The 72,089-nt window shown below is 39.8% G+C and overlaps 5 protein-coding genes across 5 annotated transcripts in view; all 5 read left to right on the forward strand.

Moving 5' to 3' along the window:
* Window positions 1–26,424: 26,424 nt before the first annotated feature.
* Window positions 26,425–31,532, forward strand: gdf10b (growth differentiation factor 10b). The gene is made up of 4 exons (XM_034708376.1): window positions 26,425–26,625; window positions 26,947–27,368; window positions 28,732–29,630; window positions 30,142–31,532. Exons 2-4 carry the CDS (start codon window positions 27,080–27,082, stop codon window positions 30,331–30,333), a joined length of 1,380 nt encoding a protein of 459 aa, XP_034564267.1. The 5' UTR covers window positions 26,425–26,625; window positions 26,947–27,079; the 3' UTR covers window positions 30,334–31,532.
* A 6,484-nt stretch (window positions 31,533–38,016) lies between these two features.
* Window positions 38,017–42,148, forward strand: gdf2 (growth differentiation factor 2). The gene is made up of 2 exons (XM_034708493.1): window positions 38,017–38,368; window positions 40,261–42,148. Exons 1-2 carry the CDS (start codon window positions 38,017–38,019, stop codon window positions 41,178–41,180), a joined length of 1,272 nt encoding a protein of 423 aa, XP_034564384.1. The 3' UTR covers window positions 41,181–42,148.
* Window positions 42,149–46,176: 4,028 nt separating this feature from the next.
* On the forward strand, window positions 46,177–48,950 carry LOC117830486 (retinol-binding protein 3-like). Its single transcript, XM_034708625.1, has one exon. The coding sequence runs from the start codon at window positions 46,177–46,179 to the stop codon at window positions 48,937–48,939; it is 2,763 nt and encodes a 920-aa protein (XP_034564516.1). The 3' UTR covers window positions 48,940–48,950.
* A 1,510-nt stretch (window positions 48,951–50,460) lies between these two features.
* rbp3 (retinol binding protein 3) lies at window positions 50,461–53,650 on the forward strand. The gene is made up of 4 exons (XM_034708347.1): window positions 50,461–51,654; window positions 51,950–52,140; window positions 52,387–52,529; window positions 52,921–53,650. Exons 1-4 carry the CDS (start codon window positions 50,461–50,463, stop codon window positions 53,244–53,246), a joined length of 1,854 nt encoding a protein of 617 aa, XP_034564238.1. The 3' UTR covers window positions 53,247–53,650.
* A 1,613-nt stretch (window positions 53,651–55,263) lies between these two features.
* The window catches only part of antxr1c (ANTXR cell adhesion molecule 1c), a 41,391-nt gene continuing 24,565 nt past the window's right edge, over window positions 55,264–72,089 (forward strand). Inside the window, exons 1-2 of the mRNA XM_034708711.1 lie at window positions 55,264–56,057; window positions 70,265–70,336. Of these exons, the coding sequence (XP_034564602.1) occupies window positions 55,900–56,057; window positions 70,265–70,336 (230 nt within the window). The 5' untranslated portion in view covers window positions 55,264–55,899. The remainder of the gene's footprint in view (window positions 56,058–70,264; window positions 70,337–72,089) is intronic.

Consider the following 72,089-nt stretch of genomic DNA (forward strand, 5'->3'; position numbering starts at 1 on the left):
TTGCAAGCAGGTACGGTCTTTTAGCATTTGAATGTTTATTCATTTTATTCATGTATTCAGTTTATTCATTATGTTAGTTTGCCATTATTTCTGATGTTACAGCCATATCATGAGAATCTTATTCTACACACATAATTACATTTTTTATTGTCAATTGATGAATAAACAAACGTATGCCCCTAAACTGAAAACATATTTATTTTACATTTAACACTATTATCATCTTAATAAGACAAAAATGAAGCAACTTGGTTTTAATAACACTAAGAAAAGATGCACCTTATCAAGAGATGTAAGGCACACTCACACTCGACAATCTGTGTCATAACCAAGTGTGTTTCACCCCCAAAGTCTAATTTGTTCGACTTGTCGGAGTGTTCTGTACTATGCTCAGGTACAGTACTCTACTTTCACCCTGGCACGGTTGGAAGAGGTGGGCTTCGGCATGGTACAGTCACTCATGCATGAGTTCAAGCATGGGTTGGCCACGCGGACATGACATAATAATGCAACCACTCCCATCACTGCCTTGCATAACAGATGTAGATGCTAAAATAATAACCGTATTGGTCAAGTACAAGACAGGTTTTTGTTCCTTCAAATGCATGTGAATAAAGTGGGATGGTCTTTTTGGGGTCTACACTTTTTCCTGCCAGCATACTGTACGTTCATGACATTGCAGTGGAGCAATTTACTTTTTTACTTTTGCTTTCACCTCATGTGAGGTGATGACTTATCTACAAGAGGAAGGTCTAATAATGTTGAGGCCTGGTTGAGCATGGAGCGATGTGAGGGCAGGCCAGTTGGGAACAGAGAAGGGGGGACAACTATGCTTCAACACTTCAGCACTGTTCGGGCAGCTCGGCCTTGCGTGAGTGTGTCCGTAATGAGTTATCTTTGACCATTTGACAAATAAAAAGCTCATACTGACTTTAGTGTTTACTCTATTTTAATAACTCCAGCATTTACTTAAAAAATATTGTACTTTTTTAATAGTTTCATTAATCAGACACTTAATCCCTCTTAAATTTGGTTTTCCAACGCCTCCTTGGGCGTCCTGGCAGGAACTGTTACTGAGAAAGACAACATGCAAACAGCTGAACACACATGCCAGCTCTTTCTCTAAACTGAATAAAGTATAATGGTTTTATACTAAAAAACTAAAAGAGATAGGTCGGTCTTTTTCAATAAATAAGTCCTCCTCCCTCTCCGTCTCCTGAGTCATCAGTCCCAGAGTCCAAGTCTAGTTACTAGACTCAGGTCACAGTCATGGAGTCCAGTGGGAATGTTAAGTTCAACTTTAACCCATTACTCCTCATTTTCACTCAGTTAAGGAGAAATATAAATGTTACTTTTTTAAAAATTCTTTATAGAGCTCTAATAAGTCTGACTAGTATCAACACAAACCCTTTGAATAAAATTGACACAAGAAGCTCAGAAGAGGTTTGAAAATGTGACATTTAACCCAGAAAACCTGCTTTCCTCTTTAACCTCCCCGGTTTCCTCGTGTTGTCATTTTTCTCTCTCTCCCCTCCTCACGCATACAGTTCTGTTATCAGTTCAAAGCACAGAGAAGGTCAGGGAGGGAGCATGTCAGTCAGACATGTTGTCACCCAAATGATGACAAATTGGCCGTCTCTCCGCTCACCTCCCAATCAAGTCCAGACCTGGCCTTCGTGCACGCTCAGTTCCTGTAGATGGAGATCGATGGCACTCAGGTGAAGCTCTCATTCCCTTGGCTCAGTCACACGGTCAGCACTCGGTCTCCGCCATATGGACTTAAGAGCTGCTTAGAGTCAAATAGCTGTATCAGTTGAAAGTTTTAGTGTCTGTTCATTGCCAGAATGCTTTTGCAGAGCCATTGGAACAAGAACACACACACACAATACTTCTGTTTTTGACAGGAAGGCTGTCATATTCGATCAAGTTGAACACAATGCCATTTGCTTAGGGCTTCCTCCCGCCTCATGTAGTTTACAGTAAAGAGACAGTATAACTGAGTGAGAGCCTTCACCTGTTTCTGATCTTGTCTCAGTTACTCACCCTGCCGCCTCTCCAATGGGCTTGTTTCCAAGGAGACAAACATCGTGTAACCCAACACTTTGAGTCTTGCAATAACATCGTCTTTATCGTTGGTGATGGATGGAATTTTCTCATTTCATGACTTTAAGCTCAGAGAATATGCAGGAATGCTCTGCCCCTTGGTGAATCCAGAGCTGAACATGGGGCAACATATTTCTTTTTTTCATGTTACTTCCTCCAACTTTTCTTCTCCATTATTGTCTTTCTATCTACACTTCTATCTTTGGCTTTTTCATTCATACTGCCTACGCTTGGTTTGTAATATGACATGGAGCTGCTTTTGTTTCATATTCAGTAAATACATCAGAACTTAATAGGTAAAGCAATATTTTCTTTCAGAAAAATTTGTATCATTAAACAAGATCAGACATCTTTGAATGAAGGGGTTTTCCCTTGAATGGTGCAAGTTATACTGCTGGCCCATGCCTTACACAGTAAACATGAGTTTTGAGTTATAATTTGTTCTTCACATGTGAACCAGAGAATTTATCAGAGTCCATCTTTTGCCTCAGAAGCCTGAATGGGTCCCAAGAAAGTGTGATTGGTCAGTCCTCCACTTTGGAGAGTGATCTATCTTGAAAGCCCTTATGGCCCATAAAGGATCTTCCCACTGTCGTCCGTGACATGTGGCTTTGAGGGGAAAAAGCTAGTGGATGCACGTTAATTATATTTGGTACAGACGAGATTGATCCTGAATTAATCGCTGAGGATAAATTGTAAAAATGTGGGAGATGATCTGACTTTTTATTGAGCACTCAAATATAATGCATACATTGCATTTAATATTTGCAAAGCTAATGCTGGTCTTATCATTGAAAACTGTAGTTTTTTTAGTGTTCAGCAGTAATTAATATGTAGAAGTACAGAAAAATGGTCAACCAAGATGTTAAAAGTTACACCTGCTGCATAATGCTTGGTTTTGTACTTATGGCTCTGCTAATGTTGATGTAATGAAGCCTCATAGTAGTGTGAGCAGTTGACAAACTGTTCAAAAAAACAAATACTTAACTGTATTCAAGCGTACAAACCTGACAGCATAGCGTATTAGCTTTGTCAAAATATACTAATGTGAAGTCTTCCATGAGGACGAGGGCTCTATCTGTTAAATTCATATCAAGAAAATGTACAGTATAAGACAGGTAGAATGTTGAGATTGTGTATAGTCTGCGTTGTCTTACATTTTGTCCTAAACTTACTATTTTTTCAGACTTCTCAACATCTATCTTGCATTTCTTCAACTAAATTAAAGCTTTATAGGCTAGATTATATAATTAAAATGTTCGTCAAATTTTCCAATTTGGTCATTCCATGTAACTGACAATATTAACTTGAAATGTTCCTTTAAATAAATGTGTCTACTCTGCATGTATGAGCGCTCGATCCTCTTTTGTTTAGATTATTTTAAAACTGATCTGGCCTGATCAAAGAAAAGAATCAGACATAGCTTGCACACCTAGTCAATCACATCGCAGTGAGAACTGATAGCATGAATGTCTGGTGCATCATTTGGTGGGATGGGCTGAGCAGAGGGGTAGAGGAAAGATTGGAATGTTTCATCCACTGGAAAATTCATGTTGCATACTGCTCCTTTAACCAATAAAGTAAGGATATTATGTATTCGTGTTTAGAGTTTGAAGTATAATTTCTTCTTTAAGTTTTGCAGTTCAGTTTCTTATCTTCCTGAAATAACAATCTACTCCTGGCCTTAAATGTGATTAATGTACAGGAAGTTATCATGCAATGGTTTCCATTGTGAATCCCTTCACTGGTCACAACAGAGAAGATGGAGTAAAAGAGAGGAAAACATAACTTTTGAGTTCTCTTTCTACCTCTTAAACTTTTACTTTGTTATTGGTACTGCTGTGAAACCTTCAGGGATCCATAAAGTTTAATGTTCTGTCGCCGGATGAATCCCATATTTTACTTTACCTCTGAACTTTAGCTCCTGTGACCTCTCTGATTTGGGGGATGTATTAAGTAAGTTTAAATTTAGAAGGATAAAAACACAGATTTTGATTTTCTCTTTCTTTGCATTTTCATATTAAAAAAAGAATTATTTTGGGGACAAATGCAGGACAAAGGCTTTCTACAAGAGCCTCTGCTGTGATGTGGTCTAATCCCAGATTCATTTTAATCACAATTCCCATTTGGCCCAAAAGTAATTTAGGTTTTGAGGGATGTGGGTATTACAGAGGGCAGAGGTGAAATCTAAACTTTAAGAATGAACCACAAGGTTTGCATAAAAACAAGCCTGGACCTCAGAAGGCAAATGTGATCAAAATAACCTGACTCATTTTCTGTATTTTACCACAGGCCTACCCCAGACAGGGGTCCGCCAAGTCGCAAATTAGCGCTGATTTAGAAACAACAGAAGCCTTTTGTCTCAGAAGGCTTGGCTTTTTTTCTTTCTTTCTTTCTTACTTTCTTACTTTCTCTGGACTGCGGAGCCGCTTGGCTCTGCGTCTTCTTTTTCCACGCATAAAACTTTCATGATGAAATAAAGCAGAGGGTGCACAGCAGCAAGGACAGAGCAGCTCTCCTTTGGCTGCTATCACTCATAAAGCTGTTTGACTGATGAGATGAGGTCGAGCTGGTTTGTCTCTCTTTGTCTGTATCAAATTGTTTGTCTCAGTCTGGGTATTTCATCATGTCAGTGTGTGTTTCTCTTTATTTTCCTAACCTCACTATTTCTGCTATTTACCTTTACCTCTTTCTGTAGACTCACTTTCTTTTCTTTTTCTCCGTCTCTTTCTCGATTCATTTAAACTCAATTACTCTGCCTTTTTATTGGCTTGAAAGCCTGGAAATCAATCTTGCTGACAAATCAGAAACACTTCTGTTATCTGTATCATTCTGTCTCTACCTCCCCTCACACACACACACACATACACACACACACACACACACACACAGGCTCAGGTTCCCTCTGATGTCGGGCTTTGGGATTCATTCTGGATGTCTGATGAAGGAGTGTGTCTGGGTCGTTTCCACACGGATGTTGGTTTTGCCTACATAGCGTTGCTTTAACGTCGATATCTGATATTCATCTTCTGTTATTTCTGATGTTTTCCTAAGCCCCCTCTACCTGCACTCATAAAGACGGATAAGCTGTGGATTATGTGGAGCCCCAGTCTCCACATCTCTCTTACTTATCTTTATATTGGTGACTGTGTATGTAAGTATGTTTTACAGAAGGGTAGTTGAATTTGGTGTCCAGTGTTGAAGATGCTTATTTTAACTATAGTCAGGGACAACTGAAAAAAGTACTAGTTTTTTTTTTGAGCCCATCAACTAGACTAAAACTGTCTTAGGCTTTCTCAACACGTATTCAGATACTTTAAAAAAAAAAAAAATAATTGTGCAATTTTGATTACAGTTTACAATATTGCGATTCGCGATGTCATAATAAGTGGTATTATGAGTCTTCCTGCTTGGTAATCAAGGAACAGGCAGATATTAATTATAGCTTTAAATTATTTATTTTTCAATATAAAATTTAAAAAAAATGCTCAACACATTTTTAATTTCGAAAATACAAAAAATGAAGCTTTTGCAGTACTGTTGTCAAAATAACAGTTTAAAAATTATATAAAAATGTGTTTTCACCATTTTGAAGAAGAATGCATTCCTGCATTCCAAAGTGCAAAGAAAATAACATGTATGCACTCCTGTAAACTTAAGGTAGTTCTGCAGAAACAAAAAGTTTCAACAGTAGTTTTAAATAATGATTCTTATGAGGAATTTCTGCAAACATAGACAGTCTAAGTCTGTAAACATATCAAAAGTCATCTGCCACAGTGCTACAGCTGGGGCACTTCTCAGGTGTTAATACAAATTGGTCTTATTGGGCACTAGCGATCTAAGCGCACCCCATATACAGAGACTAATAGTCCTTGTCCTAGCAGTTGCAGGTATGACTACCGGCCATGACTATTTGCTGTGTCCTCCCCCAAGCTCTTCTCCCCACATTTCCTCTCTCTGTTAATCTGTCCTATCCATTAAAGGCAAATATATAACAAAAAAATTGGTCTGATTGCCACACGATGTAGTGACTTTAACTTTACAAGTTGTTTGCACATCCCTTCCTTCTGCCCAGTGTTGATGTAATGGAATCATACCTATTACCTTGACGCAAATGTTGTTGGGGTTTTTTCACCATCAGGTCAGCATCGACTTGCTTATCATAAAGAACAATATAAAGCACGCTAGACCAGTAGGTAGGGATAATGTATTATCAGTCTGTCACCTCAAACACCATAGAGGAATACTGTGCACATTCTTACTGAGCATCTTCTTGAGTGAGCAGCAAATGTTAACAAATGTTAAACTGCGTACGGAGCAGGGAAAAAAAAAATGTTTAGTGTATCATATTACCTGAATTTTCTTCCAGTGTGTCAGAAGTTGCCATACAAGTGGTCAGCTGTGCCTCTTTTAAGCGGTGCTGGTGTGCACAGAAAGGACCAATCACGTTAGAGACCAGGGGCACACAGAGCATGGAAAGCTGCACAGTAGAGCTGCAACAAAAGTGAAGGCAGTCAATGAAAGAGATGCTTCAGATCAGTTGACTGGCAAAAGCGTCAGGACTCACATAGACACTTATTTAGCCGGCACCCTGCAACCAGGAAGTAAATTACCAAATGTAGACAAATAGACTCCACAGAAAGAAACCAACACATTAAAGAATACATTTTTAATGAAGGCTGGCCGGCACGTATAGACTACCAGGCACACTGTACAAAACAGTAAACTACTTTTATTGTTATTGATGATCTCCCTTTTGAGGGGAAATGGTATTCTACACTTGCATCTAGTGGCTTTTCGAGGAGTTGCATTTCAATACAATTGAGCTCCAGCTTCAGTGTTTAGCATCTGGTGGCTTCTGTTTGATTTATCATCAAGAGTACTGCACATTTCTATGACTTAATAGTTCTGTTAAGATTCCAGCCATTTGAAAACTTTCAATAAAGCTAAATTCCACCTGACCCATTAAAATGTTGAAAAATATGTTTTTTCAGTTATAAGTGGTTCCCATTGAGCATGTGACAGGACACACGTTTGAGAAAGACAGCTGAGTCTCTCTTGCTAAAGCAGCAGAAAAATTAATTAGGGGTATCAGATATCTAACTGAGAGGTGTTTGGCAGAGAGCAGCGACTAACTTCCCTTCTAAACACTCGTCTGACGCACACAAAACAGATTGACGGACAGGAAGCACGTTAGTAAAGAATATGATCTGTGAACTGGGAGTTCCTCTGTGTCATTTGATGACGGGGGATAAGAGAGAGGGAGAGTTCAGTGTGGATTGATAAACGTGGCAGACAAAGCTTAACAATCACATCACACTCCATTTGCAGTATTTATATCATAGGTTCATGACTGGGTTATATGCTTATTAACGGGAACCTGAGAGGGCCTGTAGCCGCTCTGTGTGTGGTGGAAGTGTGTCATTAGAGAAATAACTCAGTCGGAACCAGAAATTAGTTTCACTCAGGTCAGCGCTGGCTCACTGACAAGATTATGCAGAATGAATGTACATGCCGTTTAGTCTATTTCAACAAAAGTATGAGTTGTGAAGCGTCATTAAAAGTGGAGATAACACAGTTAAACCTACAAAATCAAAAATACTGCAGGGTCTGCAATAACAATACTAAAGTAATTTCACCTCTGAGGCCGACTCTGTCTGGATTTTGTCACTTTGATTGCAGTTCTGTTTATAAAAGAACAGCTGCACGCCTTAATCGGGATGAAGGTGTTACCAAGAGTATTTCATAACAAAAGATATTTATTGGTGCTTATTAAAACATTAAATTAAAAAGAGGGAATAGGTAAAACCAAAACAATCAGCTGAAAGACACGTAAAACCTTTGACATTGGTTTTGTCCATAGACTGTATAAATATGGACGTAGTATCCGTGACATCACCCATCTGTTTCTGAAATGTTGTTTTGAGGCCAATCAAGTCAGCTGTGCCTCTTGTTGGAAGACTTGTAATCGTAATATCTCCGAAATTGCTGTGTTAGAAAAAAATTCACCCCCCGTACAGTGTGTGCTGATCGAGAAATGAGCTATCAAGACTACACTCGTCTTTTGTACTGTAAACATGTTTATTTCTGCTGTAACGATCGGAATTTGTGTGTATGTGGTTTCCGGTACTTCCAGAGCCACCATCCGTTAAACATGGAACAACGTACCACTATAGAGAAAGGAATCAGTAGATATTTAAACAGTGTTCACACAGCGGAGAGCAGCACTGCGGAGGGTAGTTTGTCCAACTTAAGGCTAAACTTGTTTATAACGTTCAAAATCAAACCTGAACCAGCTAAAGGGTTTTTAAATCTCTAACAGTACCTTTTAAAACAGTCTTTCATCGCGTCTTTGTCCGCGTGAGTCTTTTCAAATTGTACGTGAGGAAAACCATTGTGTTTACGGGCAGAAGTGCGCTCCTTGCTTTGTTGACTGTAAATCCTGTCATAGAGAATATCCTCTCTGATGGTGTGGAGGTGGATGGCATGCTGTGGATTGTTTTTGAGGCTTCAGACAGCTTTGGGTATTCATCCTCGTTCTTTTGGCCCCCTACAGTTTTTGTGTGGTCCGGTAATCCTTGATCTCACAGCCCTGAAGCCATGAAGCTGCTCCTCATCTTCATCACTATTTTTTAGGATCAACTGAAGTTTTAATTTCCTGACATTTTGAGCTACCATGAACATAGAAAGATTTAAAGGCCAGCTGAGGTACATCTGCTCCACAGGTCCCTGCTAAATGGTCCACCTTTAATTACCAGGGGAGATTTAATTACCACTTTAAGGAGATTTAACACTGCAAGAGCTGTTCTCAGAATTACATTAAATAAGTCTACATTTATATAAAAATAGGATATATGAGACACTATTTTTACGGGAAACAGGAAAATAATGTAAAATTAGACATGGAGCACCCCCATGGTTTGAATGGAATGATCCACATTTCATATGCAAATATTCGACTATGAGATTGGCAGTCGACTAAGGCTTGTTAGAACGAATCGGCGAATATTCGACTATTTGGGGTCACCCCTACTAATCAGATTAGTATTTAATGATAATCTAGAGCCATTTGCAAGGGAAGCATTCTGCTAAAAGTCACCAATTAACAGGGTCGCTCTTTAAACTGAAACACTGGTCGATCTCTGCCATGGCATTTAAAATCCACCCTGTTGAAGAGGAGTTCCTGGTTGTAAAGCATCATTTTTTAACAATTCTTTTTTGTAGACAATTTTTTATTTTAAATCTAATGTTTAAATTCTAATCTGCCTCATTTTGGTAAAAAGCCTATTTGTATATAAACACCTTATACTAAAAAAGACCGTTTTCAAAACTGGAAAGGAGTTGAATGTATCCTGAATATATCTAAAACCGTTTAATGTCAGTGATTGTTTTTTTATCTTGACATAAACACTTTCTGTCTGTGCTTTTATAACACCAAACTTGTTGTTACAGCGCGTTTACCATGAGGAACAATAAATGGCGTTACACCTGGTCAGTACGCCAGTATTGGTGCAGACTTGCTGTTGCAGGGTCTAACAACCCACTTTCACTCCACACTCAAGAGGACAGCACTCAATGTGGCAGACTCTCCATGTGAACGCACAAATGAAGTGTAAGTGTGTGAGGAGGGGGGGTGTAGCGGGCAGTTTTGGAAAGGCCTAAAGAGTCAGACACTTTGCTTCTACTGTTACATTTTCAATTTTATGACTGGCCAAGTTTATCCTAACAAAAGATATCAAATCTGTACAGGTCCTACATGAGACAACTTTTTACCTGAAATGTGCAATAATTAAATGCAAAATAATGAATCAATCAATATAAAAATTTAACCTGATAATAAAACGTGCAGCGATAATTGTTTCCAAGAGTAGTGCATTAAGTGCAGCTAATGGTCTATAATTTATTTTAATTAATACACAAGGGGAATATCACTAGAAAGCCGCCCCATTCAAACAGTCATTTATGTTATAAGTCAAACAGTCATCACGTTCAGAGACTCATTAAGAGACTGACTCCAGACAGTTTGTGCACAGGGGTAGTACCATGGATTAAGTGGACGTATAAAATGAGCACTCAAATACTTCAGTCCAACAATACAAACCATAGTAAAACAATATGAGGTTTTCTACATTTCCATCAAAAAGGAACAGCAGCTAGGAGACAAACATAACAATAACAGAATAAACACTTACCCACACAGAATGAAACACTCTCACCAAATTTACACCAGAAGTGGTTCAATGGATCACTGCTATCATGAGTGATATTATGATTTAACTTACAATGCCAAAATAAAACTATGCACATCCCAAAGATAATAGCAGGATGAAAATATAATTTCACAAACATTACTGAGCTCAGAAATATCTGGCTGTTGAACGTTTGTGGCTTGAGCCCCAGACAAAAGGGTGAGTAACACGATATCACCTCACACTCTTTGCTCTTGGAGAGCATGAAACCCCCAAAACCACAAAAACTGCTCAAACTGAAAAAGCTGATCAACTTACCATTAAACAACCTTAATAAAACATCAATTTTTGTAATGTTTGTACTGAGAGCTCCAGTTCCATGAGAACGGACATTTTCAGTTTCAGCTCTCCCAGCAGGACCAGACCATTTGATGTATTAAGTTAGTTTTTCCCAGGACGAAGGCTGCAGCCAAATGTGGTAGACTGGGTTGGCGTCAGTGTCCAGTGGAAGAATAACTTTTATGCAATTGTTCTGACATTAAAAAAGACATATGCAGCATAACACATAATCAGCAGCAGAGCCTTTAACTATTAAGTTCTCAAAGGAATGATTTCAAATTAAAGGGAAATACACTTTCACTGTCAACAAATAGATGAGAAGATCAAGTGCATACTCATGGCTCCACAGTAAAGCTGCTCAGCTCAATATCATAGCCAGGCTTAGATGAAGACATTGGGATACAGTTAGCTCACCTCTGGTAAAAGTAGGTGAAATCCAAAGTGTAGTCTCTACGTTTAAGACAAGACACGAAAATGGTCTCAAACACACTTTTATGACTGTTAGTTTTGAGATCAAAAATGATGAATTGATTTTGCGCTTCAGAGGTTTATATAAACAGTTCACTGTTGGCAAGCAGCAGCACTGTATGCACTGTCCTCCATTGGGAGTGTTTCTGCATATGTGCATTTAGCCACTCATTGCAGGGTGGTTTTAATTTCTGTCAGGGATTAATTTAACAAGTATTGATCAAATATGAATGAACTGGCATGGACTTGGCCTTCTGGTTAAGTTGTGCGCCCATGTAGCGGATGACCTGGGTTCTAATCCAGCCTGTGGCTCCCTCCCCGCATGTCATTCTCCCACTCTCTCTGAGTTTCATGTACTATCCCCTGTCCTCTCCCACTATCAATGAAGGTGTAATGGGTATATTGTTAACAAATAAAAAAAGCCAATTGCCATGATCCATGTCAAACATATTCTTATTTGTTAAGCACAATTAAACCTGTAAAAACAAAACTATGTAATTTCAAAGCATTCTCATCCACGGTAAAAGAACAAAATGAACTCAGAATCCAAATGAGCAGTAAATCAACCACAGGAAGGCATCCTAACCCTTGTTAGTATGTTGTTCTCTGCATACTGAATGAAGCTGCTCAAGGCTGCACCCCTGCACTATGTTTCATAAACACTTCCAGTGGGGCAGGGCTGCACGCGTCAGACAGAGCAAAACCGTAGTGCAGATGGAACGCGGCGCACATGCTTCCTGTGTGTTTTAGCAGTCAGTTTAAAGCAGATACTCATGGTCATGGAAAGATCCATGACTCGTATTAGTGTTAACATCAAATAAGTAATTAGAAATGAATATCTCTGAAAAATAAAGACTTGCACAAAAATCTGCACAATAAGAATTAACTGCTAACACAGAAAGCATGTTTGAGAAAAAACAAGTTTTAATTTCCGAGAGTGACCCATGTTCCATCTGTTAACAGAGGCAGCCTTCAGGACCTTCACTGCAGCCAGTCCTAACAGCTCTGAAAGTTTTGGCTTCACTTCAGGGAGGCTGTTGTACTGTCCATGTTTTTATGCAGCATGCTTCACAAAGTATGAAACGTTGGCCTCACTTTGCAGTGTGTGTATTGTTTTACTGCTTGTGTTTCAGAGACAATCTCGGCTATTATTGCAAACACTATTATTTATAAATGTCATTAACTGAATCTCCGTTGCAAATTATTTTAAAGAACTGCATAATAACAGTGTTCTAAATGTAAAAAAATACATATTGCACCTTTAATTCTGTCTTTCTCCCATTGCTTCACTGGTTCTCTGCTATCTGCTCTCTGAGCACCGGCTGCCTCCTTCTCTCTTTCACTCATCAGCTCTCGGAGACAGGAAGCAATTCACTAACCTCTCTCATCACCGCTCCAGTTGTTCTCGTCTGCAGTGCTTTGGCAAGCCATTTTTGATAAATACCATGACAATTCATATACAGCAAGCCCAGCCATACCATATTAGCCTCAATATGATGGAGTGTGTGAATGTGGAGCACAAATCTAGGCCCCCTGACTGAGCATTGTACAGTATCCTCTTAAACTCCTTCAAAAAGCAAGCATTCCCTCATGGATTCATGAAAAGAGCCCATTTATAGACACGTAAAAAAGCCTGTTTCAACAGACTTTAAGTGCAGCAGCCAAGGAAAACAATGTGCCTGGCCAGAAAAACTCAAGTCTGTTATGCACCGACTTAATTCCATTCTCTTGCATGAAAAGAGAATAAAAAGTTCAGCGCTGGCTGGAGATCTAGCTGTTTCTGAATTGTGTGCGACTGACATACAGGGTATCACTCTGCACGAAAATCAACTTGAGGCTAAATCACACCACAGGCTGACACAGTGGAGGAGGAGGACGTCAAAGTGATATGACAAGTGATTAATAGATAGCTAAGCCAACATCCAGCAAGCAGGAATGAGAGAAAAAGTGAGAAGGAAGTGCAGCAAGAGAGAGAATGAGCAGACTGAAAAAGGGAGAGAAAGTTTACAAAGACAAAGTCATAAAGTGAGGGGGAGAGAGAGAGGGATCGAGAGCGCTTGGTGCCAGTCGTCAGTCCATTTGGTCCATTAATGTGCAGAGTAACGGCCTCGCTGACTGAGGGATGATGGGAAAATGTTCCTCCCTCTAGGGTAGCTCTTGAGGTGATGTATAGCGGCGAGGACAGAGCACAGCGCCTGATGGGCGATCCCTCCCTCCTCAGCTCATCACAGGCATAAACAACAGCAGGGCCTTTCTGTGCAGAGAGGGCACACACACAATACAGAGCAAACGAAAACTTAAGGCTGATTTATACTTCTGCGTCGAATCGACGGCGTAACCTACGCCGTAGGTCCGCGTAGCTCCCGTACCTACGCAGAGGCCTACGCACGTAGCTGACGTGCACCTCCTCCAAAATGTAACTACGCGTAGAGCCGACGCGGACCGCAAGCCCTGTGATTGGTCCGCTCGACGGCTTTGTCTTTCCCGCATTCACAGCACTTCCGGGGTCCCGGACATCGGCCACACATCGGCCGTGTATTTCATCTCCTCCTCTCTATTCTTCATGTAATCATGTCTGTATGATAAACAGCAACATGTATCAGCTGTAGATTAACATAACACGCTCTGAATCGATGTGGAAAAGTAAACAGAGATCGTAGCGGGACCGGAAGCAGGCGACCGGCTATCAGAGAGACCGCACTGCCCTCAGGCGTTTCGGCGGAGAATTGCTGCGCGACACAGACACACCGACGCAGAAGTATGAGGGGCTCATGTCCGCGTCAGCCCCTGCTGCGTAGGGCGACGCAGAAGTATAAATCAGCCTTTACAGTGGAGCTGCTGTTGTTTTTTTCTGCCTTCAGACAACACAACTCTGAGTTTATATCTACATAGGAGTGGGTCCCCTTCCACAGAAGCAGCTTAAGTATCTTGCACTGCCAGGTTTCAACAGTAATGGACAAACTTGTGAGGGCAATAGATTATTTTTTATTTAATGGATGGCTATCAAAGATGAAGAACAGGAAGAAGAAAAGAGTGGTTGTTGTTGTGCACAAAAGCATCTGTATTGATAGATGTTTTTGATAATACAAACTCAACAAGCTGAGGATCTACTTGTCATGAATCAGTATCTTCTTGTTCTTGAAGGCCACCGTTGCTTTTGGAGCTTCACCGACGGGACGGGTGAGCAAGGGAGTGTTTCAGTCTAGAAACTGACAGATATCGCTAAATATGCCCATTTGTACACACTTAAACTCTGTGTGCTGAAAGGGACAAAGAATAGGCACGCCATTTAAAAGAAATGTGTACATTAATTTTAGACCTTAAGCGTATCACGATGGACCCATGAACATTGGTACAGCCCTTCTAATAACCTGAAATCTTAAAGCTGCACTCATCAGTGTTTCTTTACCAACCTAAGTTCAAATGTGTAAAATGAAAGGACTGAATAACAAACCAAGAAATGACTGCCCACAGAGTCTACAGATTGCTAATGCCTCACATTGTAAGGCCATTCAGCATTTTCATTTGAAACTTCACTTTTTTCCAGTTCCCTTCCCCCACTTTCATAAATCTCTATTTACAGATTCACCATAAAAGTGCAGAATCTTTAGGCTCTGGACCAGATATTGGTATCAAAAGTATTCTGGTGTACATTTGTAATACTATAAGTATCATCTACTAGCATTCAAGCGGGCATCGGTTGACAAATCATGCAAAAACTACTTTTTAATGGTTCTCTACCTGAAATATGTGTCCCTGGTATGTCTACAAACCCCCCAAAAATGAAAAGAATCCATTCTGCCCCTGATCTGATTTCTCCACCTTTCTGTAAATGTGCGCTGAAACGAGCCGTTTCAGTTTTCCATGTTTTCATACGTCACAACGCCATCCAGTCTGTAACGGAAGTCAGAACTCAGAGCTTGTTCAGCCCATAGACTGTATAAAATACAACTCAACTCCTCCTCTGTTTTTCATTACCTGCACATGTGTGCTAACAAGGAGCTTAGGAGGGAGGCATGCTAGTTGTAGGCTGTCTTAACACAAGGGACGGTTTTACTCCCCACGTCTGCAGATTTGAAGATCTCGAGGAGGATTTTTATTTTTCATGGAAAAGTGCTAGCGCTAATTAGCATAGCCACATAGCTACATGTTCGTAGCTGTGTACCAAGACACACGTCGACATACTGACAAATAAAACAACAAGAAACACTAAATCTGTGACCAATCGTTCAGAAAGGTCCTGCTGCAGGCGTCTCTCTGTCAGGATCAGATTCTGGATGAAATTCAGACGATTGAAGTAACACGGGTCTGTGAGCAGCCGTGTATATTCAGCCAACATGTAAACATTAGATCAACGTGCTGGACAGCCGAGGCCGCATCCACTTCCGGGAGGGTGTGGTCAGAGAGCTAATTCTCATTTAAAGGCACAGACACAGAAAACAGCCTGTTCTGAGCAGGGCTGAAAAAGAGGGGTTTACAGGCATGCCAAAATCTGGTTTCAAAGTGTTTTTTTAAGTATAAACTTCAAAGACATGTTTTGGGGACCTCTTACGCCAATATATTTTGATGAAGAAGAGCATAATATGTCACCTTTAAGGGGGATTGAAGGCTGTACCGAAATCCAGGAACTTCTACGAAGTCATCTGAAGATGTTTTCGTTTCAATTAAACTCTGTCAACTGTCCTTTCTCATGCATAGTTACTTGACTCCAATCCATTATTGGTTCTCTAGTTGATAGTCGAACTGTAAACAAAGTCTCCAAAAACCTATATTATCATCAGATAATAGCCCGGAGGTTCAAGGATTGCATTCTCATAATGTTCATTTCCAGCTGCTGTCACTGACTTCAGCAAGGACGCTCTCAAAATCTGTTCAGGTGATGGCTTTATAGAAATGGACCCTGTTAGATAAAAGTAAGGCTTCAAACTCAAGAGAATCATGCACATGAAACCACCTGGATACACACTGGCACTGTCATTCATATCCAACAGCTGAAACAGAAACAACTGTAAAAGTTAGAAAACTAAACATTTTAGCTTTGGGGCTGTGAGGTAAAGACTCAACCTGAATACTGTCACCCTGTCTCATTAATTTGTTCTAGGAGAAATCATCCCACTGCATGTTCAGGAGATAAATACTTTGTGGTTTATGAATAATGCACAAATTGCAAGATATCGACTTAGTCTGACTCTTATTAAAACTGTCATTTTGTTCCACCCTCTCAGTTGATGCCTCCAGTATTCTTTCCACACCAGTCTGACTTCTCAAAGGTTTAATTTCAGTCTGGAAATTAATTGAGCTTGTTCTGGGTTATTTCCACTGTTAGCATATCCCACTTCACTCTGTGCTTGTGAACCACTTTGAAACCAAGTGTTTTAAAAGGGCTATATAAATGAAAGTTTACTTACATACTTTCAGTAACTTTCTGTCCCTTACTGTCGGAGGCACTTTTACTCAGTTATGTACTCAGTATAAAGTGAATAGAGATACGTGAGCTGTTTTCCTCTCTGGTGTTGTTGGTTCTTAGTTGTGCTGTTTCTATTGGACGTATGTGTGAGCACAAAGAGAGCACAGTTTACCTAAGTCAAATTCCTTGCGTGTTTAAGCATACCTGGCCAATAAAGCTGATTCTGATTCTGGTTCTGATTTTGAGGCAGGAATCTATCTGACTAAAGGGATGATAATGGTGTAAAATTTAGCATAAACAGATTCACAGATTTAATTTTTATCAATAGTGCTTTTTTCTTGTCCGTAGCTACTAAATTTAATCTTGATGGGAATTAACCATATTGCACTCTGAACATTTTACAAACTAAATATTTCACAGATCAAAATATATATTTTTTTAAGATAAAGGTGTATTACAGTAAGAGCCTCTCACAACTGGCTAAGAGATTATAGGGAGGCAGGGGACATTTTCATTGCTGTATGTCAGCAAGCAGCAGGGTTTTATTTCAATGCAAGTGGCACCTGAGAGTCAGTGAAGAGACATGAGCACTGAGCAGCAGAGTTGTGTGCTGTTGTGTGTAGGATGACAACCAGTCGTGCTGCTGCATTCTAGACCATCTGCAGAGGTCGTCTGACCTTCCTGATGTTGATGGTATTGATCTGTGGTTGTACAGAGGGACTGGCTGGGATAACAAGAAGCTCTGTCTCAGATAGGAGAATGCAATAAAGTAACTGCTTTAAAATGACTTCCCATAACAACGATCTTCACAGCTTTTACCCCTAAAATATAAATATATGAAAATTACAAGACAAAATTGTGTTTTCTGACACTTTCTTGTTGTAACCATATTTTAGCTAGTTGAAAAATAGAACCCCAATTCCCAAAAAGATTGGAACGTTGTGTAAAATGTTTATAAAAAACATAATTTGATGGTTTGCAAATTATTAAAGTTGTGTTTTGCAAAAAAAAAGGACCTGGAGGAAATTCTTCCTCATCTGCAACATGAGGAGGGAATTACAGATGGGCCAAGTCTCTCAGAAGTCAAATTTGACCACTCTATGAGACTGCGTGAGCAAATAGTTCAGCAATTCAGAATAATGTTTCTCAGCGTAAAATTAAATTGGGGGAATTCCATCAGCCATATAATATCATTAAAAGATTCAGAGGGTCTGAAGAAATCTCTATGCAAATGACACAATGCCAAAAACGGATACTGTATGTCCATAACTTTGGACCTTAGGAGGCACTGCATTGGAAACAGACATGACTCTGTAGTGAGGATAAAACTGCACCATGCAAAGAGGAAACCATTTATAAACAAGATCCAGAAATGCTGGCAGCACCACTGGACCTGAGCCCATTTAATATGGATGATGTGAAGTGAAAAACTGTCCTGTCCTGAGTCAAAATTTGACATTCTTTTTAGAAATCATGGACGATGCACTCTAAAGAGGAGAGGGACCACCCCGGCTTTTTATCAGCAGTTCCAAAGCCAGCATCCCTGATGGTATGGGAGCGGTTAAGCGCCCATGGCATGAAGCTTACATATGTACATGGGAAGACACCATTAATGCCAAACATTATTAACAGGTTATGAGCACCATATACCTCCATCCAGACAATGCATTTTTCCTGCCAATACCTTGCATAAGCATAAACATATGTAAAAACATAAAGTATTATAAAAGTTTTTTAAGTTTTTAGTGCTGATTAAAAGAGACTCCAAAACTGCAGCTTGGATATTTTATTTTGGAGCTGCCGCTCTCAACTTGCCTGCTCCTTCGTTCTGACAAAGCAACAGCAGAGTTTGAAGGGAGTATACAGAGAGTCAACAGGGTGATGGTTTGGTCTGCTTTTGGAGTGTGAAGTCAACTGGAGCTTATGCCGTTCCTTCGACTTCACAGACTGGCACTGAAAGAAGTGCAATCATGGTTGGCTCTCAGAATACAGCTGCTCCAGGAGCATGAGATGTGAATAATTGGTGCAATTTAAGACTGTTGTCAATTTTTCAAATAACTGACAAACACATTGCGGATGATTGTTCTCAGACGGGGGCCTCAGAGGAGGACTTGCCAAAACATCTCGCTTTGAGAAAATTGTAGTCTCAAAAACACTTGAGGAGAGTGATCACCATTTACTAATGAAAGCTCTCCTCATGGGAGACATTCAGGCTCATCCGTCACCCAGTCATCGACTGACATATGGATTAGAGAGTGTGGGAGGTTTTTGCCTCAGTTTTGAAGGCTCTATATGACATGTTTTCGTATGATTAGTAAGTAAGTGGTGGAAATCTTATGTTGGATGGCACAACAAAGTCATTTTTCAAAACTTTGTGTTGGTCTGTCTACAAGTTTTCAAGCCTTTCGCGTCGGTCTGTCTTCGGTTTCTGAGATGTCCAGCACCAATCCTAAGATCTGGTTTCTCACTTTCCTTTTGTGCATAGGGATTTCCCCAACTCCTTATTCCTAACCATAATGAAACAAAATTTCCGTCTTAAAGTCAATCCATCTTCAGGCCGACAATTCAACACACTAAACTCTGGATCAGACAGTGCTACACAATAAGAACTTCACTTTGTTGAAAAGAAAGAAAAAACAACCCACAAAAGTATTTTCCTAATTGGGCCGCTTGAGGAAAAGCGTGTCAGGGCTGAAATCCATCACACTGATTGCTGGTCTTGTCTGCGTGGAGCCTCATGGGGGAGGTTCTGTGTGGGGTTTTTGTTGGGGTTCTTGTGGTTTTGGATCCTGCACATGCTAGTTGGATCTCTGGAGGGAAGCCCCTCGCACGGCCGAGAGCAGCTCATTACCTTGGTTAGTCACCAGCCCCACTGTCTGCAGAGGGATGATAAATGAGCAGGTCCTTATGTGTGGCTCTGACAGCCCTGTGGCACCAGGTCAAGCAGACATCTATAGAGGGGCACAGACAGCAGGGAGGCAGAGCGAGACGCTACCACACTTCAGAGAACCTGTGAGAGATTTCTGGGAGTCCAAACACACCCGCTGTGTCCTTAGTCAAGTTCATCTCCTTCTCAGGCTGCAGACGTTGTGTGATCAGTTGATATTGTTTCTGAAAGAACAACTTCCTATCCATTCCTTTACACTGTCACTGACTCTCAAATAGATGTTACATGTGAAGGGAACTGCTTCACACATTTTCTCTAGAATTCAAAATGTATCATCAAGTTCTGGCTTTTTTCAAATCTTTGTCACTACATTTATCTTTCAAGTTATCTAACATACAAGCTTTGTAGTGCATTTGAAATAAGGTGACAAACATTAGCTTTGTAAGAAAAAGGCAAGTAAATCATGAGAGTACTTCAAATCACATCTTCGGGCAAATGTCAGCAGAGCAGGGCACCAAACAAATAGACTAACAATCAACAATCAGATCCATTGACAGACTCAATTTGAGATTGCAAAAAAAATCCCAAACCTGATCTATCTTTGATAAGTGATTATGGCTCATCATCTTTGTTTAAATGATCTTATAAGGGCAGGAAAGCACAGCAGTCAGAAGGGGAAATGCTGTAAACAAACCTCTTAGTTGAACCCATTTTTTGGAAGTGAAATCTGAAAGGAGATAACAACAATTACTGACCCCACTGTTAACTGCACTCTGTCTAAAACTATTACCCTAACTGTAAACTCTGGCTGACTCTCTGGTTCAGCTTGGAACTATTTCCTGAAGTTGTGCACATACAGTTACACTGTGTAATTTGGGATTATTAGCAACATTATGGTTCAGTCTATCCCCCCCTTCCCCCCGAATGAAGTGCCACACACAGTGAAAAATGGTCATGTTTACAACCTGATACAATCTGGATAATAACAACAACAAAGCTCTATGTTGACTTTTCTAACAATGCTATTGTTTTCAAATCTAAGTAAGCCCGGGTATGGATAACATCACCCCCCAAAACATACAGATCGGGAGATATGGATACTCAGAGTTGTATGCAGAACATAGAAATGTTCTCACTGCGACACTAAACGACACCAACACAGACAAACAGAAGCTTTGAACAGGGAACTTGGAGAGGTCTGTAACCAGCACCGCCATTATAAGCAGCTAAGTCACTGACATAGGTCAGTGACTAAGAGGTCTTTTCTCACTCTGTTGGGATTATATTTGGCAAAGCCATCTGCTAACTACTGTACACATCATCCCTTACATCTGCAACTAGAGCTGTCATGGTATCAGAAAATACGGACACATCAAGCATCAAGCTCTGGTATTAAAATATGAAGCCCATGCATCGAGCGTCCACTTGAGGATGGCTGCAGAAACACCAGAAACTACATACACACCCATTCATACAAGACGATCTTTACAGCAGAAATAAACATGTTTACATCCTGGTTCAAAAAACAGTTTAGGTCTAAATTGTTGATTTCTCTATCAGCACACACTATATGGGGGTTCCTTTTTTTATAACTCGTTATTTTTGAAGATATTAAATTTACGAGTTTTGCCTAAATGAGGGCATGGCTTACTTGATTGACAGTCGGGCACCCTGTAGCTGTTAGTGAAAAAGCTAAAGGCCCGCCGCTTAACCTCACAGTAGCTTGGACAAAGTAAGGTTGTGTTCAGCCTTTCCAATATGGCAACCGCCAATGAAGGGCTTCAATAAAGCGCTTCAGGAAAAGATGGGTGACAACAATATGCCAACTAAATCAAAATCAAAATCATTAGCAGGTACAGGGACAGAAAGTTTGTGTGTGAGACCACAGACAGCTAAGAACTCTGATATATTTGGCTTTATTGTCAACTCATCATGTCTTCAACTTTTCTCTGTTCATTTTTCATTTTTCATTTTCACCCTTTTGCCATCACTGTTGTTCCACATTTCCTGCACACTAAAGTGTCCTCAAACATCCCATCTTTTATACCCAATCCAAAAACTTTCAAACTAGTAAGGACATTTTTGGGGGGTTCAGGTAGAGTAACCTGCTTTCATCTGTCATCTCTCGAAGCCACACACTACGGTAACAGCTAGCTGACAACCATACTGTATAAGCTAACCACCAAGTCTTCTTCTATGTTTGTTCCTGCTGCTTCTTCCTCGACTGTCCTCTGTCTTATGGCAACCAGTGTTAAAAACCACAACCACCTCCTACTATGAACATCTTTGTTCCACGATATTATCGTATGCTCATTTTTAGAATGATATCAACATTTCATTTTTCTTAAAAGATGGATAACTTCAATACTCTGCCAGCTGCCCCTGCAGTGGTTTCAGGTATTAAAGATAATCTCATAGAAATATGAAGGACCTTTATATACAATAGATGTAACTTTTATTTAATGAGCTAGAACATTAATTTTTAAGGTTAGTGAGAGGTTTCTATTTGCAAGACAGCTACGTTAATAAAGCTTAGATAGTTACGACGTACTTTGGTCACAACTCTGGGTTTTGAGGCAGAGCAAAGAAGAGTTGTCTTCATCAGACCATCGGTCTTTCTTTTTAAAGACAGTTTCTTACATCTTTGCAGAAAGCTTTTTTCTGAAGTGCATGTCTCTGTGGTCGTTTAACTGTTCTGCATATTAAATCTTTACCTGAAAGATTTGTAACATCTGTGATAGATAGATACTTTATATAATCCAATGTTTGCATTAGGAAGTCATTCATCGCTTAACACAATCATCTCATCTGTCTCTCTGTCACACACATCTGATGGCTCCTGTTTGAGTTTCCCTGGTGCTGCATGAATGAGCAAATGTGGTTTAGTGCTCTTGAGATGTTAGTTGTTGTTTTCTTCACCATGAAGTCTGGCAAATTGAAGTGATTTGCAGTCATAAATTTGTCATGCAGAATTTTTCCCTTTGATACAGCAGTAATTTCTCTTTCAGCTGGCACTGTTGCAGCTCATGCATGAGACAACCGGATATCTCCCACAGAGAAGGACGTGTTTGTCTGTGTGTGAGTGAGTGTGTGTCAGTCTGTGTGTGAGTGTGGACCCGTCACTTTGGGTTGAGTGATGTTGATGCGAGCAGAAGTGGCATGACTGTGGTTCTCTATGAGGGAGGTATGGCACAGAATCCCGACCAGAGTGGGGCATGGTGAGTGGATGTGTGTGTATGTGTGTGTGCGTGGATGGTTGGCAGACATCAGACTAGGGGATGCTGTGCTCCTCTGACTTTCTCAGAGGCACACACACAAACACAAACATCCATATCCAACAGCAGCAAGCATGAATGGTCATTCAGCTCCAGTCAGCAGTATGAAAACAAGTCAAAGGGAGGAAGAGGATGAGGAGGATGAGGAGGAGGAGGAGAAGGGGGTGATGGAGGATGGGGTCTTGGGCCAAAAGAAACATGGTGGGCTCGTCTATCCTCTTCCCTGTCCCGATGAGCACCCAAGGCAAATATTCTGGGAATGACAACATATTTTAGGGGCTACACTTCCCATTTCACCCCGAGAAGCAGAGGCAGGAGGAGGAGGTGGCGGAGAGGTGACTCACCCATGATGTCATACAAGAAGAAAAAATTTAAATCAGTCTTAATATGTTATAGAGGACGTGAATGTTGGCCTGTCTCTTAGTCTGGCACTTCTATTATTGCACCTCTCGTTCTCAAGCTTTGCAACCGCAGTAAAAACTGAGTCCTTTAAAATGTATCAAACAGCTGTTTTTGACATGAATATGTTATTGTTGAAAAAAAAACACTTTACATATTGTTCATATGTAGACATCAAAAGCTTCATAATCCTGTCTAAACTAAAGATGGACAAAGTGCCTCCAACTCCTCCCACTGTACAAAATTGAAGCCAAAATAAACTCCTGAGACAGACACTGAGGTTGTGTGCATTTGAAACCAGAGTCTACACAATAGGAATCCGCTCTAAAAGTCTGTACTGGAGTCCCACCCCTTCTGCTAGCTAAAACACACATTCAACTTGGTGATTCATTAAGGTCAGTGCAATCTACGTAACAGCTTCTTAAAGCTCCTGTGAGGAGTTTTTAACTAGTTACAAAACAGAATGAAAAATAGTTCTGATGTTTCTTTATGCCTCACAATAGCAAACAAGACCATCAACACACAGATGGACTACATATGGTTTTTAACATCTGCAGTCACAGGCAGGGGGTAGGTGTCAGTCAAAGTGATTGACTGCATTACTACTGTTTAGTTTTCCATGGTAAGGAATTTCAATGAGTGATAGATTTGAGTGTTTAAATAAAGCATGGATTTATATTTTTAAATTAAAATATGACATACACATGCACAGAACAAAACTGGTGAAGAAATAAGAAGCACCACTGTGTCCAAACACAGAAGTCATGATGAGCTGAGATATTTTCAGCACAGCTACAAAAAAGAAATAAAGTATTTAATTCAAAGATAATTTCACGTAGAATAAAAAAGAAACTCCTCATGCAACATAAAAAGTCTCATGTTCACTTTCAATATTTGTGGTTCAACACCTAATTATAATTATTTTTCTACATTCTCTCTCTCTCTCTCTCTCTCTCTCTCTCTCTCTCTCTCTCTCTCTCTCTCTCTCTCTCTCTGTCTCTCTCTCTCTGTCTCTCTGTCTCTCTCTCTCTCTCTGTCTCTCTCTCTCTGCTTTATTAGTAACCACACTGACGTGTGTGGGACACAGAGCTTTGACATGCTCTTCTGATCTCTGGCTGCAAACCCTGGATGATGAGGTGACTTTATGAAGACTGAGAATTTATACTCATTGGAAAAAAACAGTTTCCACTTATGAGCTTTGTCATTTACAATGTCCACTTTGACATTTTCTCTGCTGTAATGTAGGAAAGCCATTAAGTGAGAAGTTTTATGAAGTTTGAGGGGTGTGAAAAGTATTCATAAGTGTTTAAATTACCACTGAGGTGGCAGCTAATCGCTGTAGTGAGGCCATTTTGGCTCAGTGGCTACAGATGCTTAACCAGAAGAGTCGATGAAATAAAAGCTACATCTGGGGCTCTTTTGCTGATGGATTTCCTTGAGGCAGGTTGAAATACAGTTTTATAATCTTCAAACACCATTTGTCAGATTGTTTTTTATTGTTATAGGACAGTCAGAAAGATGTGTTTGATGGACATTTAAGTGCAACAGCACTGATCCTCATTCTACATGAAAAACAAAACAACACAAAAGCAACATTAGTTTATTCTAACCTATTAAAACCAATTAGACAACCGCACACTGAGTGTTAACAGAAGCTGAAAGCTCCCTGGGTGGAGACAGATCTTATCTGGCTCTTTCATTGAGGCATCACGACCTTTAAACACAACAGTGTTCTTCTGAAGGGAATCCCAGTCCTCGCAGAGTCCTTTATCTTTGATGTAAGACACAGTGGTGTCAAAGAGACCCTTGTGATCCCTCTCAAGGGGAGGTATTTTAATAGCTGTCTGACCTGTGGTGGCTCCAGTCTTCTGCCATCAATCACACACAGGGAAACTATTGTGCAGAATTACAAGCACAGAAAGCAGACGAGCTCCTTCAAATAAGTCAAACAAATCTTTTTCCTACTATTAGAAGCCAACATCTGTCTTAATGGAGCTTACTTTCAGGCAGATACCTTCGTATAGAGGACTGTAGCCTCTATACATGGGGCGCTAAGACCGCTATGCCAGTAGCGCCCCTTAATCCTTTGCGTTTGACATAGTATAGTACATTTTAGCAACTATGCAATTCAAAGTGCTTCGCATATTTAAATAATCATGATAAAGTTCAGCAAAACATATTTAAAAGTCAAAACAAGCCATTACAAATCAAGGCAGAGAAAAAAATGAGGTTTAGAGTAAAACAGTTTTTAAATCAAGCATAAAAGTTACTATACAGTCTAATATGATTATTGAAGAGTCAAAGTGGGATTCTCAGCTACCTAGTTTTTCAAGCTAAAATGTTCAAAGTATCTTTCCAATCAACAGTATGTAGGAATCACCCGCTACCTTAGTTAATCTTATACTGCTAGCAAGTTATTACATATGGATGTGCGCATTAAGTTGACTAAATGATTAAATGTTGTCTCCCTCACCAGTCAGCACCAGAACTTCTAGTCTGTTAGCAGAGTTATTCACATTTTCATCATTTCAGACCCTGAATGCAGGACATGTATGTTGTGTCTATGCTGTAGTGCAGCCACAAGCCTCTAGCCAGGGCTGTAGCTATGGTTAATGGCTTCTGCAATACTGCCACAAACTGGCATGTAACCCCTAGACTGGAGCAATGTGTAGTGTGTTTTACACCAAAACACTATAGTGTAAACACATGTTTTTCACCAACACGTGTAGGTCTTAAGCTACTTGGCTAAAAAGAAAAAAAAAAAGATTTTTGATTTTGTAGCTATGCCTCTACAATTTGACAGGAAGACAGTGTTCATGACTTTAAACAATGATCCCCTCAAAGTGACAGAACAGGTTTTTCAATAGCATTCAAACTACATTGAAATCATTCATCTCCCTTCATTTTTTGCTTTGTGCTTTGACTAAAACCTTTACCAAAGTCTTCAAATGTGATTATAAGAACCAGTCAAAGAAGCAGACCATCTAAAGTTGATGTCCTGTTTTTGTCCTGTGTGCTTTCCTGTTTTCAGTTACTTTTTCTTTAATGTACTACTGTACAGTGTTGACAACAAAGCAACATTTAGAGGGCGCTAAACAATGAGAAGACAAAGATAGTCTAGAAACTATGAGGACCTGTTAGCTGCTTCTTCTTGGCTTGTTAGCCAATTAGCTACTGGCTTCTCAGGGAAGTTCAAGATTAGCCTGTAGAAATTTACACTATATCAGTGTCAACCTAGAAAAACACAAATATTCAAGGCGCATGGATGAAGTTACTTTTCAACTAAAGTGACCATTTTTTAACTGTTTTGAGCTTTTCTGTAATGAAATGTTGATGCTAATTTTCAAAGCGAACATCTTTTGGGTCCAGATTAATCAGGGGCCGAAGTGAAAAATAGCCCTATTATATATCATTATAACATTTTGACACTATTCTTTCAGCATTCTCTGATACGCCTTCTTTCTCGAGCCTTCAGATTTTATGATCTATAATAAATGGACTCATCATGATAAAAATTTGACTTCCATCCTTACCATTGAAATGTCAGTTAAAGAAAATGTAAGTACATGATGTGTTTCAAAGAATAAGACAATCTTGTGCATTTATCGTTGTTTAGTTGTAAACTTTGCAGTTTTGGTGCCTGACCTCTGCACATTTTCTTTTCTTCTCTCTTATCATACGTTGTAGTAATATTGCACATTTCCAGCTAAAGGTTATTTAAATCTTTGCACAGAACTTTCTTGCAGCTTAAATCTAGTGAGTAGTTCACCCAGAAGGCTGCACGTTTTCTAGTTGGTTGTGCGCTCCGAGGCGTCACCATCTGTCATCCAGCAGCGGAGCTTCATGCATGTGTCCTCCTCTGGTCTCCTCCCATTGTAGAAACAGCTGTGGACCGTGAACCGTGAAGTGCGGGTCTGACGCGGATTACCTGGATACTTGCTTTAAGTGTGGGTGGGCATTCACACGCACGTTTCTCGACACTTTTGTAAAGAAAGATTAATTTTTCTCTCGAATGGAATCACCACAAAGAACTTCAAGAATGGCGAGTGGGCTTCTTTTTCACACTTTTTATGTACTACTAATTCTGGAGTTGAGCTGGGGTAAAGTGTTTGAGGATCTTGATGAAGCAGCGCGTCAAAGTGCCGAGTTCCCGCTGGATATGGAGCAGCGCGTTTTTACGCACGGAAACGCAAACCGGGACATGGTCTCCATCAGCATGTTCAAAGTGTACGAGAAGTACACTAAAGAGACGCAGAACCAGAGGGATGGAAACACCGTGAGAGGTTTTAAGGCTGTCCCGAGTAAGTGAACAAATGTGTTTAATAATTCAATGAACAAAGTCAGGATCTGTTCCATAGAAATGAGAGAAGAGCACTGCGTTAAGTTTCCAAAATGTGTTCCAATTTTTTTAGTTAAAAATCCTATCAGATATCATTTCGTTTCTGGTATTATGATGCCTAATTATTATTTATTATTCTTGTGAAAAATTTGAAAACAAATCAGTTTGATTTGCATTGTTTTAGTCTAATTTCTGTCCTTTAGCAGCTGAAACCAAGCAGGTTTTGTTTCCTAGAGCATTATTGATGATAAATAACAGATAATAAAAAAAGAAGAATCAGGAACAATCACTATTCCTTTTATCCTGTTGAAAGTAATTTTTTGCTGTTTCTTTATATTATAATTACTCGAATAAAATTTAGATTAATGTCATTAAAAGTGTTTTTTTTACTTACTTTGTGACACATTTCATCCCTGATCGCTCTCATACTGACTGAAACCACAGAAAAAGGCAGAAATTTCTCTAAAATGTACAAAAGTCCAATCTTGTGCACGTCTTACTATCATATGAAAAGAATAGAGTATATTTGCCTCATCAGTGAAACTTACTAAACATCCTAGACGCAGGTGTTAAGTCAATCACACAGCAGCTCTTGCTCCCTCTGGGCGAAACATCTTCACCTCTCTACTCCATCCGTGTTGTGATTTAGTGAACTGAGGGACTTGAAGTCCTGAGCGCTGTTAGTTACCCGGTAGCTGAAACAACCTAGGTGTTAGACAAGAGCCTATTATCACACCCAGACACTGGCCGCACAGGGAAAAGCCTCAGAGGAGCTCTCTCTGCTATAAGCATTTCCATATGTCTGCAACAGACCTACTGGACCGGTCCTGTGTTTGTCTTTCAGGCTGCGGTGGTGGAAGTGTGAGAGACAAGCTTGAACTTCATGAGTAAAGCGATCTTGGATGAGGCTTTAGGTCATGCGTGAGGCAGGATCTTAAGCATGCCACGCTTAATATTTTCCATGCTGCTGCATATGTCAGTCAGATGTGTTGAGCAACATTTTGTGGAAGATAAATAAGGTGTGATTATTCATGTCAGTTAAATGTGCCAGAATGAAATGATAAAGGAGGAGGAAAAGAAAGGGGGAACTTTCAAGGCAGCAACTCGATCGCCCAAGTTATCTTTATTGTTGTTTTTGGCTGCTTGAGCATGAAGTATGTTTGACAGGACATCTGTATGCTTGCACCAGCAGCACATCATCCTTTCTTAAAACCGTGGAAACTAGAAACAGCAGTGCAGACAGGATGAGCTTTTTTTCTTGAAGTTCTTGAAGAATTTTGATTTTCTTATCATTCCATGTCTCTGTTTCTTTTCCAATCCTCCAGGAGTCATGAACGGCAAAGAGGTGTTCCAGTTCAACCTGTCCTCCATCCAAGACTCAGAGCTTATCCTCTCTGCCTCCTTTCATTACCTCTACAAGCGACCCCGCCAACACCAGCGACCGTGGCGTTTCAGGAGGCCTCGCCACCCATCCAGCGGCCTCCAGCATCCTTACCCTCCCTCTCAGAAACTCCTCTTCCACGGATCGACTTTAAACTCTGCTTTTGCAACACCGCTGGGAAACATAACTCTGGCTCCTTTCAAGAAGGGCTCCTGGCAAACAAAGGATGTATCGTCGGTGGTAAAACACGCCAGGGAAGCCAAAGAGCTTGTTTTAACGGTGGAGTTTGATACGGGGTCTGGTGCAGCTCATGTGCAGCAGAAAGAGCGTCTGTCTTCAGAAAACCTGCCGTATCTTTTGATATACGCTGATGATCAAGCTATAGATGAGCCGAACAGTGTTGCCATGTCGCTCCAGCGGTATGGGTCCTTCCCTATAGGAGAGGACGGATCTCCCTCAGCTTCTGCATCTGCCTCAAGAATCCGGAGGGAGCTTCACCTCCAGATCCAAACCAACGACATCCCAGAGGTCCAGTTCAACTCCCTGAAGAACCATGAACTGTGGCAGAACACATATTTCCCTGCCAAAGCCAAAGCAGCAGTAAAACCAGGGAGGAAGCAGGGTCAGGACAGCAGCGAGGGCCTGAGTAAGCCCCAGGTGCTGAGTTTTGATGAGAGGACAATGAAAAAGGCCCGGAGGAGACAGTGGAGCGAGCCAAGGGTTTGCTCCAGGAGATACCTCAGGGTGGACTTTGCTGACATTGGATGGAGCGAGTGGGTTTTGGCACCAAAATCGTTTGATGCATTCTACTGTGCCGGGACCTGTGGATTCCCCATCCCTAAAGTGAGCCAGAGGAACTCCTATTACAAGATTTACTAACATTTAAAATATATGTAAAAGCACCTCACACACAGAGGCCATGCTCATGCTATAGTGATCAGATGAAATGCCTCAAATTAGGATTTAAAGTAAGAAAAACTACTGAGGATATATTTGCGTGCTCTGTAATATGGGAAGCTTGTGTTGTGATTTTTAATGAACTTTGGACATTATGTTTTCTTCACTACTTCTTAGATGATGCAATGTTTTTTAGTGATGTGCTGCTTTGATTAAGTCAAAATTCAATGTATAGACAAAAACATTGAAAATTGTGTACCCATTCAAAGTATTCATCTGTTAAGCACTTCAAGTGAAAGACAAAAGTGTGTAAGAAAAAGGGATTTCAGTCACATTTTTAATAACTTTTGGTCACTTTTAAACAGTTATTTAAAGACATCAGTTGAAATCTATTTCTAAAGTTGTGACAGTAAGATGTCTTAGAATTAACCCCTTTGTCCTCCACTTTTCTCCCCAGGTGGTGCGTCCATCCAATCACGCAACCATCCAGAGCATCGTCAGAGCTGTGGGAATCGTCCCTGGTGTCCCTGAACCGTGCTGCGTACCAGAGAAGATGAGTCCACTCAGCGTTCTCTTCCTGGATCCACATAGGAATATGGTGCTAAAGGTTTATCCCGGCATGTCTGTGGACACTTGTTCCTGTCGATAAGGCCGAAACAAGGGGTGGGGGGGCATTGTATGAAAGAAGAAAAAGACTGAAAGGAAAGACATACATGTAGACTCAACATTATGTGAGGAGGGCATTTCCACATGAAGGAGGACAGTGGTGATGAGGAGAGCTGAGGATGAACTGATCTGAGTAGCACAGACTCTAGTTGAGTCTCACTCTGAGAACTCTTTGCTGAATCTTGGATTCTTTCCACATTAAAGGATGTTGGCTCATTTTTTCATGCTCTTATAGATGTACTTTTGTTCCACTGGGTCTTTTTTGTGTCTTTCCCCCTTCCTCATCCAAACTCATTTTTAGGAAGTGCTCTTAATACAAGCCTAAGTATGTAATGGTTCTTAATTTTCTATGAATAAACCAACTGAACGCTTACCTTGAGTACCAAACTCTTCAGCTCTGTTGATCCTTCAAGAACATTTCAACCCTTTTTCAGCACATTTCACTTGTATAAAGCTATTTTGAGTTTTATGATTTGATATCCTTTCATAAGCTCAACATCTGGGTTTCAACAACCTCTGAAACTCTCTGAAGTTGATATCCTCCTGTCTTTAACCACATTTCTGAGATTGGACTGAATTTGGACAAAGCGATGAACTACTTATGGAATCAAAGACTCAGGAGGGTCACAGAAGACAAAGTCAATCAACTCTAGTCATGTAAATATTGTATTTACTAATGCAAACTAAATGCTACTTATCTTTAAGAGACGTCTCCCTTACGTTAGCACGAAATGTTTTTCATGCATGAAAGATTAATCTCTTTTGAATCTAATACTCTTTTGTTTATTTGTACATAATGTGTTTACTTTAGCACCAACTGAGATTTCATGTACTTCAAGCATTGTGTGGCTTGTTTCTGCTAAATATTTAAGCAGTGCTCTGCTGCCACCTGCTGTGCATCATGGGAAAGTTGAGAGGCACATTTTGAAGGGGAAAGCTCTATTACTTCCTGTGGCTGTTCAGTATTTCTCTTTTATACATGAGCGCAATTTCTCAGAGCTGACATGTACAGTATGTATGAAGAGTAGATTTTCATGGTAAGAAAATGATATATATATAAATATGTCTCATCTTACTACCATATGTTAAAAATTGAAGTTGAATAGTCATGTTATGTGTGCTTTAACAAATCATTGATGTGATGTATGCTAGGTGAGGAAATAAAATGGATTGTAAATACACTCAGAGACTCACTTTGACTTGATGGATTGTGAATAAATTATGAAAGATGTAGTCTGACATTAATTTATTTCTAAACTAACATTATTTAAGTTAGATTACATTATATATTTAAACAAAGACTAAGGCTGAAATCTTGGTTTTAACCCTAACATAACTGGTGTTAGCTTAACATATATTTTGCAGCGCACCTGTTTATAACTGGTTGGCATTGAAATGTGTTGTTCTGCTCTTATCTATGATGTTTGAGATCAATTTATAGATCAGGTAGCAAACTACCACGACTTTATTAGCTTGTAGAACGGATGAGTTTCTGAAGATATTTTCCTTAAAGTGGTTCAAATGAGAAGTCCTTAAAGCCTATTCTCTTCAATGTACTACATTTATTTTAAATTCTTCCATAAACTCAGAGGTGTTCTGTTAGGTACAGGTTTTCTTTTTTTGTGTAAAGGCAATGGTGGAGAGCCTCAGTACTGTGCCTACCAATACATTCATACCAACAACCAGGAGAGTAATCGTTGTTCTGGAAAGCATTGTACTATACCCAAATCCCACCAAGTCAGATCTAGGGCTAGTTCATGCCAGTGCCTAATCTAGAATCAGTTCTTTGTGTTTTGACCACCAAAGAACTGTCCCTCAGCCAAAACAAATTGTTCCAGAATAGCACCAACTCCTTGCTGATCTTCAAGACAGAACCAGTTAAGTCAGGGGCCAGAGGTGGGGTTATCGTGGACAAAATTACACCACCAAAAACTTTGTTGTGGCTAAAAAGAAAGACAAAAGAAAAACAAGGGGGAAAAAAATAAGTACATTGTTTGATCATAAAATGATCCAACTTTTCTCTTGTATTTCAAGATAAAAACCCTTTATCTAATATCTTTATTTGTATATATATTTGTTATAAACCCTGGACGCAAGTGTAACAACTTGCTTCTTTTGTGGCCCTGTGGAAAAGCAAGCTGGTTCTCAAATGGTTCACAAGTTGAACCAGCACTTTTCCACCACTTTGGTGCAAAAGGGGTCGAAGTGGGGTCTTAGTGCAGTGTTTCGGTTTAACTGCCTGAAACTGTGCTAATTTAGATATGTGATCTCAGGGGGAATAAAGCTGTCTTTTGGCACCAAAAAGCAGAAAACTTAGTCGTAAACATGCCATTAAAAGTAGCATGTCACAGCTTAGCTGACACAAATTTGACCAGGGAGTTGGTGAGTCTTTTTTTATTTTATTTTCTTATTTTTTAATTTGATGCTCAGACCATGATCACATGGTATGGAGCAACAGAACATAAATTACAAATAACAAAACAATATAATGAGGGCACACGGCATGTTTGTTTACTTTGTTCCAGTTGATTCAACCACTTGAACAGGCAACTGTTTAGATAAAAGACATACACATTCATGTATTGCATTGTTGGAATGGCATTACGAAGAGACACAGACATTAAAGGTCTTAAGGTGATTCTGAAGACCAGTCCCTGAATCAAAATCTAGTTTTACACTTCAATCACAATATTCTCTACTTACATATAGACAGTATGTAGTGAGGTGGATTTCCATCTAAATAGTCCCAAATCTTAAACTATAAAATCCAATATATCAGTTTTACAAAATGTGAACCTATATACTTCCAGTCAGAGTTTAATGGTCTTTCTGCAGATGATGATGGTCGGCTGACTGTATTTCTGTGTTTAATGGTAATGTTGGTGTTTTATCACGACCATTTAGGAAATAATAGTACCTAATAGTACCTTTCAATCTGATGGTTCGGGGTTCAAATCCCACTATGGGTTTCCAATGTGTATGAAATGTGCTTTTAAACTACTACAAAAAATTGTGAAATGAAAACACCTTTAAGGGGCAAGCACTGAAAAGTTTCCCTGTGGTGTGGTGGACTGGGCTGCTGCCTTTTAATGCAAGGGTCCTGAGATTGAATCCTGGCGAGGACTGCCTATGGGAGATGGAAATGAAACACATTCCTCACTCTGGAGTTTGAACAATACAGTACAAGTACAATAACTAAACGGTGAAATGAAAATAATTCAAGAAGAGAGTTCATCGAAGAAGCCCTGTGGTGTTGAGGATCGGCAACATGTTGTGTTTTGTGAAATGATGAGTTTTCTGTAATGTCGTGTTTTCTTTAATATCATGACATCTGTCAGACATAGATAATTTCAACACGACGAGTGGGTAGAAAGCCCAGGTTTTCAGTTGGTCCCAATGCTGTAGGAATGACCAGGTAACATGATTGACTTTCATATTTCAAAGGAAAAATGTCCCAACAGGTATAAACTTGAAGTGTTCAACGCAACATTACAAACACGAAGTGGACTATATTTTCTGTACCGTTTATGGGGCAGTTCAGTCTACAGGCCTGTACAATGTTTTCCTCTTTTTAATCTCTGAGTTCATCAGCATTTAAACTCCAAAGTTACCATGGACATTTTAATACCTCAATCCATGTTTACTTTACTTTTCTAAACCACCTCTGAAAGTGTAACTCTTGTCGTTTCATTGTGAAAGTCTGTGGCTGAGAACTGAACCGACGTCTCCTCATTTGTTGGTATTTTTTCCCAGGATTCAAAGCACCATCACTCAGCTCCTGCTGCCCAGAAAAGGAAGTGGACGTCCGTGGCCCGTTCCAACCCTTCTGCAGACCATCCAGCAGAGCAGCCCTGTACTGCTCCTCTTCAAGATGACGGCCCGTCAATGATCCACCGTTATCCAGTGTACCAGCAGCTCTGCTGTGGTAGACGACATGCTCAGGTATTTTTGTGTAAAAAATCAGGAATCTACGACTATCTTTATCCCCAATCGGTCATGTTACATTATCTGACACTTCAGATTTACCACAGGTACAAGAACAGTTGTCTCCGTCCCTACAGCCTGAATCTCTCACATTGTCTGAAGCACAAGCTGTGAGAGCGTCTGGATCGTGCCATGTTCACAGAACGAGTTGATGAGGAAGGACTCGTTCATATGAATGTTTCACCTCTCTGCAAAATGAGAACCTGGACAGTCCTCCACCTTTTTGAAGAACTTCCTGCCTTCACCTCAAACCATCTGCACAACCACAGCCTTCTGCCCAACACCACAAGCCTTCAGGGTGGACAAGACCCCTTCGCTTTGGATTCTGATTCCCATAACCACCTGCTAACCATACATTTATCCCCCTTTTATAGGAAGTGTATAATTTGTTTAAAAAAACGATTACAAAGAATGAAAAATAAAAGTCCAAAAATAACTCTCAAATTCTTCTTCTGCATCATTTCAACTCAAATGAAAAATGTGCAAATATAATAAAAGTAGAAATAATAGCATGTTGATATTAATATTAAAAATCTGTAAGCAATAAACAGATGTCTGTAATAGCAATGATGTCATGACTTCAGTTACGTTACAACCCAATAAGCCAGCATTATTATATTCAAGATTATTTTGACTTGTTCTCAAGATTTTAATGAGCCTGAAGTTTTAAATAAATTATCTCAACTATTCTGAACAAAGCCATTTCCCTTTTAAGGTCTGTGTTATCTTTTTTTCTAGACTTAAGCACAGCAGAAAAACTTCAGTGAAAAGTGTGTGCAAAAAAAGTTGGCTTTGTCTGTGAATTAAATTTTTTTTTAAATGACTTCCCACACAACAAAAGAGATGAAGCATGAGGTGTTTATTGGGAAAATGCAATTCATAATACCTATATTATATATTAGGACTTGATTTTGGCCACATTTGCACCCCAGGTGTTGCCTAAATATATGACACTGAAAAAAAGTTCAGTTTGCTTACCCTCCAACAAGTCTACTCACCATCAGATTTCACTTGAGTGAGAGGTTATTACCTGGTGAAATACTCAAAGGAGCCTCTACATTTTGAACATTCTATGCATGTCAGTTTCAAACAAGAACTTTAAAATACTCAAATGTTTCCCTTCTTTAAAGCTAATTTGACATTACATCTATTTCAACCTTGCTATTGAGGCAAATTTTGTCCCAGATGTGTAAATGCAAAAATAGACTTTTGTTAATAGCCTTTCAAGTTGAGTCCAATGTGTTACAAATAAATAATAATTACTGCTTATTGCATGAACAATTCTAATGCAGCATCTCTGGCAGCTTACACATACCTATCCTCAAGTCTCTCCCATCTATGTGGTATATATTCTGGGATTTATAACGTATATATCCTTGGATCCAGTAGGAGAAAAAGGCTGCTCTGCAGATATGGTGAGTAAGTTTGTGCAGCATGTTTTTCCTGCTCTGTTTGTTTCCCTCCTGATGCCTTCATTATCTACTGTACTGATGCTCTTTCATTACTGATTGACTCCACAGAAAGGCCACAATGAAAGCATTTTTATGAAACTCGGCGTGAACCAAGCACTGAGTGACTGTAAGCCTGAAAGACAAAAAAATCCAAGATATGCCAGACTCAGGCCAATGTCCCCAGAAACATTGGCTTTGCTTTCGGGCTCACACCCCCCACAGGAACAAGGAGCAGATCCCATCATCCATCTATGACATACAGGATGTAGTGGAGGGGCCCCCACCATCGTGTCTTTGTTCTATTTGGCAGTGCTATGCAATGTTCCGCTCCCATGTCTCTCAGATTTTACAGATTACCACATATTAACATTATCAGCTCCTGAGCATTTCCCATGTGTTTTTACCAGGACTCTACATGTGGTTGGTATGCATGTGTAGTGAGTCACAAGAGCAAAGTCAGTACTGGTATGATCTGGAAAAAACTTTTACTGATAGCCCAAATGGAACACTTAAGGCAATCCACTTAAATATGTAAGGGATAATATCATGTGACCGGTTAGTTATGCAATACAGAATTTTGAAAGGGTGAGACAAGGGTCCTTTATTATCGATGTAAAGTTCCAGGAGCAAAACCATTCTCACATTGCAGATTGGTCCGTCATGCCCAGGAGTTCTGGCAGATAGATAAGCTTCTCCAATCCAACTGTAGCGAGAAGCTCGATGTCAATATCAGAATCACTAGTCCATTGAAATAAAAATAGAAATCAGTCAAATTTCACCCTGTTGATTGCTAATGGATTAACAGATGCTGAAAATAACAGCAGCATTAGCATAAGCATTAGGTCCTAATACACTGCCAACAGTTTGTTTTTGCTTTGTGTCCGTTTTCTCTGTTTCAGTTATTACTATGGTAAATCCTCTGTCTCAATCATTTTGGAGGCTGGGGAAATTGGCGACGCAGCTAGTGAAAGGATAAACTAGAGTTTATTTTGATGTCTTTAGCTTTATTTATTTAATGAAATATCAACAGATTCATAGACCCATGTCATCATAATCACCCTAATCAGCATATTCTATTTGAATACGTGACTGTGGTGAAGCGTATTGGTCCTTTGAAAAGATAAATGAGTCCTTAAGTTCACCAAATATTTAATCAGCTTTGTCTCACCTTCACATTTCTCAAAGTGTAGAGGAAAAAGGGGACTGTATAGTCAGGGGGTCAAAACCAAGGTCACATTATAAGACGTCAAACAACCGCTAAGCACAGTGAGAGTACATTTTTGGGATATTATCTATTGCTGTGCAGTGTCATGTTTAATTATACTTTTTATAAAGACACGCACAGACACATCTGCATTTAGATTAGATTTGTCATCAGTATTTTGATACCAGCTTCTCATAACAGAGATTTTGTCAATAGGTCGGCAAGCCTCAGGTCAGGATTTCAGCAAACACAGTCTGTTATCTGTTGCTACACATACCCTGCACATTTTCACACCATGTAGCACATCGTCAGAGTGTCAAGTGCAAAGTTGTTTATGTGCCTGGAGTCCTTTCGACAACAAGTGACATAATGATTACCCTGCAATCAAGCATGCATTTGGTATGTATGTCATTGGATATCAATTTGTTTTGGTCAATGTGCTACTCGTTCTATTTTTGGCTCTGCCCTCTGCACTGTCACTGATTATTCCTCTTGCACATTCCTACAACTGTCTGTATCTGAAACATATGTGTGTTCTGCGATTTACAGTGATTAGGTATAATGAAAAATAATCACCAAACTGTGAAAATAGTAAGCACAATGATTGGAAAGACTGCGGTATGTTATTTTGTATGTTCCAGTTTTAGTTTCACTTGATCTCAAAAGTTTCACCCCAAAGCTGGGAACACTCATTTCATGGAAATGTCTGCTGGTCGTAACCTCACAGTTTCCAGTGCCTCCCTCATTATCGCCGTCAAGTGTTTACAGTGTCTTCATTAGCAGCTAGCCCCATAATGATAACAAAGCTCAAGAGAAGGCATCAATGGCAGTGATAAGCATGTCCAAGCTACTATTTTGGTTGACACAAGTCCCCGTGTTTACTCTGGGAGCATGGGAGCGGACATCAGGACTGTGGTCCTTGCGTTGGGGATCTCCATTTCTAAACCTTGCCATTGCAAAGTGTGTTTTCAAGTGGGAAAGGAGACGTTTGTGTCATTTCAGTGGCTTAGACAGAATCAGATTCAAAATGCAGCGTTCCAGATCGTTCCTGTTTCAGGTGTGTCTGAGTCTGGTGGTCTCTGTTGGCTCCTGCACATGTAAGCCTCTCAACAATGACATCCAGACTGAGTATGATGAGAGATTCTACTCTCAGCTGTCAGAGGAGGACCTTCTGGAGGAGGAAGAGACCGATGCAAGGATGGAGAACCTCTTAGGAACCATGAAGGAGGGCTTTTTGAGACAACTCAACCTGTCGGATGTTCCTCAAGAGCACAGTAAGATCTACCCTCCTCAGTTCATGATGGAGCTCTACAACAAGTATGCCTCGGACAGCTCGACGATCCCTCAGTCTGATGTCATACGAAGCTTCACAGTGCAAGGTACATTAACAAGATGTAGAAGTTAAATGTTTGATTATTTGATCAAGCTAATGGGTGGGACACACGCTGTTCAATTTAGTTATTTTGTTATTGTTAAATCATATAAATGTCTAATTCAGTTCCTCTTAAATTATGTACATGTGAACTCCTTTAAATGAATCAAGGTATTTCTAGAGGACCTGTCTATGTAAAATTGACAGATTGACATTGTGACCCTTTGTAAGTGCTCTAACCACCTGGGTTGGGAGTCATTGATCTAAAGTAACCCCAGCAATTCCTGTAGTGTATCTGCCAAAACTGCTGCTGTAGCTATTGCTGAATATTTTTACCTGAAGAAGGCTTAATAAACAGATATTTTTAAATCAATAAATGAATAATGAAAACACACTGAAATTTGAATTTAATACATTTTGTCACCTACAACATATTTGTGTAATATGATGTTTCTAGGCGTCTGTGAAGTATTGGCAAAGAGATGTGTTTTCAAAAGTAGTTGGGCATTTAGTGGAGCAGTTCATAGCCCTGTAGCCTTTGGACACTAATAAAGGACAGATTTTATTTTATTTTTTTAAAGATGAATACATAGCATTGCTTTAAAATCAAAAACCCAGACTGTTGTTCATTTGTAACGTTCAATATTTAAGTTTGTATTTCAATCAAAAGAATGCTATTTAGGCTAAGTCTTTTTCAAGAGAATTGTCAACAGCTTGGCTAACAATTGCATAAAATTTGCATGCTTGGCATAGTAGTTTCAGGTTGAAAATAATAGATTAGTTAGCCTGGCCTGCCACTGTTTGCACTTAATCCACACGTTAACATGTTTGGTTGGTTGGTTGGTTAATGATATTTCAACACCTGCTGTCATTAGCAAGAAACAGAGTAGCAGGGCTAGTGGGCCTGCCAGATCCCATGTCACACCTGCAAATCTACATGTGTCTGAAATAAACCTGGTTTGACCAGAACTGTCTGTTTTCAAGCTCCATGTCCCTAGTCCAAACAAAAATCTGCAAAACATTGATATGCCCCAGTTTAACCAATTTAAATACTAGAACAATGCTCACAACACTGATTTCATTATGGCCATCAATGTCATTAGTAAGGCTGTTGCTGTTATGGAAAATCATCCCTAATGCAGAGTCCTGGTCAAGTATTGATTTCAATCAGGAGAGACACAATTTGAAGATTAAATGTTATTTATTACAACTGAATGAATAATGAAACTTGACAGAAATCTTTGGCATAAGGACTCTATGGGGATAATTTTGTGAGCGTAGGATGCGTGAATTTGGCAGCAGAAGGAATCCCCCTAGAGTCCAGACACTGGTGGTGGTGGTTGATGAATCCTAGGAATTGAAGACTTGCAGAGACCAGGTGGAGATGGGGAGGTGGAGGGGTGCGCGCCATCAATGCAGACAGCAGGAAGTTTATAGGCTGACGATAAGGGCGTGCCACTGAGCTATTGGATGACAGCCGCCGCTGATTAACCAATGGCAGCTCTGAAGCATGCAGCTGGAGCGGGTGAGCTATTGAATGAGGGAGAGGAGAGTTAAACAACTGCTGTGATTGCTTTATAGTCTTCCTGTCTGAACTTTCGCTTGACCTACATTTATCTGTATGTCTATATGTCAAGCAATCTCGGTGTGCAGCTGTTGCTTAGCTAGCCCAACTTATTAATCCACAGGAACATCAGGTAGGTCAAAGGAAGTGAAGGTTTTCAAAGAGCTCCAGGAGAGTTACAGCTCCCTTCTAAAAGTATCAGGGAATGGATATGCTGCATTTTGCACACACTGAAAGTGTCCAGGCAAAAGTGACTTTGGGGTCAAATTTAAGTGTGTCTATTTGGAGGTTTCATCCTAAACAAACCCTCTGACTTCTATGTATTTCTCCAACAGACATCCCTCTCTCTGTGACAAATGGCACAAAGACAAAACACAGGCTGCACTTCAATATCAGCATTCCTAGCCATGAGAAGATCACTACTGCTGAACTACAGCTCTTCTTCTTCCCAAAGCCTGGAGTAAGGGTTGACTCGAGCAGATTCAAGGCCACTGTCAAAGTCTATGAAGTGGATTACAATAATTTCACATCCACAAACCAACTACTGGTGGGCAAAGAGGTGACAGGCTCACAGAGCACGTGGGAGACCTTTGATGTGACCACAGCTATTCAAAACTGGATCAGGTTAGGCCATGGAGAAACTGTTTTTGATGTGGTGGTTGATCGGAAGGACTGCAAGGTTCCTAAAAGTGGAGAGGAAGGAGCAGGCTGTCTAAATATGAGCATGACTGTTGGAGACAACACTTCAGCGGCTCTAATAGTCTTCTCAGATGACCTCAGTAGCAGGAGAAGAGAGAAGCAGATGGAATTAAAAGAGATGATCCTCCATGAAGAAGAAACTATCCTACACTCAGGGGGCGATTGGAACAGAGGAGATCAGCTATTAAATGAGATCCCTGAAGCTCAACATCAACGAAGACAGAAAAGAAAGGCACAGAGGGAATACTGCCAGCGCACCTCACTCAAAGTCAACTTTAGAGACATTGGTTGGGACAGCTGGATTGTTGCACCTCCAGAATATGACGCCTACGAATGTCGAGGCCTGTGTTACCACCCGCTCACAGATGAATCCACCCCATCAAAACACGCCCTCATCCAGACACTGATCAACATCAGGGACCCTAAAAAGGCCAGCATGGCTTGCTGTGTCCCCATCAAACTGGACCCCATCACAGTGATGTATAAGGAGAATGGACGCCTCACGATAAGATATCTTTATGAGGAGATGAAGGTGGCGGAGTGTGGTTGTAGGTAGTCAGAGAGGACTGGTTTTATCTTATTATAAAGGTGTAAAAGCAGCATTTTATTCTAGTCAGTTGGATGTTCACACCTTGCTTTGGTTCAGATTAAGGAAAATTGTCCAGGTTGAGGAAGTCACATGGATGTCAGCTGCTAACTTATGTAGTTTGATGGGAAGCTACAACCTAACTAGGTCTTAAGGTCAAAACAAAACTAATACTTCTTCTTTTTTGACAGCATACATTTAACCATTGTAAGACTACAATCATGCTAGCAGCTCTGTGAGGCTAACAGTAACATTTTGAGCTAAAAGTTTCATCATAATCATAAGATGTGGATGTCATACACTTATAATCTTTATATTACTCATGATCTCTTTGGCATGTTAGCACATTTTCCATCGCTCTCATATGAGTGTGAGCATGTTAGCATTAAGTTAAATGTTGTCATCAACACACCAACAATGATATTGAAAACAAGCTGAGCATATTCATGATCTGATTTAAACATATGAGGACTTGAACTCTCACCTGAAACCCTCTCTAAGCATGTTACCTTTGAACTTGATGGTTTGATATGAAATGATTCTAAAAATGTGCTGATGTTTGCTGATGATATCATATTCTTAATCTTACTTTGGGATGAACGCACATTTGCTTACACTCTTACACTCACGTTAGCATCCTAACTATGAGTGAAATAGTATCCTCGGCAATCGCACAATGATAATGAAAACATGCTGATATTTTGCATTTATATAAGTGTGTTAGCCTGTTTGCTTATCACCTCTAATCAGAATCTACAGCCAAAGGTTTTGTGAGGGTCCTTGCCTTTAAGGTAAGTTATAAAGCAAAGATAATCGGGCCATTCAAAACGTGTGCCTGATAATCTAGGTTAGATTCAAGGACAGTTATTAAGGACAGTTAAATACATGACTTTGTGTAAAAACTTTAATGGCTAGCTGATACATTTTTTCAGAATGAGGTGGTGGTCAAATTTCAACTACAATTCCTTATAGCCAAAGCTGCATGTTGAAGAATTCCTCTATTTGTTGTTGTTGTTTTTGTTGTTTTTTTGGGAGGGGTGTCTTTTTTTTTTTTTTTTTGCATTTCAACATCACCCTCCTCTTCTGTGTTAATATGATCCCTGTTGTATTTAATCCTACACTATATTGGTTTTAATTAAAAGACTGAAATTATATTTGAGGGCAAATAATGTAAAACAGAACATAAAGTATGTAAAAGGTCAAATACAAATAAGAATTAAAATCTAACATTACAATTATTTATACCCTTTTGGTTCGTGAACTTATTTTGTTACCAGTACAACTATGTTTTTGTGTGAAAGACTTAAAATATATATTGCTCCACAACAGTGTTGTGATACTCAGAGTCTAGGACTCAGACTTGAGTCAAACTGAAGAACTGAGTTTCAGAGCTCCACTTGGACTCTCTGATACCTGGGTCTCAGACTTGGACTCTAGCATCGACTACATTATGACTTGGAAGATGAAGAGGAGGAGTTGGACTTTTTTTTTTAACTATTTATTTGTAAGACTAATTATTGAGATCACAATTTACTCATTTTGTTGTTTTCAGTGACAGTTAATGCCAGGATGCCTCAAGAGGAGGGAGATCAATATCTGTTAAGAGAACTACAGAGACTAGACTTAAACCTGACTCAAATTATGGTGACTCAGACTCAGATTTAAACATTAAAGTCTTGAAACTCGACTCTGACTTGATGGTTTGGGTTCTTGACTTCTCAGTTTGATGACTAGACAACAACACTGCTCCTAACCAACCAACCAACAGTAATATGACAACATTAAATCACAGTTGTTCATTTGTCAGTCCTGTTAACATTAAATTGTAAATTACCATTGTAGCTGTATGTTTGTTTTATTAGATATTAGGATTGTGTTCAAACTAATGTGAATTTGAGCTTTTATGGCTTTCTACACTGCTGTTGTTACTTTGAATACAAAAGAAACCATAACTGTCACAGTAGAAACTTTATTTCATATAAAGCTGATATTTTCATAAGGTCAACCAGAGTTTTAATTGTCTAATTTCTGCAGTGTCAATCTGCAAAATATTTAATAAAGTTGCTAACCCACGTGTTTTTTTTTTTTCTTCAGGTAATGGCTGAGAGCCACCAAAAGACATAAAACCTTTTGAAAAGTGAAGAGGATGCATGTTGGTTGTTAATCACTAAATTCCTAAATGCGAAATTCAACCATTGTTTTTAATATTTTTTCAAATACAGGTTTATGTGCTTTTTATTGCTGTAATGTGGGATGTGAAAGCTTCAGCATACAGCCAGGTGGCATCATTTCTCAGACAACCATCATCCATTGCAAAGTGACAGGATTTAAGGCAGCAAATCAAATCAGTTAACTGTGACCAGGAAGGAGTACACAACCACAGTGTCTGAGAATCATATGTTTGTAGAAATAAATACCTCATTCATATAAAAACATGGTGTAAAAAGACAATGAAAAATGTCTTTACTTACACATTCAAATCTCAATACATGTTTAAGTGAATGTACATTTTATAAGGCAAAGAGTTCACTTAAGGACAAGAAATGAATTGCCTACTTACGTCTATTTATTGTCAAAGATTAGTCTGAGGCATCTCTACAAATTTGATTAAGCATTCAGCTTAAAACACAAACTTGTCTGGGATGTTTCACTCACAAATACCTCCAGCAGCAGCAGAAGGTTTAATGAACTCCTTCACTACTAGTGAGATAATACTGTGTGTGTTTGTATGGTGCCATGTCAAAAGAAAGGTCAAATAACTTTAAAGCTAATAACACTCTCTTTGAGTTTGGTCAGATCCTCATCCCTAGCATTTATAGTTCTATAGTTATGGGAGAATGGACTACACTTACAGCTTTCTACTCATTTATGTTAGTCAATTCACAGTTATGTGAAGAAGAATATGTAAAAGGAAAATCTCTAATATTCTCATTAAAATGAACAAATAATTCTGAAGACTTCAAATTCTGTTCATCTCTGTGTATTTTTAAAGCAATGATGCATTCTTAGAGCTAAATGCTCCTTGACCAGCCAGATGAGGGGTTAAGTTTATGCAGACACTTCTGGATTAGGATGAGATCAGATTGAGTCATGTCTGTAAAATGGGACTGGATCTTATCCTGTCTTGATGTTGGGTCTTTGTTAAAAGTATAACAGAGTACAGTCTAGACCTGCTCTGTTTTAAAGCATCTTGGGATAACATTTGTTGTGATTTGGCGCTATAAATAAAGATTGATTGATTGATTGATTGATTGATTGATTGATTGATTGATTGATTGATTGATTGATTGATTGATTGATTGATTGATTGATTGATTGATTGATTGATTGATTGATTGATTGATTGAGTTTGTTCAGAATTTCTAGATTATTTATTACTTGTATGCACAGTGTATTAGCAGCATCAGGCCTATTATAACTTATCTTAGCTTTTAACTCAGGATTGGAACAAGTTGTAAACACTAGTGTTCATTTCAGCCTTTGATAGAAGCTAGATCACATCGGTGAAGAGGACTAAGGCGAAGTGGAAAACAGATTTATTGTCTGAAAAATCTGGATTTGACTGTCTTTTTGGAAACCATGGATGCTGTTTCCTCTGATCTACAGAATAGAGGAAAGACTGGGCTTGTTATCAGCACACAGAAAGCCATTATCTGTATGCCATATCAGGCATGAGTAGCTTTTACCTCCAGAGCAGCACCATTAATGCTGAACAATATATACAGGTTTTGGAGCAACATATGTTGCCATCCAGACAATGACTTTTTCAGGGAAGGCTTATGCCAAACCACATTCTGGACATATTACAATAGAAGAGTCACGGTGCTAAACTGGCCTGCCTGCAGTCTCAACTTGAACCCAGTGAAAACATTTGGAGAATCATGACACATAAAACAGCTTGTTGAAGACACCAGCTTCAGTCCCATAACAGGAAGGAAAGAGAAATTTCACTGTCAACAAAAAGTGATCTATTGTCTTTGCACTATTTTCAATTAAACATGAATGATTTGCAAACCTTCAAACTCTGTTTTAATGAAAATTTTACAGTGCCCCATTTTTTGGGGAAATGGATTTGTAAAAAAAAATAAAAAAACTGACAGCAGGAAATATCATGGGGAAAAAAAGCTAGGTAGGGAAAAAAGAAGTTAAGCAAATCAAGCAAAATGAAGATCTGTGTGTGTGTGTGTGTGTGTGTGTGCGTGCGTGCGTGCGTGCGTGCGTGCGTGCGTGCGTGCGTGTGTGTGTGTGTGTGTGTTTCTATTTTGCATGTGCTTTAAGAGCTGTGCCACGTGTCTACAAACTGTGTAATCAGTAATCATGTAGTGGAGCGACCCAGACATGACCCCTAAAGCTACCAACAGTACCAAAATACACCAGCAGCTTTCATAGCGTACACAGAAGAGACAGTGTCAGAGAAACAGTGTGAGGGTTACTGATCTGGATTCATGTCAATCTTCCACAATGAAAAAGTCTTGTCTGTCCCTTTAACCAGTGTATTATATAAAACAAAACAAGAAAAAAAGAGTTGTCGGTATGGATGACATAACATGCCATGGGTTTGGAAAAAGATGAAGTCTGTAATTTAAACCTAAGTCAGTTCATACTGTAATTACAAGTTAGAGTAAATTATGTCAGGCACATTATACCTCCTGGAAACAGCTGCATTAGAGTTAAATAGTTATAAGAACCCAAACATTGACTGTTTGTATGAGCAACTGCACAGACACCAATTGACCAACTTTTATTGTCTGGTATTGTCTCTGTGTTGAAGCATGGATAACATGGAGATAATGCGATTAAGGTTTGGGACAAAAGCCTCTTACGTTGACTTTGTGCAAAAAACTGACAATACCAACGTTCCCTCCCACAAAAAAATTAAAGCTCTTGGAAAGGATAAATAAACTGGCACAGTCCAATGATAAACATTGGACGCTCATTTCCACAGGCAATGATGAAGACATTGGCAATGGCAAAGCATGCACCACCGCTGCTATTGATGCTTCTCCTACATATTGTGAGTTCAACATTTCAGCCTGCTTTGGTGTTAGAGATGGCCAAGATTCTGATGGATAACTATTGCTTCCCTGAGAATCTGATTGGGATGCAAGAAGCCATCCAACAGGCCATCAGCAGTGGAGAAATCTTGCAGATTTCGGACAAGAAGACTCTGGCAGCTGTGCTCACTACTGGAGTACAAGGGGCACTGAACGATCCAAGGTTGACTGTATCATACGAGCCAAATTTTGTGCCAGCAGTGCCACCAAGGCTGCCATCTCTCCCCAAAGAGCAGCTGACCAGGCTGGTGAGAAACTCTGTCAAGCTGGATATCCTTGAGAACGATGTTGGGTATTTGCGGATTGATCGGATCATTGGTAAAGAGACAATGACAAAGCTTGGCTCTAGGTTGAGAGACAATATCTGGGACAGAGCTGCCGAAACTTCCTCACTGATCCTTTACCTGAGGTATAGCACAGCGGGAGAACTGTCTGGTGTTCCCATTCTAATATCCTATTTCTCAGACCCTAAGAACCTCATTCATATTGAAACTGTGTATGACAGGCCCTCGAATACAACCAGGGAACTATGGACCATGCCATCAATAAGAGGGAGAAGGTTTGGGAGGAAGAAAGATGTGATTATTTTGAGCAGTAGGCGTACAATGGGCGCTGCTGAGGCAGTGGCATATATATTAAAGCACCTTAAGAGGGCGATTATTGTTGGTGAAATATCTGCTGGTGGGTCAGTAAGAATCCAAAAGATAAGGATCGCTCAAACAGAGTTCTACATAACGGTTCCTGTGGCAAGATCAATAAGTCCTATCACAGGCCAGAGCTGGGAAGTTCATGGAGTTTCCCCCACTGTCGACGTCAACGCCAAGGAAGCTGTCGCACAGGCCAAGTCCCTTCTCGGAATAAGGAGAGCAATTCCAAAAGTTATGCAGAGTATCTCTGACATAATTGGGAGGTTCTATGCTTTCACAGACAGGGTTCCAAGTCTTCAGCAACATCTTCAATCTACAGACTTGTTCTCTGTGGTATCTAAAGAGGACCTAGTTTACAGACTCAATGAGGAACTCCAACCAGTGTCTGAAGATCCAAGACTTATCATCAAATACAATCAAGATGATACTGCCATAGTAGAGGAGGGCCCTGAGCTTTATGATGTACCTGATCACATGGAGTTATTGAATGAACTGGTGGACACATTGTTCAAAGTGGAAATCCTCCCAAATAATACTGGCTACCTCCGCTTTGATAAGTTTGTCAAATCGTCGACTTTGGCTCAACTTGAAGGGCTGATGGCCAAAAAGGTATGGGAGCCCCTCAGAGACACTGACAGTCTGATTATTGATCTACGCTTTAACACTGGTGGATCATTTACCTCTCTATCACTCATATTGTCCTACTTGCAGGACACTTCCCAAAAGCATCACTTTTTCACAATTTATGACAGAATTCAGAATGTATCAACAGAATATTTTACCTTGCCTCAAATAACAGGCCCAACTTACGGCTCCACACGTGGGGTTTACGTTTTGACCAGCTACCACACAGCAGGTGCTGGAGAAGAGTTTGCTTACCTGATACAGTCTTTACATCGTGGCACAGTCATTGGGGAAATTACGTCCGGTAACCTAATGCACTCAAAAACTTTCCCAATAGAGGGGACAGACGTTATCATCACCGTCCCTTTCATTAACTTTTTAGACAATGACGGGGAATGCTGGCTTGGAGGTGGTGTTGTCCCAGATGCCATTGTGCTGGCTGAGGAAGCTGTGGAACATGTTCATGAGATTATAGATTTTCACCAAGGACTGCGATCCCTCATAGAGGGCACTGCAGAACTGTTTGAAAATTATTATGCTGTCCATGAGGTTGCACTTAAGGTTGGCAAGAAACTGTTGAGCCAATCGGAAGAGGGAATGTACCGGTCTGTGGTTGACTTTGAATCTTTGGCATCTCAGTTAACGGCAGACCTCCAAGAGACCACAGGTGATCACCGCCTCCATGTCTTCCACTGCAGTGTTGAGCCTGAGACATTTCATGACGTCCCAAAAATACCTACTGCTGAAGAAGCGGGTTACATGATTGATGCTTTGTTTAGAATTGAGCTCCTACCGGGTCATGTTGGCTATTTAAGGTTTGACTTGATGGCAGATATAGAGGTGGTGAAAGCCATTGGGCCTCAGCTGACCAAATTAGTGTGGAGCAAGATAGTACACACGAATGCTCTCATAATTGACATGAGGTACAACACTGGTGGATATTCAACAGCAATTCCCCTCTTGTGTACTTATTTCTTCGATGCTAATCCCTTGCAGCATCTCTATACAGTCTTTGACCGCTCCACAAACACCATGACAGAGGTAATGACATTACCTCAAGTGACAGGCCAAAGGTATCCACCCTCCAAGGACGTCTACATTCTCACCAGTCACATGACAGGGTCAGCAGCCGAAGTGTTCACACAAGCTATGAAAGATCTTAAAAGGGCCACAATAATCGGTGAGTCAACAATTGGAGGGTCTCTTTCAAGTGGAACTTATCAGATCGAGGACAGCGTTCTGTACGCTTCCATCCCTAATCAAGTTGTGTTAAGCGCAATCACCGGAAAAATGTGGAGCATTTCAGGGGTCGAGCCTCACATCACTGTCCAAGCCAGTGACGCTCTTTCTGCAGCACAAAGAATCATAGCAGCCAGGCTGCTGAGGAGAGATCAGGGAAAGTAATTCCTCATGCTGTGTTCTGGTTTTATATAAGACTATTAGGTGGCCACTGTAATGTCAAATCCTTGTTTTATGTTTGGTAACAGTGTTCTCATAGTTAATGAACCAGTCATGTGGTCCACTGACTACAGCTAATGTCCTTAAAACTGTTGGGCCCTGTAATCTCATTGTTATCCTATAATGTTATTAATGATAAATCTTTCATTTAAGTACCAATAATATTTACCTACAGTTTTCTTTTACACTGACTTGGCTGATGCATTCCTCCAGACAGAATTGTACAGAGTCTTTGGGGATTAAATGTGTCATTGCAGGAGGGAATTTGTAGCATTAGCTGTGGATCAAACCTCAAATCCACCAAATACCCCTGGCAAGCTTAAGAGGATGTAATGTCTGACAACCCTTTGACATTACGACAGCCTAATTATGGTGAGAACAGTGTGCAAGTATTGTGAGCAAGAAAACCCAATTAATTACCTAACTCTTTCCAACATTGCTGCTTAGAGTAAAAAACTTTCTGCTGTTCATATTTGTATAATGACATTACATATCTGAATCTGTCTCTTTTGTTTTGTATCATGTACATTTACATTTTCTTCTTCTGCATAGTCATTGCAGTTTTTCCCTTTGATTGCACTTTGAAGCCATGTTTTATTAGGTAAATACATACAGGACTATCTTAATGCATAAAAATGACTTGATCATTGTGTATTGTATGTTGATTTATTTAATTCTATTGAGTTATTTGTTATATATTTTTCTGAATTTGTTGATTGTTTGCAATTTGTCTGAGAGTAAGATGTAGTAATGTTGTTTTTCTACAAAGCATCCAGCAGAGGGAGCAAGTATCAAACAATCCTACACTGACCTTTTCTCCTGACTTGAAGAGCAACCCAGGCTGGGACAACCACTGCTTGTTAATGTGTACCATTTGTAAAACAATGAAAGTAATTTGTTTTGTATGATTTCTGATTTACTCTCCATTAACAGAAAAAAACTTAACTATTAAAGAAATGAATGTGAAAACCAGCATCAGTGTTTAGTTCTGTGTGGAGTAACATGGCCTGTATTATCCATCTGCTTTTTAAAATATTTTCTGATGTTTTCACTCTCAAATAAGAAACATTAACATTTTTAATACCAACAGCAAACTGATCCATCTGTGAATTATAAAACAGGTCGAATTTTCTCACCAGCATTTCACAATTTCTACCTATTTGTAGAGCTTTTCGGGACAAAGGTAACTTTAAATAGGTGTGTAAAACCCTTTGTGTTAATTTAAACAGAGTATCTTTGGCAAGTACTCCTTGTTAATACACCCACTTGGCTAGGTTATTATTGCCGTACAGAGGCACTCAGGATAATACGATTAGAGGTTTATTGTGGGTTAAATCCTCTTAAGTGTGTGTTAAGAGAATCCTTCCAGCCAAAACAGAGCCACTTGACACAGGACCTCCGAGGAGAAGGAGGTTTGGCTCAACAACCTCAGCTTCCCATCTACTTGCTTTTTTCACACCTGCAAAAATGGGGAAGGCTGTGTTTTTGGTGGCGTCTCTTACAATTTTGGGAAATATTTTGTTTAGCCATGCCACGTTCCCCCCTAGTATCATCGTCGATATGTCAAAAATCGTCATGGACAATTACTGCTCTCCAGAGAAGCTGGCAGGGATGAAGGAGGCAATTGCAGCAGCTGGCAGCAACACAGAGGTTCTCAACATCCCAGATGGGGAATCCTTGGCTGGTGTCCTCAGTGCTGGATTTCAGCTCACAATCAGTGACCCACGCTTGATGGTCTCCTATGAGCCAAACTATGTCCCTGTAGTGCCCCCTCAGATGCCTCCTCTGCCCCCAGAGCAGCTCATCGCTGTCCTTCAGACTTCGATCAAGCTCGACATCCTGGAAGGGAATATCGGCTACCTAAGGATCGATAACATCCTTGGCGAGGAGGTTGCTGAAAAGGTGGGCCCTTTGCTTGTTGAACTGGTATGGAACAAAATCTTGTCAACCTCAGCTCTCATCTTTGACTTGCGCTACACTGGCAGTGGGGACATCTCAGGAATCCCCTACATTGTGTCTTACTTCACCGAAGCTGAGCCTCAGATTCATATTGAGAGTGTGTACGACCGTCCCTCAGACACCACCACCAAGCTGCTTTCTATGACCACACTGCTAGGACAGAGATATGGCATCACCAAGCCTCTCATTATTCTCACAAGCAAAAACACCAAGGGCACTGCAGAGAATGTTGCCTACTGCCTCCAGAACCTAAAAAGGGCTACTATCGTGGGTGAGAAGACTGCCGGGGGCTCTGTGAAAATCGATAAATTCAAAGTGAGCGACACTGACTTTTATGTAACCATTCCAACTGCAAAGACCATCAACCCCATCACAGGCTCCTCCTGGGAGGTTACAGGTGTGACCCCTGAAGTGGAAGTGAACGCTGAAGACGCGCTTGCAACAGCCATCAAAATTGTCAACCTCCGTGCCAAAGTTCCGGCTATCGTTGAGGGATCGGCAGCCTTGATTGCTGACAACTACGCCTTTGAAGATGTTGGGGCTGAAGTGGCAGAAAAGTTGAAAGGGCTTCTGGCAAACGGCGAGTATAGCATGGTTGTCTCTAAGGCAGCTCTGGAGGCCAAGCTGTCTGCTGACCTGAAGACCCTGTCTGGGGACAAGTGTCTGAAGACAACTAGCAACACACCTGCCCTGCCCCCCATGGTGAGACTCTTGGACATAGATTACTGGCTTGGGTTTGTGAACGTATCTTTCTTTGCCTCAAGTTGAAGTGCATTTACATTCAAACTAGCAGGAGTTTCAAATGCATTGAGTAAAAATTTTGTCCAGTCTATTTCATAAATAAAATCAGTTTTTAATATGCAGCAAACCAATACAATTAGAATGGGTTATTACTATCTGTATAGAAATAATATATGAAATTTGAATATTTACTTTTTGTGAGGCATATTTAAAATGATACATTACAAATGCTGTCTTGTTGTTTACTCTCCCACAGGATTATACTCCAGAGATGTACATTGAGCTAATCAAAGTCTCCTTTCAAACTGATGTGTTTGAAAACAACATTGGATACTTGCGTTTCGACATGTTCGGAGACTTTGAGGAGGTCAAGGCCATTGCCCAGATTATCGTTGAGCATGTCTGGAACAAAGTCTTGAACACCGATGCTATGATCATTGACCTCAGGTGGGTAATCCTGCTCATTGAGAGAGCTAATTTGAAATTCACAATGTCCATTTTTGGAAAACAAATCATCTGCTAAAGCTGCTGAAGCTCATCAGTCTTTAAATAAAGGACTTAGACTGTCCGGCTTAGTCCGGATGAGTTAAGTATTCTTTTTTAAGGATGTGTCTATTTCACCTGTGTCAACATCAATACAAAGTTACTACAACATAATTTCATTGTATTATTGTTCTTTATCTGGCTGTGCAGGAACAATGTTGGAGGCCCAACTACAGCCATCTCAGGCTTCTGCTCTTACTTCTTTGATGCTGACAAGCAGATTGTTCTGGATAAGCTGTACGACAGATCATCTGGCACCACAACAGAGCTCTTGAGTCTGCCTGAGCTCACTGGTAATTAAAAAAATAAAAATCAAGTCATTTTATTTTACTCATTTGAGTATTTCAGTGAATTACAGTGGGTGAAAAAGTTGAAGGGTAGAGCATTTAGCAGCTAAGAAGTCAAACATGTCCAGAGAAGATGGTGGAGACCAAAAACAGTGCTGAAAGAAAATTATATAGGACATATTTCACCAGGTATCTAGGTAATTATAAATCCTTTAAAATCATCATTTGCTAATGAAGTAATTTATGCCATCTTAAACAGTTGTATTAATGCTGTGTTAAAGCCTTTTTCAATTACCCTTAGGGGCCAAAGATTAATTACACAGAGGTATTTTCTGTCTTCCTGATCCCTTCTCTGTTTGACTTTTGTTCAACTCTTCCAACTTATCCTTTTCCTCAGGCGTAAGATATGGCTCAAAGAAAAGCCTGATCCTCCTGACCAGCGGAGCGACTGCTGGTGCAGCTGAGGAGTTTGTTTACATCATGAAGAGGCTTGGCCGCGCTATGATCATCGGAGAGACCACCGCCGGAGCCTCCCACCCACCCCAGACCTTTACTGTTGGCGAGACTGGTGTCTTCCTCAGCATCCCCACTATTCACTCTGAAACTTCCACTGGGCCAGCCTGGGAGGGCACTGGAATCACACCTCACATACCTGTGGCAGCTGATGCCGCTCTCGGCACTGCCAAGGGCATCTTTAATAAGCACCTTGCAGGCCAGAAGTAAAACTACCTGAACACAGTCAGCGTGTTCTGAAACAGTCACTTTTGCTTTGGCAGCCAAATAGTTACAGGAGTTATAGTCTAGAAATGTTTACGAAGAAAGGAATGTAAGATTAAGCACAAGGTACAAAGTTTAATCTGTCATTCATCATCTCCAACCCTAGGCCTTTTAAGACTGCTTATAATGTAGAGCAAAGGTTCAACAGAAGGATTTACTGTTGAATTTAACATGAATGTATAAGGTTTTGAGAATGAACAACACTGAGGGGCTTATTATTTAAGGAGGTTTGTTGCAAAGATCAAGAGTTTTGAAAAGTCACAAATTTATCATATTTGATATTTTGATCTGGACCTCTATGATGTAATCCACTAGTTGGCACTTGTTGAATTCAGAGGTGAGAGACAATAAAAAAGACAAAACAAAACCAGAGCGTGTGTTTTTCATACATCTATTCTTCTATGATATATATCAGTGGCAGTTCAATTGTGGTGATAACTCAGTGTTGAAGGACAATCTTCAAATCATATACTGGAGGAACATTTGTCTCTGACAGCTGACAGTTTCAGAGGTTTTAAATGGTTAAGGTAATGAATTATGGTGTAGTGTTGACAGGACAAAAACAGTATAGAAATAGTTTTTGCTCACATGTTTCAAGGATCATGTACTTTTAGTGAAAAAATACAATATTTGAATACTGCAATCAGTTTGTTTTATACTTTGTATAATCAATGTTAAATAATAGATCAATCTTTGTAAAGCAGAAATAAAGTTGTACAGGTCAGATCCAGGCACAGTAACTTGTTTTCACCATTTGGCCCCTCGGAAGGAAAACCTGGCCATGTTAACAAAGGTGATCAAAGGTAAAACCAAGCGGCAAGCTTTAGTGTTGTTAGATGATGCCAATGCTAAATGCCAACAAAGTGAAGTTCCTTGAGTGTCCACTTGAGGCGGGCTGCAATAGACAAGGAATTTCCATTAATAACATGTTTAAATGCCCAACTTTAGCGCAAACACAGACATGTTTAGAACCTGGTTCAAAGATTTTGGTCTACAGCTCATCACTTAATTTGTATCTACATCGTGGGGGATTTTTATAATAATGCATCTGTTAAGACAACATAAATGCAGAGAGTTACATGTTTAGCTCATTAGGAACAAGGCTGAGTTGACTGACAGGTAAAAAAGTTCTCCATCACTCTGCCTGTGTCTACGTTGACCGAAAGTTACATTGAGCCAACATTTCCAATATAGCAACCACCATCATTAGGCTTCAAAACATGTCTTCGGAAATCAATGGGTGACATCATAGACTATGTTTAAACAGTCTATGGGTAAAAAATGCAACAAAAAAGATTCACAACTTGCCATGTTGAATACAGAATATAGACAAGCTAAGGCTATCAGTTCCTGTGTTTCTGTGGACTTGATGGTCCACCCTGAACCCTAACTGATGTATCAGCAGACAAAGCCAGATCTTTACGGCCTGTATTGATGAAATTGTTTCTTCGACACTGACTCAAAACTCTCTAGCCGTGCTACTGAGGATGTAGCCAATGAGTTTGTCCTTAATTGCCACAACAAATCTTGTTTAATTTGACATTTCTCAAATGAGAGTCTCCTTCTTTTTAACACAAGTCAGACTTGGTTGTGGGGCTAGTTAGAATGGATCTGATTTGCATAATGCAGTTATGGTATACATATTTATTTAGCCTAAATGAAAAACATTTTAACAAACTAATTATTTCCTACATCCTCTCAATAATAACAAGTCACATTACAAATGAAAACAATGTGGTCCAATTCCTTATACTATCTGATGAACTGCTATAACACATTTTGTTAATGAGTATGTTTGTTGTATCCTGTTAATGTGCTAACCCGCATGCCGCATTCTCCCTACAATCTTGCCTTAATGATGCTGTAATTACACGGGATGGCACTGCTTGCGCCCCTTGTGATTACAGTACACAAGTAAACAAACTTGTAGTAATATATGAGGGCAAAATATTTAGAACCAGCTATGGTTAAAAGTGGTTAGTGCCATGTAAAATACTTCCGGATTAAACTGTGACAGATTTTTAATGTGACATTTATCCTCCCACCAATTCCCCGCGAAATGCGCCAGACTTCCACGTGAGGGAGGCGCAAAACGGCATCTTGACCCATTTTCCCTCTTTCTCTCTCCTCCTCAGTTTGAAATATGAAACCTGGTCCATTTCAGCCAACTTTGTCCCCCGGGCTCCCAGTTCCTCCGGCGCCAATGCTGCTCTGCATTACCAGCTTCTTTTGGCTTTTTCAGACCCGATTTCCTTCATTTTATCAACTTCTTCCACTTGGAACTGTTTATGCCAAGTTTTTTTAAACTTTAATTTTTCCTCTGCAACCCGCATGGGAATTTTAACATATCCGCTTTTTCCTAATCAGTCCGTTTAAGAGAAAGTTTTCCTTTTTGACCGGGATGCTGGTGGTCCTGTGAATTGAGCTTCAGACAAGAGAGCCGGGAACGCATCGCCTGTATCCTCTCTTTGTCTTTGTGCATCGTTGCCTCTTTATGTAGAACTGTCTCTGGGATGCAAGGAGACTGTGAAGCACCCTCCCTTTCTTTTTTTTATTTTACACACAAAGGAATTAACTTTTTCACCTCTAAGGACCAACAATGACGAGATTTTTGTCGAACATGCGTGTTGTCCTGGTTTTATTCGGATTAGTTCTGCTCTCTTCTCCATCCACAAGAGCCGAGCCGGAGGTGCAAGACGAGGAGGAAGAGGAAAGTTCCTGCCAGGGCGCTTTTGACCTGTATTTTGTTCTTGATAAGTAAGTGCAACAACTTTAAACATTCATCTTTTCTTACAGACATAATAGAAAGAGCACTTAAATGCTACCTTGCAGCATTGTAAAAGCAGTTTGCCAAACATAAAAAAATAAGCTAACATCTGCATACTTGTCATTAATACGGTTTTATTGCGGGTTATTTGCCTGATTTGTGTCATGCTGTAATTGAGGACAAACTATGCCCTTTATTCATTAAACATGAAGTGAATAAAAGCAGTATTACTGCTTATAATAAAGTTGCATAAATAGTAGAAAATATATAAAGGCTACTAGTTTCATAAGTGGTAATAGGCAGCGCAGCATCTGTTTGCGTGCGTGCGCAACGACGCTGACTTGCAGAGTACAGTCTGCTGAATAAGCAGAAAGAGGGCAGTCCATTTTGATGTAAGAAATATGTTATCTTTCTCTCTCTTTGTCTCTCTCAGCAAGGTGAAGCATGGCCCCCATTTGCTACAACCTTTCGTAAATGTCCTTAAATTAAAAACTAAAACCAAAAACATCATGGCAAATTATCTTTCCTGCCCTCCCAGCTAGGCTAAAGGGACTTTTTCCTTCTTTGCTTAGTGGCTGCTCACCGTTCCCTCTTTCATTTCCACTCTCCTTACGCCCACATAGGAAAAATTTTGTGGTTATGTGACATCTTAGTGCTGGACTTTAGCTGGAAAGAAGAAAAAAAAGGAGAAACTTCAGAGTTCCTACTTTTCTTGTAGTGTCATTACTGTACAGTAACTTATATTTAATCCAATGCATCCTCTGTCCCATATTGTAAGTCAGTAGCCACTAAATGATCACTGAAACAAACAACTGACAACAGCTGTAGAGCCACAAAGTAGATTTGATTGAAATAACGAAACAAGAACTGTTATCAATGCTATACTATTCTATCTGCATTGTTTATCAGAAGTTATCCAATTAAGATTTAAAGCATGTTGCTGTTTCAGCTCTTATCCTTCATCTTGCACTGATGGAGCAATGCCAGGAGTGGGGAGGGGAAACAAGAAAGGACAGGAAGCAGCAACATTTATGGAAAATGTGGTCTTAATTTGGCAAACAAGATGTTGCACGCAGCACCTTTAAAAGCCTGTTGTTACAGTTTGTTCATGAGGTTGTAAGATACAGGAATCAGAAGTGTCATGCAGATTAGCAAGCACCAACGACTTTTTAATATCTCATGCTAGCTTGACTCCTTTACCAGATGGATAACATATATCTCATAAAGGCCATCACTTAAAATCATAGAATAGTGTCGGTGTTCACACCTTGATGTAACACTAGACTTCACAGCAGCTGTGATATTTCTTCTGCTTCATGAGCAGAAGTGGACACAGAGCATAATTTGAGGGGGTTGCATTTGGCTAGTGTTGTGCAGGGAACACCGACACATGTGGTAAATTAGGCCACAACATCTTTTTTTCAATGTCAGATGCTATTGTTAGGTTGTCTGCGTGCTTTGGTGCCCACTCTCAGGGTGACTCACAAGGTTTAGCCATTGGTTGTGGACTTCAAACAGATGAGGGTCATTAGAGACCGGTATTATCCAACCCTCAACCCCATCCCTTAGGCCTCAGTGGGTTTTATGAGACACATTCTTAACTCTATGCCCTTGCTGATCCATATGGAAGGTGTAAAGTGTGTGAGGAGGGTTTTCAGTACATTAAAGAGCAGAGGACACTGACCCTGTAAACCAACAAATAGTGCTCTACATGTTTTATTTTCAAGCATGACAACACACAGAAAGCGACATATAAGACAAAGTACTAGCAGTTCATTTTATTGTCAGTCTGTCATCATTTTTATATAGACCCAAAGACCAAACTTGGAAATTTCCTTTAAGTCACAGGTGAAGTCTTAAGTCTTAAGTCTTAGCTGTTGAGCAAATGGGAATAAACAGCTGAGGGGTTTTATGCTATCTTTCATAAATGATGTTCCATACCCATTAGATTGATACTGGAGGGACCTCTTACATTCTAACTTAATCCAGTGCCAGGTTTTGTTTCCTATGCAAGCAACTGTACTTGTGTTTTCAAAATGTAGCACTAATCAACCCATTGGTAACCATCTATGCTGTGCTTAGAAACAACAGGTTTTGACCCTGAAAGCTGTTGTCAGCACGCTAACATGTTCAAATTAACAGACTGACACATCAGTGGCAGTGGCCCTCAGCCCCTAAAACACATATTGAAGCTAACAGAAAAACTATATGCACTAATATCCTGACTCCACAAGTGACAAGTGCTGCTCACAATGAAGTTTCTCACATGTAACACAGGCTTGCACCACAGGAAAAGTATATATACAACAATCGTTCTGTACATGTGCAGACATTGCTGCCTTTCAGTTTGAGCCAATCAGAGTGAATCAGGAAGCTTCTCAAGGTTCAAATAACAAAGATTCCAAAGCTGAGGTGACAACTAGTTGTGAAAATGCACAGACATTTGTGATTTGTGATATAAACTTCAGGAAGGATAGAGCCTGGAGTGCTCAGCAACATATAACATTTATAAACGTTTTACCATCTCAAATTAGCATGTAAGGAGTACAACACTGTATATTAGCTATGTTATAAATAGCCGGTACAGCTGATACAGCTGATGGGAATGTCATCTGTATTTTATGAGGTGTTTTGGTCTGGGCTGAAGTGGAAGACGACCAACCAGCTGATGTTGCCATCCTCTTGAGTCACAGTTCCAGTGTTTCTTAAAACAACTGCAGACTGGTTAAACCATAGATCAGTGTTTAGCTGGAATATGTTATAAATATATTGTTGACTTGATGGGACGGGGATTCGCCTTTTTGGGAAGAATGAGAAACATTTTGGCCAAAGGAGTCGTGAGTTTCACAGTAATGAGAAGAAAAGGCCTCTGTTATGAAGTCATGGCTCCAACATGTAGGACAGAGAAATAAATGGGTGGTTCCTCTCTGTGGTGTCAACGAGGCTAATGACTGAATGGTTGCCAGTTTGAATCTGGGACATCTGGGACTGGGTTTGGAAAGTCTGCGCTGTAGTGAGCCGAAATATCCTGAGTGTCCTGCAGACCTACATGTAAAGAAGGGAGGGTTGTTACAATACTTAGTTGATGTTTAAGGAATGAGAAACTGTAACACAACGTCCAGCAACAGACCTGAAAGGTTGCAACCAAATGAATGTGTTGACCTGTATCTTTAACACACAGACACTGAAGTAAGAAGGCTGATAACACATATGGTAGTTGATTAACAGCCCAAACAGGATGAATTACTTGACCACGAAGAGTCTCCAATTAAAAACAATACAAAGTACATACAATACAATTTTCCATGTTTTTTTTATCTCTGCCTGGTTGTAATAATGTACTCCTACCAGACAATGCATGTAGCGCTTCTGAAAGCTGTTTGCTGACCAAATTAAATAGCGGAAGTAGGAGAATGCTAACTGCAGTACAATCAAAAGGAGAAGAATGCTTAGGGCTTTAGATAGCAAAAGAAAACATTAGCAACAGTTGCTGGTTGCTCCAGGTGTTATGCTATAATAAGATCCAGAAACTGAGAACATTGCAGAGGTTGAGCATGGCACTAAAATGTAAACATGCACGCCACACTACTGCATCAGAAACACCAGCATAAAGGACAGAACATGCTGCCAGTGCCTCCACCAGTACAGTTTAATGCTACTGTCAGACAATGGACCGTTAACATTAAAAGCAGTCCAAGTTCTGCCTCGCTGACATATTCCGCTTGTAGTACTAAGACATGCACAGAAGCTGTCTGGTGGAGCTGCAGGACTGAGGTCACACCCCTTTCCCTAATCCAAACACACATTTAACCTACAGATGAAAGGTCAAAGATCCCTCAGGATGGTACAGTCCACAGCAAAACAGATTCTTGTGTTGATTTGAAGCAAACACTCATTTATCCATGATTCAAATGCAACGGAAACATGAACTTCATTTCTGACTCTCGTTATTCAGTTGTGTCCAAGCTATCAATGTTTTCATATTTCCTGAATAGGTCAAAATATATGGTAATGTCTCTCTTATATATTATAATGTTATTTACACAGCCAAAAATCTGCCAGTGCATTCATTCAGAGCAGTGAACAGAGTTTTAACCTCAACTACTTTCTAGGTGTCCAGTCATTGTAGGAGTAAAGCCTTCATACATTTAGATTCAAAAATATGCGTAAACCATGTTATATATATATATATATATATATTTATTTATTTATTTATTTTTTAATGAAAAAATGTAAGTGTAAAGTGTCACCATGCTAACATTTGCATACATACTTTACATTAACTGTCATTTGTTTGCAGGTATGCATTCACAATCTGTTTACCTCATAGTTGTGTGAGAGAAGAAGTCAGAGCTGTCACAAACCAGCATTAATCCTGTTTGAACCATGATTGTCAGTGAATATTGTCTTGATATTTGGTCTGGACCAAAGTGGTTGACCAACCAACCCACTAAAAGACAGCAAGAGATCAACTCTTCACTCTTCAGCCAGAGCCACACAGCTAGCTTGACTAAAAATGTTCACCCAACCCAAAGCTGACAGCTGGTAGCTGATGATGGTTTCCCACCCCAAAACTGAGATATGAGGTGTGAATAATATAAAAACTTGTGGGCATCTTAGTTTTGATAAGATTGTCTTGTTGGTTCATTTAGCTGATCATTCGAGGCATATGTTTCAGCCCCAGGCTGCTACATATGCTCACACAAGGATGTATTTTTGCTGATTCAGAGCAGGCGGGCTGCAGCTTACTGTTTTATATGGAAGACAGCGCTGGAGGAAGGGCTTTGGGTGTGTTCATATGGCAGAAAGGAATTCACCTACACTATAAACCATATGTTAATGTTAACTCTTTATGAAGACTTGAAGCAGACAAGATGTATCCTTTCAAATCTGTATCTTGGTTCCAACAGACTTCCATTGCCTCCTCTTTCCAGCCTTTCTCCTAATTGTCCTCGTTGTCATTATTCTTTGTTTTAATAATAATCTCCTTCAGATAGGCCCCAGCCAAATTACACCATTTCTGTCTCGTCTTAACAGTAAAGAGCACTAATCACGGCTGCAACATTTCTTTGTTGTTGTTTCTGATGAAGTCACAAGTTGGCACACCGGTTGGGCGTTTGGTGATGCTGACTGAATCCTGGCAAGTCAGTGGAAAATCTGAACTGCAGCTGCAGTCCATAAATATTTGAGCTCTGCTGGATGGGAATACGTTGTAGCTGTGGAATGACACTTGCTCTGTGTCTTGTCATTTTGTCTTTTGGAGCGTGCTGCTTTTCTGTTTTCGACAGGAAGAAACGTCTTGTTAAATGTTATCATGCTGCCTTGAGTCCCTCAGGGATAAAAAACAAGACAAGAGGTTTTAAAGGGGATGAATGCAGCTCCAACTCTAATTTAAAACTTCTGGTAATATTTTGTATATGACTTTAATTCAATGCTAACAGAAAAAATGGCAAAATATATTTTCAAGATCTTTAGAGTCTGAAAAAGAAAACCTTCTTCCTTCAACATACATCTTCAATGCCTCTTCACCAGCTATTCAAAAGTTTTCTCAAAAAAATTACTCCCGGTTTGGAATAGACATGCAGCAATAGCTCAGCAATCACCCAGTAAAGATTTTGACTTCTGCAAAGGCTGTAAAAGTAGGTTAGTGGTTTTAAACAAACAGATCCTTGTGCCCAGTCAGTTAAATTGGAGCACCATCATTGGCTGCAGACTGGGGTGGTGTGGGTAGCTCCAGCTGGAAATGCAGACAGCCTCCTTAGCAGAGTTGGGGTTTTTTCCTAAAGTTTTTTCTTCTTTGATACTTTGAACCGTGAGAACGAAGCTGAGAGCCACTAAGCCCTTCACACTGATGGAGCTTTTTCCCACATGCCGTCATACCATCGCCCTGGAGGACAGAAGTGCATGTTGGGTAGTTTAGAGTGAGCTTGTGTGAGAAATAACTGAAATAAAAACAGTTTTCTCAGAGAATATTTTGAAATGACTTAATATCACACAGATATGCTTCAGCTGTAATATCCTTTGCTAATGTTATTGGATTGCAGGCATGAAGTCACTAACACTAAAATCGCTTCCTGGAGCCGTTTTTATGTTTTTACTTATTTTCTTTCAACTTTTTTCCATCTTGAAAACACTTTCAAAGCTGCACCATTTCACATACCTGCTCATGTGTGTGTCTAGCTTTTTAGCCGTCAAATACTTCATTAGGTACAGTGATTTTTCAAAGGTTTTTATTGAATACTCATCATTTAAATTATGAGACTTACATGGTGCGGTAATGGGCAATAAAACCTACAAAATACTACAAAAATTGACAAGTAGCAGCTTTTTGAAGGGCCATTCAGAAGTTTTGCCCAAGCCTTTCTTTCACTGGTTTGAACCCATGTGAATGTTAAACAGTAAGGATTTTCTGAAGCAACTAATTTGCTGGTAGTTTAAAAAGAAATTTAAATTCCAATTAGTCGACTAGTCTAAAGGTACGAAAAGTCTGAGAAAAAGTGTCTAAAATTAATTTAACAAGGCTACACATGGTATCACAGTGTCTGTGGGTAAACGATGTCAACTCGTTTGCTGAGTGCAGCTAACATTAGCAGAGCTAGCACCACTAGCCTTTGGTCCTCCCTATGGGTTAACATCACATACCTGTGCTGTCTATGCAACGCTCAGGTTGAGTTAACCACACAGCCTGCATACAGTAAATGTTTTCTCCAAATAAAATATGTCAAACCACGTGACACTACAAGATGCCATCTGTCATCTGTGCTTGAGAACAACCGGACAGTTGTCATCAAACAGAGCTGCAGCTCTTCACTACTTCGTACTCAATATCTTCATTGTGATAAGGACTTTTCAGGTGACTCATGAGATCCATTGTGTTAGAACTTGATAGTTTTTCCTCCTCTTAGCATACTTGCAGCACATGTTTTGGGGAAAGCAGTGGAGTTGTCCTCATTTAAAACAGTGAAAACCATCAGCCAGGTCAGACCTTTGTACTCTCACTGTAGCTGCACTTGTTGTTGCTTGTCTTCTCTGAGCTTTATGGCAGATCACGTAACACCACCTACTGTGTCAGAATGTGAAGGCTTGTTAATACAGAAAAAAAAAAATTCTATATATCATTTCATAAAGATTGAATTTTTTTAAATTGGAAATATAAATAATAAAACATTCCAGTTATCTGCCAACAAATTCTTGGACCTATAATCGTGCATCCCTAAAGGGAGCACATTGGTAATATGTCAGTGTTTGAGGAGAGGGCATGTTGGCCATCTCTTTTTAACAAACTGTGACATTCATGTTAACATATTCAAATCTAAGAGCCAGTCAGTGTGATTTTTCTCACATATATTCTTTCAGTCGCCCTGTCCTCGTTCCCCCAGAGCACTTAATCTTTTTCTCTCCTTCTCACTTCTTTTCCTTTCCCCTGTCCCTGAAGTTAACTGTCTCCATGTTACTACAGTAACCACACTACACACCAAAACAAAATCATCCGGCTTACATTAACACTGGTTATGTATAAAGCCAAGACTTAAATATGGCTTGAATTAAGAAATTTTTTGATGTTGTGTTTTGTTAAATTTAAAAGCTGACAGCTAAATGAGAATCATCCAGTAACTGTGCAATCCATTACATGACTAGTCCATTAATATTTTCAATAACTGACAACAAGTCGACTATCAACACAGTCTTCATTTATAGTCCTAACCCGCTGTAACTTATCTCAACAACATTTACTATACTCAACATTGTCGGTCAAATGTGCGTAGTTAAAAATGATAAAATAAACAATAATCATTTTAATGCTGGCATTCATGATTATGATTGGGACACTGTAAGCATGATGACATTTACTAAAGTAGCTGTAACAAGTTGAAGGAGCCATGGATTCTGTTATCTCTTACAGTTAACATTAGACTGAATTCTTGAAAAAATTGAATTTCCCCCCTGGGGATCAATAAAGTACCTTTCTTTCTAATTCTAGTTTTGTGCAGAACAGCTCCATTATGTGATGGTGTTATCAAATTTTTAAATCTGGTTATATTGTTCTTTATAAAATATGTAAGCTCAGCAACACAGAGACCACTTCTTTATGATCATGCTTTTTGAAAATAAGTTTAAAAAAGACTAAGCAACTTTACGTATTTTAATACAGTCACCATTACTGTAAAGTACAAGGATCACCCCAAACATAAACACAATCTGATGGTCCTGGACATGCGTCACCACTCACTCACACACTCTCTCTCTCTCTCTCTCTCTCTCTCTCTCTCTCTCTCTCTCACACACACACACATACACACACACACACACACACACACACACACACACACACACACATACACATACAAACACACACACACACACACACATACACATACAAACACACACACACACACACACACACACACACACACACATACACACACTCTGACATTTTTTTTGTCTGCAGATCCAGTTGTTGCAATCTAACCAAGTCAGCAGATAAAGCGATTACTGAAAGAAGACTGAAGATGTTTATGTTCTCTCGCTCCTCTTGGCTCCTCAGGGTTACTTCCTGTCTTCTCAGTCTCCTCTGTTTAGCATCATTTAACAGTAATGATGCATATTACTTCCTGGTGCGCCCACATTTGTTTGGAAATAGTTGATTATTCCTCTTATCGTTAGATACAGTAATGAAGCAGCAAAAGAGATGAAAGGATCCACACTGTGGATGATTTAGCACCAATAGATATGGAAGCAAAAGTAAGCGTTAATAACTATCTATGTCTGTTTGAGCATTTGTGAACAGATTTCAGTTGTAAGGTTTTTTGAAGGCTATTTATGCCCTTACTAAAGAGATGATAGATAAAGGAGGGATGGAAATAATATGGTTAACAATGCCTTTGGTAATGTTGGCACATCAGCTTCTCAGATGTTAGTAACATCCTCTAAGTAGTTGAAAAGGTTCAGCCTGCAACCCATACACTTGTTTCAGCACATTCCTTACCTTTTTCTGATCATTGGTAATTACATACCTGTATTTTTACCACTGAGCATAGTCTATAAACAAACTCTAAAGACCCTGGACAACAAACCTAACATGAGAAGGACTCTGTGATCTAATCAGTTGTTTCCGCCCGCTCTGGTCATCTGGTGGTGTCGGTGCTTCTGGCTGTTTTTCACGATTGCCAGCTGGGTTGGCTTAAGCACACTGAAGCAGGTTGGAGGAGAAAAACTTGGCCTTCGCTAAAAGTTATCATGAAACCATTGGCATGTTACTTCTGGCGGACAAGTTAGTGTCAGCACCATAGACTGTATAAAATATGGACGTAGTATCCGTGACGTCACCCATCTGTTCCTGAGAGCTGTTTTGAAGCAAATCGACGGCGGCAGCCATATTGGTAATGCGGAACTCAACTAGGCAGAGTGTGACGTAGTGTGAGCCTCTTAGCCAATGGCTGTGTGTTCCCGACCGGGAGTCACGTCAGTCATGTCCTTATTTGGGCAAAACTGGTAATCCTAATATCTTCTGAACCGTCACGTTAGAAAAAAATTCACTCCCCGTACAGTGTGTGCCATTAGAGAGATTAGCTTCACAGGGCCAAGCCGTTTTTTGAACCAGGCTGTAAACATGTTTATTAATGCTGCAAAGGTCGTCTTTTTCCCATTCATATCTATGTAGTTTCCGGTGTTTCTGCAGCCAGCCTCAAGCGGATTCTCGATGTATTGCAGTTTATATCACTTCCGCATTGGCTTCATCGTTTGAGACCGGAGTTTGCCGCTTGGTCAGCTCCAACAGATTTAATGATATATTGCTGATAAGTTTTACCTTTCCTTGCTCTTTTCTTTTCTTTGGTTTCTTCTTCTCTCTGCCCTCAGATGGCCTTTGACCAGAAACATGCATCTTGCTAAAATCTGTCCAGTAGAGTTAACCTTTGATGATTTGCTGTGACATAACTTCAAGCTGCTGTTGGGCCTGATCACTGTGTTGGCAAATTTGACGCCTCTCACCTCTCAGAAACCTGTATTTACTGAGTCCAAACCCCAAACCACTTAACATTAGAGATCAACTTAAATCATTAAAATTAGATCAAACGTTTCAAGGGAGGTTGAGGCACCGCATAAAATAGTTTCAACAAGAATCATAGAAAGAAATCGACCACTTCCTTTCCCAGCGCTGTTTGGACAGGTGAGTAAAACTGCAAGCTAGGCCTGGATCCCACGGCTGCAGCTACCTCAGACAACCGAACCGCTCCAAGCCAAACAAGAGCCATTGTGGTTCAGGAATAAAGATAAGCAGCTTAAAACCAAAAGTGGGAGTCCTCAGATTCACCCTGATGTTAAATAAATACTGGAGAATGATCCCAACACCTCTACAAGGGCTGATGGAAAGTTGAAACAGACTCTTTATTAATTTTTCCCCCTACTCTGTTGCTGTAATGGAACAATTTACAAAAAGAAATTGGCTCCTGCTGTTCCTTCGGGTCAGAGGCTGTCTGTGTATGAGACTATTTCTGTTTGCGCTGCACATTTTACTGAACATCCAAGCTAAACATCTCTCCTCCTCCAGCCTGAGTTGTTTTATATTTTGGGAAACTTTTGTATTGCTTGAAAGGTCTTGTCCTTTTTTTGTTGCAGTCAGCCTCACAGGAATGTAAAGCCTTGATGTTGAAAAACAAGTCGTGTCATTTGATTAAAAAAAAACCCAGAGAAATCACTGAGGTAGGGTGCTTAATTGCTCCACATCTGTATCTGTTCAGAATAGAGGAAAGAGAGCGTTGTAACTTACATAGTGTTACATGTTTTTGTGTTGCTTTTGTATTTGGAGTAAGGGACTGGATGCTACCAGCATGGGTGGCCAAGGGCGCTCAACCTGATCCTGTAAGCTTTGCCAGGGATGCATTGCTCTACTCTCGCTGCACAACTCTTTCACTGAAAATGTTGCCTTCCTTTTGAGCAATCAATCTGTTTGTTGGTCTTGGATTTGAGTTTGATTAAATCTGGGGTGAGCTGGCCCTCGTTTTCATAGAGCAGCTACTGTTCTTCGTCCTGATTCAACTTCAAATGTTTCTAACTGCTGAGTTTTTTGTTTGTTTTGAGGTCTTCATGCCAAAAAACTTTACATCTTCTGGTTGACATCTTTACTGAAACTGTGCAACAACAAAACCTGTTTTTGTTACCTCTCTTCAAGTGGAAAATCCAAGTTTGGAAGAGAAATCGACTGTATGTAACTTACATTGTCTGGTTGACCAAACTGAGCATTAAGTTTCCTGTTTGGCAGGATAAAAAGGTTTGAAATGTGTGATGCATGATGGGGAAGTCCCTGGTATTCACTGGCTATGTTTTCAGTTTGGCCGAATAATCATCCCTCCGCTGCCAGGCAATAAGACAAAAACACAGAGGGGTAAAACCTCGAGTCAGCTGAAGACAAATAACATTAGTCACAATTCATTTCTATTTCAAGTCTTGGGCTTGAAGAAAACGTATGTTGTTTTTCTAAGTAGATCAGAAAACAAAAGTTTTTTTGGTCCTTATATCTTCAAATATACAAAAATAATGAAAACTTTGAGCCTCTAATCTAATCTACTGAACAAATGTTTTACTATCAGGTCAAGGGAAGAGGAAAGTCTAATAAGCATGAAACTGCTCATTCAGTTTATTATGTCTAGGTGTGACTTCAGCAGGTTTGAGTGTTGTAGAAACTATTACAATAAAAGATAAGCTAGAATAACAGAGTCAATGTTTAGTCTGGTTCCCACTGACTCCTGCTAACTCCCATACATCCTGTTTCAACCTGATGAGACCAGGTGTGTTGTAAGTTTTCATTAATAAAGACACATTTCATTTCATCAAATTTCTTCCAATATCACTTATAAGCACGTAGCTGACTCAGTAATGTCTGTTTCGTTGGTATTCTTATTGGGTTTGTGGTACACATTAGAGAAATTATGTCTCATCCTGCACATGGGCTTCTTCCTTGTTTTGTGTCCATTGAAACCCTTTCCAAAATTGTTCGTCTTTCCCCGTTCATACACAGGACCTACAAGGTGTGGGTGTATAAATCAACTCAAGTTTGAATTTTATATTTATGTATATTTTAACACCAAATCACAATCAAAATGATCTCATGCTCCCACATCTCATCCCATACTGTATGACTATGAGACTATGTGCAAGCACAACAGTGCCAAGAAAAGACTTCCTTCTATCAAGTTGAAAACTCAAACTGAACTTAACTCATTGGTGGAAAGCTGTCTGCCTCTACTGACTTTGGTAGCTGTGAAAGGGAATGATGAAGCCAGAATCAATCTCAGTATGTACACATGTCCTGTGTGAACACCTAACCTAGTCATGCAGTTCCACAGGGTTTGGTTTTGGGACTAAAACATTTGGATAAGGAGATTTTGTTGGAGCTTTAGACACATGGTCTCTTCATTCCAATGAAATCTGCTCAGTGGCACATCAGGCTGATGAAGTTATTCTTATTTACCTTCCTTCCAAGCCTGTTGAATGTGTAATGTGAAGGAAACAACTCTGGCTGTATCTTAGTGAATTTAAAACTTTATGTGAATCTCCTTGTTTTATTATTATTATTATTGATGAGATATATCTGGCTTGATTGGATAATTGTCTATACTTATTTTAATTTGTGGTGCTGTATCTCCTCTATTGTTGTCTGGACCATGGGACCATAGTAAATGAGGATTCTCCCTCAATGTGTTTCATAAGGACTTCAATATTTGAAATGATAATGATGAACTTAAGAACTTAAATTGGAAACTGACTTTTTGAACATTGAGCATTATGTTACCACCTGGTAGTTGTAACTTTATAGTTTGTTCACTTGGCTTCAAAGTTCTGCACACTTTCTCTCTTGCCTGCAGTGCTTTTGGCTTTTCTAAAGGTGCATCATCACCTAGCTCTACTTTTAACCGAGCAAATAAATACATAAATCAAAAATCACTTTGCAGTTCAAGAAACTGAAGCCCAAGTAATCTCTGTGGATAATTATAAGAGTTGATCTTCCGCCCCACAATGAAACATCAACACTTCACTGTCGGCTAGTTCTTGTGTGTCTAATGCTGTTACATCAGCCAGTCAGCACCTAAAATAACATTCTGCAAGCTCTGCGCTTTTTATTCTAAGTAAGCTTCAGCCTTTTAAGAGGCCTGCGATGTAACCACAGTCAGCTAGCTCATTTCCCATGAGTCATCTCTTGGCCCTACTCGTTAGCTAATTGTTGACCTGCTGACTGGTCACATCAAGCCGGAAGCCCTCTCCCCTTAAGCTCACACATAATAAAAGTAACACAAACACATAGACGCACACATGCGCACAGTCCTCCCAGAGGAAATGAAGGTAGCTCCATGGGGAGCTGGTCCAGTTTTATGGATGTTCTCTTGGGAGATCAGGACCTCCATCCACAGCCTTCAGGGTCCCATTCAGGATATAGGAGGGTGCTAAATTGCACACCAGACCATGCCACTAGCCTCTTAAATCTAATCTTGCTAGGCTAGATGTATGGGCCTCTAATGTGGGGAGCAGGCATATTGTTTTAATCAATCCCCCAGAGAGTTTGTGTGATGCAAAAAGAGGATGGGTACTTTCAGTATGACATTTCAATTTAATTTCCTTCAGGTTTAGAAACTAAGAAGGGGAGTAGTAGCAATCTGTACCGTGCAATGCTAGCTGGTGCAAGAGGCGAGTTAGAGAGCTTGAGAAAATATACCTTTTGTTACAAATGGCTGTGGCAGATTGTAAAGTTACTGAAACAGGATTAACAGCTATGTTTGCCAAGAACAGCTTGTTCTCCATGTTGTGGAGCTGATGATTTTACCCCCTGTTGTTTTTGGCTAACAAAGCTGTACTTTATGTGTGACTGCTCTACCATATGTAAGTTTGGTGTGTCTGTTCACAGCTTATGTCTTGGTGTTGAGTTTTTGCTGAACTAACAATTTGTAACCCAGAAATGTTATCCCACAGTGATTGAGTGTATTATCTTTTAACCGTGCTAACCATGCCCAGTCTTTTATGCTAGCAGCGGATGTAAAGTACTGAGCTACTAAAGGATACTTATTGCATTTAGGTCCCATTTTAACCATCATGAACTCTGAAGAAAACTTTCAGTAAATGTATTGGACCTTCCTGTATGTTGATGTATCTAATTCACATGAACTACAAGTGCTGTTTATTTATGATTCCTTTTTCTTGTCTTCAGGTCTGGCAGTGTAAAGAACCACTGGGACGAAATCTACTACTTTGTGGAGAATTTAGCAGAGAAATTTAAAAGGTAAGAAACGATTTTGGAAACATCTTTGTAACAAACATGTGAACAGTCAAAAAAAGAGTAAGTGCATAGGTGAAGTGGGCACTGTAACATTTGAAACTGTTTAAACACTAAAGCCTTGTTGCTGCTGTACTCAACTTCCTGCAGCCTTGGGTTGTAGATCACTAAAGACAAACACACACTTTATGCAGAAGTCATCCTGGTAAAGTAAAAGAAAATATGCCCCTACAGCTACAACTGGCCATATGCTAATTCATTCAGCAACCAGGCTTGTATTTCCCTCTGTTCCTGCAGTGGTTGAAGCGGATGTCTGGAGGCAGTGTGGTTACAGCCAGTAACTACAGGCCCAAGTGTCTTTCTTTGTTTGAGCAGCCTGAATTGAAGTTAATTCAATAAATAGAGGTAGAAGTGTAATGTGTAATATAAAATGTTTTATACTTGCAAAGGATAGAGAAGCATTGGAATATCAAGGAGTTATGAATGCATGTTAAAAACAAAAAATCTCAATATAATCTTATTGAATATGTATTGTACATTTATATATATTGTGTATTTATAATACCTTTTATCAATCACCTGCATATTTTAATGTAAGTTGAAACAGTTAATATATTCTCTGTTGGTTTGAAGATCAACTGTATTTTAACACAACCCCATTTTCAGAAAAGTCCAAGAGGTGTCTGGATCATGTTTATATATGGTTTCCTCTCTGTATCAACATTTTTTAACCTGCTTTAGTGACATTCAAAGCTCGTGCAGCGATTTCCACTACAGAGTGTTGTATGTTTTAAATGCAGTGCCGCCTTAGGGCCCAGCCATCCAGTATTGGTTTTCAACCTTGTCTCTTTTCTGCAAAATAAAATGCTGTTATGTACTGTGGATGATGAAATCTCCAAATTTTGGGCAATGTTTCGTTAAGGAACATTAATCTCAAATTGTTGATCTATTTGCTTTCGCAGTCTCTCAAAGAGTGTTGAACCTCTTCCCATATTTTCTTCTGAGAGACTCAGCCTCTCTTGAACGTCCTTTTTACACACACCCATGTTGTTAACCCATTGCATATTAACCTCATTAGTTGACAGATGTTCTTCCAGATGTTTTTTATTGCATTACACAACTTTTTCAGTGTTTTGTTTTCCCTGTCCTAACTTTTTTTTTAAATGTGCTGCTGGCATCAAATGAATAAACAAAATAAAATGAGCATATATTTTATTCATAAAACAATAACATTTTTCAACATTTGATGTGTTGTCTTTGCACTTTATTCCATTGAATATATGATTTGCAAACCACCAAAATCTGTTTTCATATCATTTTACAACAGTGTCTCCACTTTTTTTGGAACTGGGGTTGTGCAATGCAGCTTTAAAGGAGTAGAAGTGTGGTGTACAATGTGAAAATTAAAAACTTGCCCTTCTGCACTTGGGTGGTTTTGTTTTGTCCGTACTGCTTGAGAGCCACAACAACACCTGGAGCTTTGTGGTTCAGCCATAACAAAGAACCAACACATATTCTTCATACTTTCTGTTTTAAACAAACATGAGAAAGTCTTCAACTTTTCTCAAAAACAATTCAACACATCATTTTCAGACAGCTGTGTGTGTTTACATGCATTAGGTTCTTTCTAAATATAATTGGTCATGTCTAAACAAAGATAACACAGTTTTCCACATCGATGGATTGTTGACGCAGTTTGAGTGTCAACATTTAGGTCATTGTCACGCAAACAGAGACACAACCCTGCACACCAGCACAG

The sequence above is a fragment of the Notolabrus celidotus genome, chromosome 18 (assembly GCF_009762535.1).
Source record: "Notolabrus celidotus isolate fNotCel1 chromosome 18, fNotCel1.pri, whole genome shotgun sequence".
Classification (NCBI taxonomy): Eukaryota; Metazoa; Chordata; class Actinopteri; order Labriformes; family Labridae; genus Notolabrus; species Notolabrus celidotus.

Excerpts from the sequence above, each read along its gene's own strand:
- gdf10b (XM_034708376.1), top strand. The coding sequence starts at position 27,080 with ATGGAATCACCACAAAGAACTTCAAGAATGGCGAGTGGGCTTCTTTTT. Across the intron at positions 27,369-28,731 it reads AGGTTTTAAGGCTGTCCCGA|GAGTCATGAACGGCAAAGAG; the intron begins GTAAGTGAACAA and ends CCAATCCTCCAG. Across the intron at positions 29,631-30,141 it reads GTGGATTCCCCATCCCTAAA|GTGGTGCGTCCATCCAATCA; the intron begins GTGAGCCAGAGG and ends TTTTCTCCCCAG.
- gdf2 (XM_034708493.1), top strand. The coding sequence starts at position 38,017 with ATGCAGCGTTCCAGATCGTTCCTGTTTCAGGTGTGTCTGAGTCTGGTG. Across the intron at positions 38,369-40,260 it reads ACGAAGCTTCACAGTGCAAG|ACATCCCTCTCTCTGTGACA; the intron begins GTACATTAACAA and ends TTTCTCCAACAG.
- LOC117830486 (XM_034708625.1), top strand. The coding sequence starts at position 46,177 with ATGGCAAAGCATGCACCACCGCTGCTATTGATGCTTCTCCTACATATT.
- rbp3 (XM_034708347.1), top strand. The coding sequence starts at position 50,461 with ATGGGGAAGGCTGTGTTTTTGGTGGCGTCTCTTACAATTTTGGGAAAT. Across the intron at positions 51,655-51,949 it reads CACCTGCCCTGCCCCCCATG|GATTATACTCCAGAGATGTA; the intron begins GTGAGACTCTTG and ends ACTCTCCCACAG. Across the intron at positions 52,530-52,920 it reads GAGTCTGCCTGAGCTCACTG|GCGTAAGATATGGCTCAAAG; the intron begins GTAATTAAAAAA and ends CCTTTTCCTCAG.